This window comes from Acomys russatus, chromosome 17 (assembly GCF_903995435.1).
Source record: "Acomys russatus chromosome 17, mAcoRus1.1, whole genome shotgun sequence".
In the NCBI taxonomy this organism is placed as follows: domain Eukaryota; kingdom Metazoa; phylum Chordata; class Mammalia; order Rodentia; family Muridae; genus Acomys; species Acomys russatus.
In genome coordinates this window covers 56,095,387-56,167,475 of record NC_067153.1, presented here as the reverse complement: position 1 = coordinate 56,167,475, position 72,089 = coordinate 56,095,387, and the positions used below count along the sequence as shown (strand labels likewise).

General features: G+C 41.2%; 1 protein-coding gene across 1 annotated transcript; it reads left to right on the top strand.

Annotated features, from left to right (window-relative positions):
• The first annotated feature begins 22,727 nt into the window (after window positions 1-22,727).
• LOC127201581 (acidic leucine-rich nuclear phosphoprotein 32 family member B-like) lies at window positions 22,728-23,801 on the top strand. The gene has a single exon (XM_051160249.1). It carries the CDS (start codon window positions 22,789-22,791, stop codon window positions 23,539-23,541), a length of 753 nt encoding a protein of 250 aa, XP_051016206.1. The 5' UTR covers window positions 22,728-22,788; the 3' UTR covers window positions 23,542-23,801.
• Window positions 23,802-72,089: the final 48,288 nt, after the last annotated feature.

Sequence of the window (72,089 nt, the reverse complement as noted above, 5' to 3'; positions counted from 1 at the left end):
ATGACCAGTCAATAGGCACAGATAAATGGCCTTGGTTAGGTGACCAACGTACAGATGGCTTCTGGTTTCTCTGTGGATTTACATTCTTCATAGGTTTTTGAGGGTTATTTATTATAATTAGTCTGGGGAGTGATTCTGAAATATAAAGTATCACAAACAAAAGAAAATGGAATTTTAGGAGGAGAGCTGGGAGATTAAAAACATCTTACTTAATTTGAAAAGCAAAGCTTTATGACTTGTGTCTAGGATGCATGTTGCAATATTCACTTAATGTCCAAAAACATTCATAGTTTGGGATAGCATAGACACATCTTGACAATCATTTGCTGTGCAGACATTTATAAAACAAGTTGGGTGGACATTCCAAGCTAATCAGTCTGGGAACCCCCAAATGCTATAAGAACCTGAATCCATGACACCTGCCAGAACAATCCATCCCTGGTGTTCGGTTTACCAGCACAAAGTAGGAGAAATATCTCCTCAAATGGCTAAAATATGAATGGTTATTCTGAAAGGAGAAAGTGGACTCAAGAGCACTTCAAAGCTACCTATGCAAAATGTGGGTGGCTGGCCAGTAGCACACCCTGAAAGAAATCTTCAACCATATGTAAAATCTACCCAAAACAAGTACTTTTATCTTATGGAAATACTGAGATCTCAATAGGTTCAATGAGGCATTAATGGACATTCAGTCATGACTTGTTTTGGGGGGATTGGTTTGGTTTGCAGGGTTGAGGAGTCCAACCCAGGGCCTCATGAATGTTAGGCAAATGCTGTACCATGAGCTGCAGTTGTGGGCACATCAAGATGTTGTGATGGATGAGGTCTAACATCGCACCCAGCTGGATATGCTACGGAAAATAGAAAGGCAGCCCCTTGGGGCGGGCCACTTGAAGAATTATCATAGTGCAATATAGTTGGTGGAATGCTGGCCTAGCATGCAAGAGACCAGGGTTGGATCCCTAGCGCTACATTAAAGCTGGCATGCATGGTGGCTCCTCTTCTAATCTCACCAAGGGAGGTGGAGGCAGAAGGATCAAGGTCATCCTTATCTACATGGGACCCTGTTTAAAATACAAAATAGATAAATGCCATTGGAAGAGGACTCCGGGAAAAAGAGAAACTGGCTTTGGGATCACCTAGCTACTGGATAAAATGATATAATTTTGAGTCAAAAGTAGAATCTGAACCGGATTCTGACTTGTTAATGAGATTCACAGGTTACTTATAGTCATATTAAGGTATGAAATGATTGACCTATAAAACTGATGCTGCAGATGGAAGTTAGTAAGAGCCGCAATTGGGCAGTGACAGAGGGAGACTAATACTTAAAGAAGAGATACCAACAAGAGATGGGAGATGAGTAGAGATTCTGGCTGAGAACGGTCACCCTCCCATAGCTCCATTTCACCCAGCTCTCCTCACTAACACTGGTGGCTTTCTGTGACACCTGTGGGACTCATTTCACCCCCCTCCTGGGGTAGAATTCAGTCTGTTGTTCAACAGGAATGAATGTTCATCTTGCATGTCATCCCTACTGTCCCTGCACCGAGCCAATAAGAAGGTCTTTTCTTTGAATCTGGGGGGAGGAGGAGAATCAAAGCAACTGTAAGATAGACCCAAGAACATTCCAGTAGCCTGCTGGCTGCAGTTCCCACACTGCTGTGGTATAGACATGGAGATGAAGCTGAAGGGGTGACCACCAAATTCAAACCGAGAAAGCAAGTACGGAGGCTTGAGGGTTAATGTAAATTTGGAAAAAAAAAATGGCATGAGTCTCTTGACTCTTCTTTAGCTGCCTTCTGGACACAATGCTTCCAGGGTGTGACAAAGGTAGGCATCCTTCCTTTGATGATAAAAGACACGACTGCCCACGGAGTTGAGCCAAGAAGTTAGAAACTGCACAGCTGCCTCTTTAATTATGCTCCCAAGGTGATGGAAGGCAAGAGCACTGGAATGTTTGTGCAGCTTCAATTATTGTAGAGCTTCAGGTGTGCCCCTGTTAACCCAGAGTGGGGCTGGATAAGACACTGAGTAACCATCCAGCTAGAAGGTTTTCTGTTAGCTGAAAGGCAGAGGTTGCAATTTTGAAGCTGGAAGCTCTTGGTTTTCTCTCAGTGGCAACGTCCAAACATAATTAATCAGTTGCCTCTCACAGTAAGCCGCACTAATTAGCTGCACAATAATTGCCACGTGTGGAGTAACGTTACTCCATTCTAAGGACTCCGTGGTGTTGTGAAGTCTTTAAGACGGCATCACAGATCTCCATGTAATTAAAACCCTTTTCAGGGGACCAAAAGGAAAATATTGAAGGCTATTTCATCAGGAATCAATAAGTAATTTACATTTGCTGGTATCAAGTACACCATCTTTTATGTGACTAGAAGTATGTGTCCCAAGTGCCAGTACTATTACCTGAAATATGCCCTTTGCTGTAGCTATGAGGACATAGCTTTTCTCTCCCAAAGGAAATTAATTCCAATTTGTCCTAAGTTTCACCAATTTCCAGGAATCAGATAAGTAGAATCAACTTGATCTGATAAATGGATGGGAAGGAAGTGTTAATTTCTAAAAAGGACATGGTTTTTAAAATATAAACTTTTATCTACTTATTTTACTTTTGCTGTAGTTCTTTATGTTTCTGTATTTGAATATGAGCATCTTTCTACAATTTTATTCCAATCGTTAGTGATCTTCAAAAATATTTTTAAAGTTTATTTTTTTAATCTTATGCGTGTGAGTGTTTTGTCTGCATCGTACGTCCGTGTCACATGTGTGCGAGAGTTCAGAAGAGGGTGTCAGATCCCCTGCAACTGGAGTGACAGATGGTTGTTGGTCACCGTACCCATGGTGGGAACTGAACCCAGGTCCTTGGCAGGAGCAACAAGTGTTCTTAACCACTGAGCCATCCCTTCAACTCCTTGAAAACTATTCTTTTTGAAAGGGTTTTAGAGCACAGCTGGAGAGAGGGAAACAGTCTCTGATTCTCCTTCAGCTGAGAACTCACAAGGCAAAGAGCATGAAAAGATGTAAGAACAGTGGAGAGCCAGCTGCCCCTACAGCGGCACATGGAAGGGAAGGACAGGAATGGTGGTGGGATTTAGAGTTGTGGGGTCAGCATAAACCACGCTTTCTTCTCTAGCCGCCTTCCTCATACAGATTTTAACCTTTCTGATTTTCCCTTTCTTTTGACCCACTGCTTTCCTCATTGCACAGTGTGACTTGGCACATTCCTTTGTTTCCTCAGAGATGTCCTATGAGTTTCTGTATTTCTCACTGTACTTGCTGTTTTTGATTCTGATGTGTCACAGAGTTTTCTTTAAGAAAACTGTCTCTTCCTGGATTTTCTAGGTCATGTTATAGGGTATGAGAACTTTTCTTCAATTCTGAGGTCTGTACCTTGAAAAAATATTTCCTTGCCAAAAAAACCAAAAAACAACCCCCAAGCAAAACAAAACAAAAAACCAAACACCACACACAGACACACACACACACACACACACACACATTAGAATATGATGCATTATTGAGGACTAGAAATATGCAAGCATATTTCCTTATAAGGATTTCCTAAGATTTTTAAGTTTGTTTGTTGGCCATACTGACTTTACTGCTTCCATCAGAACTGTGAATCACAGAGAAAGAAAAAAAGATATTTTCTTAAATATTTTTTAGAAAAAGAAAAGTATTGAAAACCTTCTGGGGAGGGGGAGCAGGACATTGAGTTGTTCATATTGTAATTACAGAGGCATAGTTGGTGCACAAAGCCTGCTGTCTTTACATTTGTCCTGCATTTACTAGGTAATTCTACTGACTGAACAGAGAAGAAAATAATAGCAATGGTTGCTTCAAAGCCTTGTGTGTGGTGGCTCATGCCTATAACCTCAGCACGTGGGAGCCTGAAGCAGGGGAATTGCCACAGTTCTAGGCCAGCCTAGTCTACACAGTGCTCTCCAGGAAAGCTTGGGCTACAAAGCAAGACCCTGTCTCAAAGACCCCTTAACCAAGCAAGCAAAATCAACCTGAGATATAAACAATACTTTCTTTGTGGGCCAATGGTAAGGAGGTTTGATAATAACTACAGAACTCTGACTCTGAGTACATGTTAAAGAGAAGAGTTTTATGGCATTATTTGATGTCTCTGGGTTTGAAACGTGTTATTGTAGCCAGGGTTATTAATTGATGTGATAAAGCCCCGTGGCCGAAAGCAACTTGGGGAGGAAAGGGTCTATTTCATGCACAGCACTATATAACATTTCATCATCAGAAGCAGTGAGGGCAGAAACTCACTCAAGCAGGGCAGGAACCTGGAGGAGGATATAGAGGTCATGGAGGGAGCTTCTTACTGACTTGCTCCCCATGGCTTGCTCAACCTGATTTCTTATAGAACCCAGCACCACCAGCCCAGGTGTGGCATTTGAAGCCATCTCCATAAGAAGGTTCTTTGATGCTCATCATTTTCTTTGAGGTAGGTTGGGTGGTGCCAGGAGCTAACCTGTCTTGCTGTCAAAGAATCTTTAAAATAATAATAATAAAAAATCTTTAAAAGCCATATTCTGTAGATCTCTGAGGCTTTTGAAGACCTTATCTAACTATTTTACCATATATATCTATAGACTCATATCTATGTGTTAAACCTAGGATGTATATTCTTGTGATAAAAATAAACTAGTAATTGACCTGATCAAGATTTGATCAACTAACAATTAGCTTGTATTATTTAATTATCCTAAAGATCCTGCAATACCGCTTTCAAGGTATTGGAAATAAACCTTGTATTATAATTGAGTTGTATGGGTGCAATACTTCATATTAGAGTAGAAATATATAATGTCTATGAAGAAAAATCTTAAGTTTGAATTCTATACCAATGTATCAAAATTAAACTTATTTTGAATCTATATCCAAGATTCTATACCAATGAATTAAAAATAACCTTATTTGGAAGTAACAATTAAGGCCTTAAGTTGAGGAACAGGTTCAATAATCTGCTTTTTGTTCTATCATACCTTTATATTTCTAAATCTCCTCTTCTTTATTTTAACCCCTATCTACATACCTATGAAGGAAAGATAAAGGAAAAGAGGGACATTGCTGAGTCCAACCTCATTTTCTCTCTGAATAAGACCAAAAAAAAAAAAAAAACTTATGACCAACTCCCAATGAAAATTAGCATCTGTAGCCCAAGAGAGACATTTTCTTAATTGAGGTTCTCTCCTCTCAGATGACTTTAGCCTATGTCAGGTTGGCATAAAACTATCCAGCACATATGTGTATTAGCTATTTTTTAAAAAAGTAAACAATGAATTGATAGACACTAGAAAACATAGCACAGAGGAGAAAGCCTGATCAGGAAAGAGGATTGCAGCTTGGTCATACAAAATGAGACTCAACAGATCTTTGGATGAGTTCAAGTATTTATGGAGGAGTTTGCCTGTCTGCTTGTCACTGTTGCACTCTGCAACATAGCTCCTGTTCAAGTTTCATCTCTGTTACTGTGATGAAACACATAAAAGCAAGCAAGGGCAGTAAGGAGCTTTATATGACCTTCACTTCCAAGTCTCAGTCTGTCAGTGATAGAAGCCAGATATGATGGAGGACACTGATTTCTAGCTTGCTCACAGCCTTCGGTTTAGCTAGCTTTCTTATATAGCCCAGGATGCTCTGCCCAGGGAATGGCACTTCCCATAGTGTGCTAGGCCCTCCTATGTCAATTATCAATCAAGAGAACCCAATAAATATGCCCACAGGCCCCTCAATGGATGCTCCCTTCAAAGATGTCTCTAGGCTGTGTCAAGCTCACAATTAAAATTAACCAGGATGGTTCCCAAGTTGATAGAGGAGGTGACGGACCTCAGAATGCATCACCGGGCTGGTTAGGCACAGAAGCAAGTGTCACGGGGCTGGGAGGGCAAGGAGGAGAGATTAAGACTCTGTCCTTCAAGAAACAGTAGGAAGAAAGCCCTGTGATGTCCTTGTTTTGCTAGAGGAAGATCTGTCAGACCTCCGAGCATTTCTAAACAGCTTGCTGTGGGGTAGGGCCAGACGAAACTTGCTCACTAGATATGATGGAGATCCTGTTTGTTTGACATCCCATGTGAAAGGCCATGATGAACTCGTTACCAGGTACCAACATGACTCGCCATGGTGTGAGGCAGAGAGTAAACTGGCCTGATTTTGATAGGACCATGAATCAGAAAAAGCCTAAGGTGATTCCAAAGGTGTTCAGTGAGACTTTGAACTTCTTTTTTTAGAAAAATATCTCGAATAAAGTTTCCTTTTCACTGTCTTTCCCTTTGAGGAGACAAAGTGTGGGTGAGGGTGGGGGATAGGGCACTTTTCTTCGTTTCCTTTCTATGAAATGTGCATCCAAACCTGGTTGTCTACTTTCCACTGAAAGCCTTACCTTAGTAATTTTTTTCTTAAATCTAGATTTGGACAGTTTTGTTTTGTTTTGTTTTTTATTGTGGATATATGCTTACGCACCAAGTTGTACAGCCTCATTTTCCCAGAAGGACAGCAGTCTAATCATCACCGAGCTCAAAACGAGGAGGCGCAGTAGCATATACGCCCTCTCATATCTTCAGTGTGTGTTACTGGCTCTTGATAAAAGGCAAACAGTGATGATAAGCCTTGAAATACGCTAGTGAGACACAGCAGAGGTCAAATCCTGGGGCCATTTTGGAAACAGATCCAAAAGATAAAGTCTTGACCTTTCATTTCCTGTCTGTGGGTTTCTTTGAAGTGGGAGTTAACCCGGTCTTGAAACAGCTCCAGTCACAGAGCCAGCCTCAGTTGTTTTTGGACTGATGGTCTGACCCCCACAGTGATGGCTCCCACACAGGGCTGGGCGTCTTTGATGACTCTCTTCTTCCCTCACAGAGACGGGCCTCCTGACAGTTATGCGTTTCCTGCCCGGCCTTGCAAACTTCTAGAACATGAGCTGGATTTCACACATAAAATCAAACGAATCGTCCACTCCTTCTGGAGAGCCTTTGAAAACAGAACCTTTCCTCCCTTCTGTTCTTTTCTTTCTTTTTTTTTCCCCCCCTTCTTGCCACTGAGCTGTGCTAATTAACAGCCTGCCATTACAGGAAAAAAAGGAACATCTCCTGGGTGGCTGGAGACAGAGGAGCTGGCTAAGAACACCCCAGGAAAAGCAACAAAGCTGGTTTCCATTTTTACTGAGGGCAAGAGAAAAAAAAAAAAAAGTACTGTTTGTAAAAACCCGTGGAATTTGGTAAAACAGCTTTAACATGAGGATGAAAACCTATTTCTGTACCTCTCTGCTGAGGACTGAGGTCAGGGTGGGATGAAGTGCTGATTTGAAAGGGATCCCAAAGCTGTCCCCACCCTCTCACCCCCACCTCTCTTGCCACAAACACTAGTCTCTAAAACTTCTAATTACCTCCTGCTTAGAAGAGACTAATGCTCCAAACGTAAACATGATCCTTACAGAGAACTCATGCTCTTTATATTATTGTAAATCAAGGCCAAAGTGATGACCTCCCAGAGAACTAAATTACTCCCTTTTGAAATCAATTTTTATTGTTCCTCTGCTGTTATTAAAGAGTGAATTTTTAATACAAAAAAAGGAAGAAATAAACAAGAAGCTCAGATATTGAAGTTATATTTCGAGTGTGCACACCAGGGGATCCGTCTTCTTTTATCAGTCTGGAGTGTGTAATCAAGATGCATTTTTAAAATATGCTTATATTTTCTTTTTCTTTCTTTATGGTCATGCTTACACTCTAGAGCTTGTCTTTTTTATGTGCATTTTTATTCTGCTTAATATCAGGCATGAAAAAAAAATATTTTTATGAATGAGGACATTGCCAGGATACAGGTCCGGTGTGTTCAGATAAAGTCAGTGTTTGCTCCTCCAGGAGCTATGCAAATACTATGCTTCCTTCCCTTTGGCTGTTGAGACTAAATATTTAAAAGGCTCTTCTCTCTAATGGAGTATTAGTTTGAAGGTGGCCAGTGGTTACACAATTATTAACAAATGAGTATATATGTACTTATATGTAGGCTTTGGGTGCACACTGACTTTCTAATCAAATGAGCTATTGATACTTATTTACCTATTGAGCTATGGTCCTGAGGTCAAAGGTCATGTCTTGCGTATTCTTTTCTTACAAAGGTCAATATAATGCCAAATAGCAAAATGTGCACAAGTAAAGAATAAAAGGAACCATACTCAACCTGTGATTCCACCTCTTACTCCCGTTTAGTTTATATAAGGAATCTAAATTAAGACGTCTATTGCATGGCTTGACCAGACAACACACATGAAGGGCTTCAGGAACTTACAGTTGTATGAATGTGTTCCTTTACCCCTGAGATGGTGAGGGCCAATGCCCTGGGTGAGGATTTGGAGACAAGAGGCCCGTGGACGGCAGGTAAAGGAAAGTTGCTCTCTCCGGCGTTTGTGTTTCCGGGTCAAGCTTCTCAGATCTTGGTTGCTGATGCCCATGCTGCTCTTCCTACTGAAGCTGCTGTTTCTGTCTGTATTGTCGTCAGTAGAAGAAGCAGTTTTCACAAACATGATGTGGTCAGGCTCTCTCCGCTGCTCTAGCACGCAACTCCAGCAGTCTGTGGAGTCCCCACGAGCACGTGTCTGGGGAGTGGGAAGGGCTTATTTCTTTCACCTGTTCTGAAATCAGAATGGAAACATACTGGCTTCAGAAGCAAGACATAGGATGGTTCGGAAGCTGCTAGAAAAATATGTAAAGATGCTGATTGTTAGAGAAGAGGAGAAAATAGATAGGGATATGCTTTTTGGCTCTGTTTACCTCTGTACTGAATTAATAATCATTTATTAAGTAACCAGCATGTACTTGACCAATGGTTCTCAACCTGTGGGGTCATGGCCCCTTTGGGTCAGTTGATCCTTTCACAGGGGTCACCTAAGACCATCAGAGAACACAGATATTTGCATTATGATTCATTCATAGCAGCAGCAAAATTACAGTTATGAGGTAGCAACAAAAATAATTTTATGCTTGGGGTGACCACAAGAGGAATTGTATTAAAGGGTTGCAGCATTAGGAAGAGTGAGAACCACAGGACTAGACTGAGGTTTGAATGGTAACGTACTGTGAGTCCCCTCCCTTAAGGTTATTCCCTTTATTGGGACTATGTTCGGCATACTCTGGTTTTCATTTTAATTGAGCCAATAAACTCAGATAAGATACAACTTGAAGAAGCAGTTTATGGTTGAGGGAAGACCTAGCATCCCTCAGAACCCATTGTGGTCTGGTTCTAATCAGATGCTGAATGCTGAAGGCATTAGCTGCTTCAGACCTTTGGCTTCCTGGCTTCAACACGGAAGGATTCTTTCTAGCACAGTATCAGGGCCTAGACAGCACCATTGTCAAAGCAAGAGGCAAACACGGCATAGCAATTGTACAGCACAGATGCAGGGACAACGGAAAGCTGGGGAGCGACATAGGCGCAGAACCCTTCTGGTATTAATTCATACAAGTTAACCTATGTTTATCAACCTTTATATCTCATATCCTATAAGCCCCAATATCAACATATACATTTTATGTTATAGTACACAAATGTTGCCATTTATCTACCTGGAAAATGCAGCGTGGCTTTCAGTTTGGCAGGGCAGACAATTTAATTGTTAGCCCCCATGAAATAGCAACTAAATAGGAATGAAACTGCAACCCCAAGGTGGGGGGTGGGGGAGGTCCCAAGGTGGGGGGTCGGGGAGGTCCCAAGGTGGGGGTGGGGGAGGTCCCAAGGTTGGGGGTGGGGGAGGTCCAAAGGTGGGGGGTGGGGGAGGCCCCAGGGTGGGGGATGGGGGAGGTCCCAAGGTGGGGGTGGGGGAGGTCCCAAGGTGGGGGTGGGGGAGGTCAGGACAGGATGGTGCCTTTTCCTTTTTCAGCCTCAAGATCCAAGTGGTGTTTAAATTATGAACATGTGATTAAATTAAAAGCAAAGGAAAACCTCATAGAAGAATATGACCAGCTACACGTGAGTCTCTGTTCCTGCGTTTCTTCTATTCTTTCAGCTGACAATAAGATGTGGATTCCTTTCAGAAGCTCATAGGAAATGGTAGATTGGATGGAAAGACCAAAAGAAGGCTGTTTTCCTCACATTTTCATGAGTAAGATATAATTGCTAATATTTAATATCAATTGGATGTAGTAATTCATATTAGAATATAGTCATTAAAGACTAAATTATTAAAATTAATTGACTGATATCAGTACATAAGCACGTATGCATACGCGTGCAGTCATACATATTTAATGTGACTGCGTTGTACTGTGACATGTGTGTAGGTGCTATATTCTAATATTTGGCATAGCCCTTGAATTGTTTCTCTGCATGGTCTCTGTTGTTTGACAGAAGGAGCATCACTCAGAAACTGTGCCCTAGAGGTGAAACCGTTTCAGAAATATCAGGAAAGCGAGGTTTAATTATTCATCCACTCATTTATTATTTAAGGATGTTATACATAATATCCACAGCGCACAACCTTAAACTTACAGCTTGGTCGGTTTTAGTAGTTATGCAGTCCCACAAAAACTACCATTAAATAAAAACACACCCTGTTTCCCAGCACCCGAAAAGCTTCCGTTGGCGTTCCTTTCCTGTCTGTTTAGCCTGTCATTATTGCCATGCTAGCTAGACAGCGCCATTGTCAAAGCAAGAGGCAAACACGGCATAGCAACTGTACAGCACAGATGCAGGGACAACGGAAAGCTGGGGAGCGACATAAGCGCAGAACCATTCTGGTATTAATTCGTTGCTATGAATTAATTCTGATTTTCATCCCCATAGGTTAATTTGGCTTGCTCTCGGGTGTAGTGTAATTGGAACAATCATTTGTATTTTTTTTTTTTTTCCTATCTGGATTTTGAATATCTTTGCAATCCATCCCTGTGTGTCGAATAGTCTCGGCTGTCTTAATTCTCCTTTTAGTCACTGAACCACACACACCCCATGGTTTGCTTATCCTGTTCCCTGGTGCTTCCGGCGGCTTCTAGCTAGTCGGAATGTAGATACTGTCTGTGCGCTCTTGATTGACCTGGGTAGATTTCTCAGCGTGGAATATTGAGCCAGGATAAGTAAATGTTTAACTCTAGGGGAAAATGTTAAACAGATTATCCAGACCTCCGGAAGGAAGAGCCAACACCACTCTTTACCGTCAGTGGGGCCCATTCAGCTTGTTCTGCGCAGCTGCTCAAAAAGGCAACAGCCCAGTGACTTGAATGCAGATACTTAACTTTGCACACTTCTGGACTCCACAAATGCAAGATCAGGTTCCCCCTACTGTGCAGTACTTGGTGGGCAGGGCTCTCTTCCTAGCGTGCCCATGGCTGTCCTCTTATGTCGCCCAGAGGGAGCAAGCTCTAGTCTCTTCCTTTCAAAGGGCACTAATCCCACCACTGGAAACTCACCCTCACGACCCAGTCCAAGTCTAATTACATCTCTGTAAGGACAGACATCCAAATGCTGTCACATGAGATCTTAGCGCCTCCTATAGGGATACCCAGGGAGCCACTCAGCAGCCGTTAGTGCAGATTTCAGGAGCTCTTTGGTGGGATGTGACATTAAGGGAGAGCTTTTAATTTGGGTTTTCCTAGTGACCATGATATTAGTTGCCTCTTTTCTATTTTGAAGTTTTGCACCTAAAATTATTATTTTGGGAGGGTTAAATTTATTTATTTATTTATTTATTTTTTACTTAATCATTTTACACCTCTCCCTTCTCTCTTCCCTGTCCCACTCTTCCTCCCACTTCCTCCAGTCCCCTTTCCCTTACCCCTCAAAAAAGGGCATGCTCCCCCTACCAGGCCACTCCAGCACACCAAGTTGTATCAGGACTCAGTGCATACTCTTCCCCTGTGGCCTAGTGAGGCATGAACACCACAGGGAAGTGATTAAAAAGCATACAACAGAGTCAGTCCATGTCAGAGACACCTTCTGCTGCCCTTACTAGAGGACCCACATGAAGACTGAGCTGCCCATCAGCTACATCTGTGTAGGGAGCCTAGGTCCAACCTATGCACTGTTCTTGATTGGTGCTTCAGTCTCTACAAGTACACCTGGGCCCAGGTTGTTGGCTCTGTTGGTCTTCTTGTGGAGCTCCTGCCCCCTCTGGGTCCTCTACTCTTTATCTAACTCTTCCTCAAGGCTCCCTGTGCTCCAGCAAATATTTGGCTGTGAGTCTCAGCATCTGTTTTGTTTGTTTTGTTTTGTTTTCTGCTGCTGGATGGAGCCTCTCAGAGGACAGCTATGCTAAGCTCCCATTTGTAACTACAGCAAGAGTATCATTAATAGTGACGGGTTGACTCTTTCCAATGGAATGAGTCTCAGCCAGGCATTGGTTGGACATTCCCTCAATCTCTGCTCTATCTTTATCCCTGCACACCTTGTAGGCAGGGTAAATTTTGGGTCAAAATTTAATGCAAATGGATCCAAATTTATCACCCTGCACTACAGATTGGGAAAAGATCTTCACCAATCCTACATCTGACAAAGGGCTAATATCCAAAATATATAAAGAACCCAAGAAATTAAATACCAACAATTCAAATAATCTATTTTTTTTTTTTTTTAAGACAAGATTTCTGTGTGTAGACTTGGCTGTCCTCGACTCACTTTGTAGACCAGGCTGGATAATCCAATTTTTAAAAATGAGATATAAATTCCTCTTAATACATTTAATAGCCTTTAACTTATTTTCTTTTTAAGGATTTTTTTTAAACATTTATTTATTATTATGTATACAGTGCTTTGCCTATGTGTACACCTACATGCCAGAAGAGGGCATCAGATCACAGTACAGATGGTTGTGAGCCACCATGTGGTTGCTGGGAACTGAACTCAGGACCTTTGGAAGAGAAGTCAGTGCTCTTAACCTCTGAGCCATCTCTCGGCCCCCTTAAGGATTTTTTATCACTTAAAAAAGTTTAAATATCTATCATCACTATCATCATCATCTATCTATCATCTCTCATCTCTCTCTCTCTCTCTCTCTGTGTGTGTGTGTGTGTGTGTGTGTGTGAGATACTGTAGAGCCAGGTGGAGGATAAAAGACAACTTGTAGAAGTTGGAGTCTCTCCTTCTACCATATGGGTTCTGGGGGATTGAACTAAGATCATCAGGCTTGGCAGCAAGTGCCTTTGCCTGCTGAGCCATCTTGCCAGCTCCTCATCTCTTCTTAAAAGACATATTAATTTGTATGCGAATAAGTGCATGTTTGCATGTATACAGACATACCACATTTGCGCAGAGCCCATAGAGGCCAGAAGAAGACATAGCATCTCCTGGAATTACAGTTACAGCCAGTTGTGAAATGCTGGGGTCCTCTGCTAGAACAGCAAGTACTCTTGGCCTCCAAGACATCTCTCCAGCCCCTCTGTGGTGGTTTGAATAAAAATGGCCCCTACAGGCCCATAGAAAGTAGCACTGTTAGGTGGTGTGGCCGTGTGGGAATAGGTGTGGCCCTTTGGAGCAGGTGTGTCACTGAAGGTGGACTTTGAGGTTTCTGAAGCTTAAGGCAGGTCTAGTGGTTCACTGTCTCTTCCTGCTGCTCTTAATATTAAGAGATAGAACGAGGGGGCTGGAGAGATGGCTCAGTAGTTCTTTCGAAGGGTCCTGAGTTCAATTCCTAGCAACCACATGGTGGCTCACAACCATCTATAATAAGATCTGGTGCCCTCTTCTGGAGCGCAGGTGTACCTGCAGGCAGAGCACTGTACACATAATAAATAAACAAATCTTAAAAAAAAAAAAAAAAAAAAAAAGTGGTTGCTCTTTCTTCCTGCGCCCCCAAAGACAGCAAACTTACACCATTTACAGGAGATTAAAAAAAAAAAAAAAAAAAAAAAAAAAAGAATTAGCTCTCTACTGAAGTACTGTGGTGTTGTGTGGCTCTATTCCTAGGTGGCTTATGTACTCTACAGATATTTTTCTGTCCTTATGATGAACTATACTGCCTTGGTGAGATGGCTGTTCTTCTCTCAACATGACAACAGCTGGAATTAACTAAAATGCAAGCAGCTGGGTACACTTCGGAGGGTTTTTTGTTTTTTTGTTTTTTTTTTCTGAATAGGACCATTCATTTGAGGTGAGAAGACCTACCCTAAATCCCTAACTCAGGACCTTTTGAGATGGGAGGACACTCCTTAAATCTGGGCCCCACCTTCTGGTGTCAGCCTACATAAAAAACAGGAAAGAAAGAAGCTGTGCTCTCTTTGCCTGCTTGCCCTCACTCTCACTGGCAAGTTCCTTCCTTCACTGGCATTTGAGCCCACTTCTTCAGGGTTCTGGCATACACCGAAGGGTAGCTGATACATCCAGCTTTGTGGACTGACAACTACTGGACTCTTGGACTTTCCATCAGGAGACAGTCATTGTTGGAGTGGCTGGACCTAACCTCTAAGCCACTTTAAGAAATCTCATTTATAATATATCATGTACACACACACATATATGTTTTATATAAATGCTTATATATGTTTTACATATCATGAGGTTTAATTGTACATGTTTTATATACAATATATCTTTTTTCATTTTTAATATATTTTATTAATTTATTCATATTACATCTCAATTGTTATCCCATCCCTTGTATCCTTCCATTCCTCCCTCCCTCTCATTTTCCCCTTAGTCCCCTCCACTATGACTGTGAATGAGGGGGACCCCCCTCCCCCTGTATATGCTCATAGGGTATCAAGTCAATATATCTTAAATAAAAGTATATATGCATATGTACACACATATATGTTTTAATATGATCTAGCAGTCCTGTTTATGGGGCCAGCACTACTGTACTTGCTTATCCTGATGTGGGCTTGTGGATTTTCCTTGATCAGACTTTACATGAGTTTTAGATTTAACTTTGTACTTGTTCCGTTTCTCTAGAGAACTCTGACTAAGACACCTGGTCAAAGTGGCTTCCGGTAAATGCTCTGTACACGCCTCTCAATACAGTCCTTCTGAAGATGACCTCGGCTTACTTTGATCTTTTACTTCCATATCAATTTTAGAATAGGATTTCCGAGTTTTACAGAGAATCTGCGGACTTGTTGCGATTCCACTAAGTCTATAGATGAGTATTTGACACAGTGTCATCTGGGTCACCTCTAAGTCTCACATTAGCTGTCCATTTTTTTTTTTTTTTAAATAGCTACTCCTAGCAGTACAGGGACATTTTGTATTCTTAGTTTGAGCTATGCATGTGTGTTAAATTTTAATGCTTTTTTCTTGTGATATCTACTGTAATGAGCACATCTTATTCCTTTACTCTGTTAATGTACTGCATCATACAGATTTATTTCCCAACATTTAACCAGTGGACATTCTCCAGAACCTCTGTCAGATCACTATTTGGTTTTCTAAAGTGTCGAGGTTTTGACATTTTTTTCTCCTTTTGCTTCTGTGTTTTTGAGGCACGTTTAAAAGCAATTTTCATCTCCTATAGTATCCTTATCTGTCTTTTGTAAGTATCCTAGCCTCATAAAGTGAATTCCAAGTGTTTTTCCTCCCCTACTTGCTGAAAGTAAGTGTGTGACACTGATACTATGTCTGTTTAAGCTACAATAGAGTTCATCAGTGAACCTTTTGAAGCTACAAGTTTCTTGTAGAAAACTTTTATAGTGAAGTCAGACTTTTAAAAATAGGTCAATTTGGATTTTAAATTAATTTTTGTATCTGTTTTTGCTAAATTATAACTTTCAGCAATCTTTTTGGCCTGGGTGGTTGAGTTCATTGCTGTGCTGGTTTTAATATGGCCTGGCAGTCCTGTTTGTGCTGCTGTCCTGATGTGGCCTCGTGGGTTTTCCTTGATCAGATTTTACATGGCTTTTAGGTTTTATTAACATTTCTACAAAAGCAAAGTTGAGCTTTGTTGGTTTTGTCTGTTTTCCATTTCATGGTTGCCATTATTTTGTTTCCTTTCTTGTCTGTACTTGGAGTTAATTTACTCTTCTCTTTTAGTTTTTGTTGTCTTTTTTTTTTAAAGCATAAGCATTGTTCACAAACTTCCTTAAAATGGAAACTTAGAGGGAAATTTTCCTCCATGCACTGATGAGATCATTTTGCAAAATCTAAAAAACTCTTACATATCCTTCATCTGAAAATATGTCCTGATCACCTCCCAATATTTTTGTGGCCCTAGATTCTTGAATGGAGCATTGCTGAATACTTTTTTTTTTTTTTTTTTAGATATTTTATTGCTTTAGCTTCTTATTAAATTCTACTGAAAATTCGCCCCATATGATTCCACTTTTTTGCAATGTATTATGACTTGCTTAATGGCCGGGCATATGCACTTCTTGGAAAATATGGTCCCCGTGTACTTGGAGTAAGTCTACCTTGTGGTTATTGGATGTAGCAATCTGTGTCAAGCAGGTCACTTTGGTGTTGTGAAAATACATCAGTTCCTTACTTCTTGTCGGTTTGGTCTATCAATCACTGAGACAAGTGCTAGAATCTAAGATTTACCCATGTCTCCCTTAACTTTAGTTATTTTTTATCCAATATTTGACCCGTTCTTTAGGTGCACATGTGTTTACAATTCTTAGGGAACAGGCAAAATAAGAGTCCTGAATATCAACTTCCCGTAATCATGAGGCATCTCTGTGGAAGCATTGCTCTCTGATAACACTTGAGTTTTATCTCACTGGAAAAAGCAAAGCCATCTTTCCCGTGCTTATTGCTTGCTTTGCATGTCTTTCCTCGCCATTTTAACTTCATTCCACCATGTAGGTCTAAGTAGTTAAGATGTGTTTCTTCCAATTGGATCAGATTTTCTTTTTTCTGTAGCTTAACATTCTCATCTTTAAAAAGGTAGTTGAGGCTGTATTTGAGTCCATACATTTGTTATTTATGTGCGTTTGTTGCATTGGTTACTTCTGTTTCTCTCTTTTTTTCTGATCAATTAAATAGTTTTTTCTATCATAATTTATTCCTCTATTCACTTTTTATTTTTAATTTTTTTATTTTATTAATTTATTCATATTACATATCAATTGTTATCCCATCCCTAGTATCCTCTCATTCCTCCCTCCCTCCCGCTTTCCCCCTACTCCCCTCCCCTATGACTGTGACTGAGGGGGACCTCCTCCCCCTGTATATGCTCATAGGGTATCAAGTCTCTTCTTGGTAGCCTGCTGTCCTTCCTCTGAGTGCCACCAGGCCTCCCCATCCAGGGGACATGGTCAAATATGGGGCACCAGAGTTCGTTTGAAAGTCAGTCCCCACTCTCCACTCAACTGTGGAGAATGTCCTGTCCATCGGCTCGATCTGGGTAAGGGTTTGAAGTTTACTGCACGTATTGTCCCCTTTAGACATATTTATTTATACGTTGGTAGTGTTCTAGCGAGCACAGGCCCTGTAGGGATGAACTTATGATCGTAAATCCCTGGCACGCACATATAATGCAGAGAAGAGTTGTACTTGCCTATCACCTCAGCCGGGCGGGGGCAGAGACATAGTATCATAGTATCATAGTACATTTTCTGATAGCCCCTCACTTTTGAACAATGAAGGAAACTCATAGTGGTATTAACCCAGACATCTCCTGTTCTGACCTTTTGTTCCTTTTGTTACGTATCTCATACCTGCAGATATTATAAATATCACAACATATTTTTTTCTTTAAAATTTTAATAAAAACGTTTTATTTTTATTTAATAAGATTTTTATTAATGTTTAACTGTTAGTTATATTGTATGTATGTATGTGCATGCGTGTGTGCATGGCATGTGTGTGTTCACACAGAGGCTAGAGGGGGTCATTGGATGTCCGGCTCTCTACTCTATTCCTTTGAGACAAGGTCTCTCGTGGGATCTAGAGCTAGACTGACAGCCAGCAGCCTCCAGTGACCCTCAGCTCTCTGTCCCCTCAGATTGCTGGGGTTTCGGGCCGGCACAGCTGTGCCTGGCTTTTTGCATGCGTGCTGGGGATTCAAACTCAGGCCCTCATGTTTGCATAGTCTGTGTTTTTCACCTGAGCCTGAGCCATCTCCCAGTCCAAAATGTTCAGTGATGTTTAAAGCAATGGAGTATGTGTGCATATATGTAATAAAGATGTCGCAAACACTCTCCCAGGTAGCTCACACTCACAATTCCCAGTGCTCTCCCCGAGGCTCTCTCTTCTGCCTGAGGCTCTCTCTTCTGCCCGCTCTCATTTGTCTTCTGCTAAAAGTCCCTCCAATATGAACTGCTAAAGGAACACTCAGCATTCGAGTGATGAAATGTCTTTTGTGCTGAAGGAATTTTCACATGCTATAGAATTCTATGGGAACAGTTTCATTCATCGCTTTAAGGGTTTTGTTTTATTCTTCCCTGAAATCACAACTTACTAAAATAGTGACCATAAAAAAAATCATTATTCTTTTAAGGTAAGGCACCTTTATGCTGTTGTCTTTATCAGCAGTTCAGAGACAGGCTAGGAGATTTTTTTTTCTCTGTATTTGGACTGCTCAGGATTCAAGGAAGACGGATGGCTCACGAGGTTAATGTGTTTTTTCCAGTTTGGAAAACCCAAAGCTTTTGCTTTTCAAATATTTTTATTTTCATTCTGGTTTCCAGTTATACATTGTTAAGACTGGCTGGCAGCACCCCAGAGGACTAGAAGATATATTCCATCCCATCCTCCTCTTTCTTTTTTAATCTTTTAATTTCAAATAAGATTCTTCACATTAGCAGCAGCAGCTGCTATTGCTGGCGTCGCCTCCTCCACTTTCTCCTCCTTTGTCTTCTGGTTTTTCAAGACAGGGTCTCTCTGTGTAGCTTGGCTGTCCTTGACTCACTTTGTAGACCAGGCTGGCCTCGAACTCATAGAGATCTGCCTGCCTCTGCCTCCAGAGTGCTGGGATTACAGGCGTGAGCCACTACACCCAGCTACACCAGCTTCTTAAATGTGTCCCATGGAGTCTTCAGGCAGGTGCTGCATGCATGTCTAGTGTGGCTTGAGTTAAATGGCACCTGTAGAGCCATATATTTAAATGCAGAGTTACCAAAGAGTGTGAGTATTTGGAAAGATTAGAAGGATGAGGAGCTGTGGCTTTGTTGAAGAAGTATGTCACTAGGTGTGGGGAGAGGGGCTTGAAGGCTTCAAAAGTCCATGCCAGGCCCAATCTCTCTCCTTTCTTTCTGCCTGCTACCTGAGGACCACAATGTAGCACTCAGCCCCTTCGCCAGCACCCTGCCTGCCTGTCTGCTGCCATGCTCCCCAGCATCTCGATAAGAGACTCATCTCTGAAACTGTAATCAAGCCCTAATTAAATGCTTTCTTTTTATAAAACTTGCCTTATTCGTGGTGTCTATTTGCAGCAATAGGACAGTGGCTAAGACACCGTGCCTTTGATTTTCAGAGATCCCCATTATCTGATGAAACCCCCAGTCTTTTCCGCTTGTGTTCATGTTTTCCAAAATCTCTTTCCATATGTTCTATTCAGTCATACTAAATATGCCACTGTTGATTCTGACATCTGGGCCACCAGTGGGCCAACATCTAGATCATCCCTGGCTTGTTTCTCTTTGATATTTTTTTCCCACTGAATCACAGTTTCTGGCCTCATGTCTCACAAATTTTCTTTGTTTCCAAGTTTTTCATGCTACAAACTACTGGAGCCTGAGTTACATCATATTTACCTCTGTGAGATGCTATTCTGTTCTCTGCCAGGTGATTATAGAGTAGGGAGAAGACAACTGAAGACATCCAGTCATTAGTTCCACACCACTGTTTTTAACAGGACTTAGTTATATGTGGTTTATTTGTGAATTTCTGATTCTGAAGATGATGTCTGTGAGTCATAAGACCTGCGCTCTAGTGGAACTCTGGAGCCTGTCCAGGCCTTTATGGACAAGCTGTGACCATTTTGAACCACAGGACAACACGTTCTGCTTTACAGTCCAGCAGACCCAACCTTGGTAACTCTGAGGAACTCTCTTTCTAGCTTGTTTTAGTCAAGGTTTTATTGCTGTGAAGAGACACCATGGCTGTGACAACTCTTATACAGGAAAACATTTAATTAGGGCTGGCTTACACTTCATGTTGGGAATCATGGAATACAGGCAGACATGGTGCTAGAGAGGCAGCTGAGAGTTATACACCTAGTTTGGCAGGGAGCAGGAAGAGAGAGGGACACTAGGCCTGGCTTGAGCATTTGAAGCCTCAAAGTCCACCGCCAGTGACACACCTACTCCCACAAGGCCACACCTCTTATTAGTGCCATTATGCCTATGGAGGTCATTTTATGCAAATCACCACCCAGCTACACTCTTCTTTCTACCACTTAAGTTTTGTACCTTGAGAGCAGTTCAGCTTGCCAGTTCTCACTTGAACACCTCATCTGCCTCAGTGGTGGGAGGTGTTTTGTATGACTTCCTAGGGAGATGTGAATGAAGTGATTCAGATGGGGCACTGACCGCAGGTGAGTTTGTTGGTATTATTGACAGGTGATAGGTAAGACATTGTCTATAGAAGCATGAATAGGTCAGAAAGCAGACCCATTTCCAAAAGCCCACCCAAACATGGGGGACAACTCATGAAGGATGCATCTCTGGAACACACTGCACGAAATGTAGGGAGCTAGACAGATTGAGGGAGTTTCCTCTTCCCAGCAGTCCTAACTGCTTTCATAACCTCGGGCAGGGCTTTGTGAATACTTTTGGTTTCAGGATTTTTCTAAGACTTGGCAGTTGGTTACTTCCTGAGTCTTAGTGAGTTCCCTTCCATGGAAGAATGCTTATATCAGGAAACAAAACCAAAAAACTTTTATGCAAAAGGTGCCATCTGTTATGGCTATGCTCTCTCCTATCTCTGGTGGCTCCTGCCATGTCCTCAAAGGTCTTATGAACCTTTGAAGGTATGTGTCTTAGATTTCCTGCCAAGCAAGCAATAAAAGCTTTGTGAATTTAGGGGCATTTCTCTGTGTTCTGCTTCCCTAAATTGAGGAGAGAAATGGGAGGTTGAACATATCAGAATTTATTGTATGAAGTTCTCAAAGACTTAATAAGAGTATTTTCTAAAATTAGCTACAAAGTGGAAACATGATCAGAATTCAAGCACTAGGCGTGACAAGACGTTGCATAGAGACCTGTTGCTGTTTACAGCTTGCTTTAATCACTGACTAAATATATAAGACAGACGAACATATGTCACGCTGTAAGCTGGAGACAGTCACATAGTGTTAAATCAAACACAGCCACACTCTCAAGAACCTTAACTCTCTAATAGGAGGCACAGACTACTCACCTGGCTTTAGTAAGCTGGTTACACTGAGAGGGATAGGTATGGTTATGATTTGAGGTTTGTTTGTTTTTTTTTTTTTAATAGAATTTGGTGTATGATTGATTTACACAGAGGGAAGGCTTGCACGTGGTTGCTGTATAAGCCTGGCCACGGCATAGGCACCTGTCCATGAGACACAGTGTAGTGTATCAACTTCTAAAAAACTGCAGGAGCATTAAGTTTCACTTGGTTCTCCTCCCAACTCTAATAAACACTGGTGAGAGGTAGTTTGGGGTTTTGAATCCATCTCTCCGCCCCCTCCCCACCCTCCACCCACCCCACCCGTACGTACCCCCACCCCCGTGCCTTTTTTTCCTTTGGTTTCTCTGGGGCATTTTAATCAGCACTGACAAGCTCAGACAAAGAAAGGCAGCATCAGGAAGAGGGGTCTGAACGCTGTATTGGTGCAATTAGCCACAATTGTTTAGTGCCGTATAGAGCACAGGCCGCCTTATGCATGGTTCTTGTCCACTCTCAGTATTGTTTATTTTTGTTAGAGATCTCAGACCCTCTTTGATCCCATTTTGCACTTGTTACAGGCTCCAAGCTTTTATTACTCTTTCCAAATAACCAATTGTGTGGTTGTTGCTCTGCATAGTGTTTTGTTTCTGTTTGACTAATTCTTCAGTCTCCCACTAATGCTTCCTTTGGTTTTACTCCATTTTTTCGTTTCTTTTCTTTCTTTTTTTTTTTAAAACTTTTAAATGCTAAATAGTTAAGTCTTTTCTGAAAGATCAAACATATTACTTGTCATTAAAAGTAGAAATGACCAAATGGGGCCCATATTACACATCAGACCAAAGCCTTGCCTGTCAGAGAAGATGGCCAAGGGAAGGACAAGGCACACATAGAACAAAGAAGAAGGTTTAAGAAGTTTATATCTGGCAAGGAGTTAATATCATAAATATGTAAGGAACTCTTAGAACTCAATGGCAGAATAATTAAATAGCTTACTCCTAAAATGAATAAAAGACTTGGGTAGACGTTTGCCCTCCAAATGATGTATAAATTGCCAACAAGCATAGACATCCAATATCACCAAATAAACATAAATCCAAAACCCAATGACACATCACCTCATACTCACTGAGAGAGCTGCTGTCAGGAGAAGTGCTGGCAAAGACACAGGAAAACTCAAGTCCTTGTACACATCTCATAGATTTGTAAAATGGTGCATCGTCAACATTCCAGCATGGATGCCTCAAAAATTTAAAAACACAATTATCAAATGATCTGACAGATCATATCCTTGTATACAGAAGTAGGCTATCACTGAGATACCCGTATATCTATGTTAAAAGAAGCCAAGAATTTCAACTCAATGAAAATATACATCACTCTTTTCCCTCCATGGTTTCTCTCCGCTCCCGCGAGTAACTTGGCTCCGGGGCTCTCACGCCGCCTCCTCCAGCCGCCTCCTTCCGACGGCCCTCGCCGCGCAGGCCAGGTCGCCTCTCCCCCCTCCGCCCCCGCCGTGGAAAGTTAAGTTTGAAGAGGGGGGATGAGGGGAACATGGACATGAAGAAGAGGATCCACCTGGAGCTGAGGAACCTGACCCCGGCAGCAGTTCGAGAACTTGTCTTGGACAATTGCAAAGCAAATAATGGAAAAATTGAGGGGTTAACAGATGAATTTGTGAACTTAGAGTTCCTCAGTTTAATAAATGTAGGCTTGTTTTCAGTTTCAGATCTCTCCAAGCTACCTAAATTGAAAAAGCTTGAGCTCAGCGATAATAGAATCTTCGGAGGTCTGGACAGATTAGCAGAAGAACTTCCAAGCCTCACACACCTGAACCTGAGTGGGAATAAGCTGAAGGACATCAGCACCTTGGAGCCTCTGAAAAAGTTGGATTGTCTGAAAAGCCTGGATCTGTTTGGCTGTGAGGTCACTACCCTGAATGATTACCGAGAGAGCGTCTTCAAGCTCCTGCCCCAGCTGTCCTATCTGGATGGCTATGACCGAGAGGACCAGGAAGCCTCGGACTCGGGTGTGGAGGTGGATGGTGTAGAGGAAGCCCCCGACTCAGACGCAGAGGTGGACGGTGTGGACAAAGAAGAAGAGGATGAAGAAGGAGAAGAGGAAGAGGAAGATGAGGATGGTGAAGAAGAAGAGGATGAAGATGAAGTCAGTGGAGAGGAAGAAGAATTTGGATATGATGGAGAAGTTGATGAAGATGAAGAAGATGAGGATGAAGATGAAGAGGAGGAAAGTGGGAAAGGTGAAAAGAGAAAGAGAGAAACAGATGATGAAGGAGAAGATGATTAAGACCCGAAACAATCTGCAGGAAACAGAACTGTTGAGTATTGGTTGGACTGCTCATGGATTTGGTAGCTGTTTTAAAAAGGTAGCTGTGATACAAGCCCCAGGACACCCCCACCCAAAGAGCCAAAGAATAGTTCCCGCGACATTCCGCCTTCCTTCGTTTAGCCCCTTGGTAATCCACCACCAAGCCTGGGGACTTCACCCCAACAAAATTGTAAACATTGTTAGGTTTTCGTGTAAGACTCTCTTGCTGTATTGTGACAGCTGTGATTGGTGAGTTGACCGTCCTGGCTGCCAGTTACACTGCGATTGTAACAACATTTTTACTTTCTGTACAACAAGGAAAAGCTTTGTAAATAAAATCTTAACATTTTGAAAAAAAGAAAAAAGAAAATATACATCACTGGATAATAGGTCTACAAATGGTGGCATGGACATATCCAGTTTTGGGAAAAATAGACACCTCTCATCCCATGCTACAGCTCAGATGAACTCTGGGATAAGCCAGTGACCGAATTATTAGTGCTGCATGACTCCACTTGTATGAGTCATTTTAAAATAGACACAGAAAACAGAACAGTGGCTGCAAAGGTGATAAGAGTAAGGAAAGGAGGAATTGTGCATGGGATGTAGATTTTAAGCTTTGCAATAAGGCAAATTTTTGGGTGTCCATTTCACAATAGAATCAGCATATTCAACACCACTAAGCTGTAAACCTAGAAAAGTTCAGATAATAAATTTGTATGTCATTTTTATGCCTCCCAGACTGTGAACTTAATGACATGAAGTTCCTTATAAGTACTTTAGTTGGATTTTAAAAAAAAAAGATATTTTATTACTATTCATATTCCCAACTCTGAAATATAAAGGAAGAATAATGCTTTCTATTAAACACATAAATCACAAGGCATGAGTTGGGCAGTACAGATGCAGGATCCATAATGTGACAATCTAAAATCCCAAATGTTCAGCTTCCCAATTTTTAAATAGCATCATGGTGCCTCAAGTGAGCCATTTCACACCTGCCCATATGAAACATTCTTTCATAAACAACAAAACTGCTTGAAATATTATGTAAAATTGTGGTCAGGCCATGTGTATGAAACATAAATAAGTTTGTATTTAGAGATGAGTCCAGTCCCTAAAGTATCTCATTATGTATATGCAAATGTTGCACATCTTAAGTCTGCAATGCTTCCAGCCCTAAGCACTTCAATAAGAAGAGCTCTACCTGTGGTCATTAACTTATGAGGATGTCACTTAAGTGCGACTTTGTTCGCTCCTTTCCTTCCCTTTCTTCCTTTTCTGTGGCTTTCAATCCTCTGTGTCCTCCCTCTCTCTTCCCTCACCCCCAATCAGCTGCCACTCATTGAAAGAATTCCTGCCTCCCTTTTCTCTTCCTTTAACTTTCACTATGGAAACACAGACATGCAACCTTGAAAATGACTAACTTCATTGTATTTACCCTCAATCTAAATGTCAGGCCTTTAAATACTTGAGTGAGCAAACCTATCCTGCATTGTAAATAAATATTGTCCTATACTTTTGCTCAATTTTAATACCATGATTAAATGGTTTTGTTTTTTTCTATTTGATTGTTGCTATTGACTAGATTTTTTTTCTCCCATGCTTGGCATTTTCTTTATGTATGAGACTTTTTCTGATACAAAACAAATTGTTTCTATGTACAATTGTTTCACAGGAATCTCATTTTCCATATATTTAAAATGTCATGTTTGAATCATCATTGGCCTATGGCATTGCCTGAATCTGACCTCTGAGTTTTTATTCGAGTCTATTGTGCTGCCTTTTTCTTACTTCTTCACTCAAGAATTCAGCAACTAATCTAACAGATGATTATTTTTAGGAAACATTTTTCTGTCTTCTTCTGAATTACATCATTTGGTTTTAATAAGCCACAGTTGTACTATGGCGTTTGAACACATGAGCATTTATGTTTGCATCCCGATTGGGATTCTTAGTGCCTCTCAAATCTAGGGATCTAAGATTTTCATCATTTCTGAATGTTTTCCTTCAAATATTTTTTCTATATCTATTTCTTTTTTTTTAATATCCCTCTCTTTGCCATTTTGATAATCCTGCCTTTACTACTTCCCTTCTCTGAATAATCCTTTGTTCAGTTATTGTTAAGCCTTTAGTGATGTTTTTATTTAATTAGATTTTTATTCATAAAATATTAAGTTCCTTCTTGATTTTTCTGCTTATTTTTATAGTATCTCCTTGACTATATATGGGTATATGTTACATATAATATACAGTACATATATTTTCCATTTTGTATTCCATGTAATGCATTAAGCACAGTTAATTTATGAGTTATAACTGATCATTGAATGATCTTTAATATTGGAAGAATATCTGTTTCTGAAATTGCTTCTTTGTAGGAATTTCCTGAGGTATGACTTGGAAGCACTCCTTCTTGGAATGGGATGCATTTGTCTTTACTCTGTACTGAAGAAGGGTGCCATAAAACTGGCTGAGCTTTAAGTGATGCTCTTTAGACCTTAATGCCAAGCATGCTGGTGACAGTCCAATGTCAGTCATCAATCACTGTCCTGGCTAGTTTTGTATTAACTTGATACAAGATAGAGTCATATGAAAGGAGGGGACTTCAATTGAGTAAATGTCTCCATTAATAGGGCATTTTCTTAATTGGTGATTGAGGGAGGAAAGCCCAACCCAATGTGGGTGGTATAATCCCTGGGAATGAGTTTCTTGGTTCTATTAAAAAAAAAACCAAGATGAGTGAGCCATGATGAGTAATCCAGTAAGCAACAGTGCTGCCTGGCCTCTGCATCCACTCCTGCCTTTAGGTTTTTACCCTGCTCGAGTTCCTGTCCATACTGCTTTTAATGATGAACTGTCATATGGAACTGTGAGTGAAATAAGCCCTTTGCTCTTTCGGTTGCTTTTGGTCGTGGTGTTTCATCACTGAAACAAACTGGTACCAGGAGTGAGGTATTGCTGTGGCAGACCTAACCATGTTGCTTTTGGGAAGACTTTGGAAGGACTTTGGAACTTTTGGACTAGAAAAGCCAGTGATGATTCAAAGCTTGGGGAGCTTTTCTGTAGGAGCTTGGAATGTTGACGGCAATGTAGACAATGGAGCCTGGCTTGTGAGTGACTCTATTAAAGGCATTTTGCTATTTGAACTAAAAATTGGTTGTTCTTGTTAGCTGGAACTGAAGAATCAGCTGTGGTTAAGAAGACACCAGCATCACTGAGGTTAAGTCTCATATGAAGTGTTTCCTCCAGATCAGAGCATAAAAATCTGTGTCCTAAGGGTGTCTAAAGGTATGCCTTGTACTTGAAGACAAACTTAGTGGTGTTTAAGTCACATTGGTGGTGCTGGTTTTGAAAGCATGAAGGGGTCATGGAGAACAGCCGAGGTTTGACGCTATGTGGCAGGGTTAGAGCACCCAGGAGAGGCTATTGGCAACATTGCAGTCCAGCTGCAGCAAGGGAACTCAGCATTTTAAAGACGACAGTACCATGGGATGAATAGCAGTATGGAGTGGAGCCAGTTCAAGCTGTGTGTGCTACGGAGGGTAGAGCCAGAGAAGTGACCCTTTGGAGAAGCCCAGAATATTGTGAGTGGATCCCAGACATTGGACATTGACTTATTTACTTTTGGATTTGGGTTTGCTTTGTTCAGATCCCAGCTCTTCCCTCGTGAAATAAGAACATATTTTTAATTTACCTTTAATTTTATAGGAGCTCACAGTTGAGAGACAATGAACTTTTAAAGATATTTTGGAATGTTACAGAGACTGTGCATTTTAAGAGATACTAAAAACGTGTTTGGATTTTTAAAAACTGTGGGATCTTTTTAAAAACCGGGATGTTTGTATTGTAATGTTGTTTCTTCCTGTCCTTTAGCTCCAAGAATAATGACTCATGAGCCTCAGTTATCATTTTACAAATACCTAGGCCATATATTTAGGCTTTGGTCAGACTCATAACTTAATCTATTTGACCTAATCTACATTCTGCCATGTGCCCATCCTCTTCACATCTTGGTGGCTGAATCTCTCATGTCTGTATCTCTCCTAGAACCCTTCTGCCTACCAGATGTTCCACCTCCTATTTCCTGCCTAAGATATAGGCCATAGATTTTTTTAATAGACGGTTATTGCAGCCATACAATACACAAACAATTACTTCTACATAATGTTGATATTTGTATATGATCTTGGGGATAAACAAGAAAGGGAAAGTTGTGATATAACCATGTTGTTTGTATGTGAAGATGACAAGGAGTCAACTGTCCTGATTAGTTTTATATCAACTTGGCATGAGCTAGAGTTATCTGAAAGGAAGGAAACTCAGTTGAGAAAATGCCTCCACAAGATTCTTCACCGTCCCAGAGAGTCATCTTTTGTAACAATCATACTCAGCACATTTTTAATCCAGCTGCTGGTATTACCTATGCAAGCTTAGAGAGCAGACCAAGTCCTCAGTGAGTGTGTATTGCTGGCGCAAGTGCAGCCCCATAAAGGGCCCCGTTGCCTCAGACCCAAGAGAGTGGCAAGACTTTCCTCCGGTCAGAGTTTAGATGCTGACGGTGTGTGCGGAAAGTATTCAGCGCAGCTTCCTCTAAGATAAATGTAGCCTGAGACTATTCCCCTATGGTGACCCTCCACTGATACTAGCTAGTACGCCCTCTCCTTCAGCTGTGTATGATAAGCCCACTTCCTTGCTCACCTGTATAAAAATAATGTGCTGAGTTTCCCAGCTGCTGGTGCATCTCCGGCAGGCTGCACGGCCCACCCCATCCCAGTTTTTCTCTTCAGTGCTTAGTTTCTTCATTCTCCCATTGCCCTAGAGAGAAAAATTCCAAAGCTTTGCAGGTGACTTTGCTGCAGGAGAAAGTGTATGTGAAGAGCTGTGTTGTCTCTCTCATCGGTTACTGTTTAGGTCCTGGCACTACGATACTGTTTTCTACACCATCCACTCACAATTGTCACTTGAAAGAACACATTTTATCAAACTCTCTCGTATGTTTACTACAAGAAGCACCCATAGGTCTCTAGCTTGCAATGTTTCCAGTAACTGAGGTTTATATTTGAACAGTAATTCCCAAGTTCTAGAAAAACGACGTATTGACTAGCTCTGACTATTTAGCTTAATGTCCGTGTGTTCTGTTTTGGTGTGTTTATAGAAGTTTTAGCATGGGACATTTTCACTGTAGTAGCAAAACTCATCCATTTTAAGAATAACTTATGATTCACTGTATTGTTTTGAAAAGCAATCTCCTATTAAAATTTGGGAAGATACTTTTCTGTGACAGTATTTAAGTTTTTCTTTCTTCATTAAGGCCTTTGTTCCAGCTGACAGGAGTGAGTGAAATGAGGTGATGATGCTATTTTCCATAAGGACAATTAGTGGTGAAGCTCTTCTTATCCGGCAACCCATTGCCTCCTTGTTATTTTATACTCCTAGAATCTCTATAGATCTGTTTTATGACTAAATGTATTTAATGACAATATTTCCAAGCTTGTGTTTCCTTTTGTATTAACATTATATCTTACAATTTTATTGAAAAACCTGTGTCTTCGAAGTTGAATGAGCACAGCTTTTATGAAATTTTACAATGATTTAAAGCTTCTTTGTGGAGTTACTAGAGTTTACAATATTTCTAAACATTGATGTTTCTGTCCTGTTTCTCTTATTATGCTTAGTCCAACGCTGTTATGAGCAGAGCAAAGCAAGAGACTTTGAGCTTAATATTGATGGGATGGCTAGAGCCTTCTAAATTCTTGAGAAATCATTTGCTTCTTCAGCTGTGCAAGAGAAATGACTCCAACATGTTTCACTCGGCATTCATGCAATTATTCATGAAGGTACATATTATCTTTCATGTCCCTTTTAGTGATTTGTAATTACTTTTTATGAATTGTTTATTCAAGTTCTTTCTTCTCTCCCTTGTATTTCTATATGCAAATTGTCTCTGTATTACTTACATAAACTATTTCTGTGTTAAATATGTTAACAGTCAATTATATCTGAGGTGATAATTTTCTCTAGATATTTGCTTTGTGGTGTCGGAGCCGCACCGTCCAGCGGAAATAAGACACCGACAACCAGACTTCTTCTCAAGATCTTTACTTAGGATTATGCTCAGCGGGGATGGCTCCGAAGAAGGGAAGGGCCAGGCTTAAGTATCAGACAAGGACCAATCAGCTTATGCCAAGTATCAATTCCTCAATGGTCAACATCAGAGCAGGGCTGCTCGTCATCAAATCACCAGATACTCTTGCACAGCCTCTTGCCATATAAGGTCTTGTTTATCTCAGAGAGCACTCGCCGTCGGGATGGCGGAAGGTGGAAACCAGCGCCATGTTAGGGCGCGGCACTGCGCAGCTCTCCACATTGTGGTATGTTGACATTTGTACTTTATATTTTAAATTTGTATTAATTCTTTCCTTACATCACATTCTCCATCTCCAGGCTTGTATAATTTTTACATTTAAATATGTTGCATAGATACAAAGGTGTATAATGTATGTGCTATTGCCTGTGCATGCATGTATGCATATGTTATGTGTGTGTACATGGCCATGCATGTTTCCTCATGTTTGCATGTGTGTTTGTTGTAGCCTGAATAGTAAATGTCTCCAACAGGCTCAGGTCTGTAACTGGTCATGGAAACTTTAGGAATTGGGGCCTAGTTAGAGAAAGTAGGTCACTGGAGGTGGAGCTTACAATGTTCTTCCTGGTTCCAGATCTGTGGAACTCTCACTGCTTCCTGTCCATCATGAGTCTGTATATCTCTGCTCTCATGATGATCTGCCTCTGTGTGAGTCCAGAATCAACAGGGCCCAGACCCATGAACAGGAATGCCTGACGGCAGGAACCAAAGTAAAGCTCAAGTTATTCATGTCAGGTCTTATTAACTAGAATGTTAATAAAGTTAATGAGAGTATCCCATAAATAACAGGCTCTTGTAAAGGATTTTAGTTAACATTGTGAGGATCCCCCTGTCTCACTCTCCCAGCCCCGGCTATCACACACACACACACACACACACACACACACACACACACACAAGAGCTGGGATTACAGGTGTGCATCTCTACGCTCAGCTAGTGATGCTGATTTATAATTTCTCAGAGAAGGCAGATCTTAAAAAAAAAAAAAAGAACAGAAGCGTCAACAAGGAATGTAAACAGGAAGGTTGCAGAGATAGCTCAGTGGTTAAGAACACTTAGTACTCTCACAGAAGACTCTGTTCAATTCCTAGCTTCACATGGCGGCTCACAACTGTCTGTAACTCTAGTTCCAGGGAATTCAATGCCCTATTCTGCCCTCCAGAGGCTCTTGCATGCATGTGGTACACACAGATACACTAAGGCACACATTGCGAGAGTGTGTGTGTGCGCGCGCACACACACACACACACACACTAAATAAATAAATATTTTTTAAAAGAATTCGTGAAAAGGTGGCTTAAGATGGAATTCAATGCTAAAGAACTTCTCTAGCATTTGCCAGCCCAGCTGTCTCCAGCACTGAAAAAAAAAAAAGTTTATGTAAAGACATATATTCTATGACATATAATTAATATCAATTCAATATGCCAATTTATTTTGCCTGAATTGCTACAGTAATAATTGAGAGTATTTTAACATATAAATGAAAGTTCATGAACAAAGGTACCCACTTCCTTATTATTTTCCTTTGAAAAGAAATTACAAGTGTAAGATAAACTGACTTTAATTGCAAAGAAAAATGTCAGGAGTGACATTTCAACACTTCAGCATACTAATGAGATCAGCTAAAAGAAATGTAAAATCAACCAGGAGACTGTCATCCGTTTCCTCAGGACCTCGCTGTCGATGGAATAAACAATTACCATGTTAAAATGATTCGCTGCTAACATATCATTATGAGCCATAAATATCAGCCTGACCATGCTGATTGGACCCTGACAGGGATGGGCACAAATGCCAATTAGTTATGGGTATGACAAGCTAATGAAAACATTCCAGAATGTTCTGAGAGTGGAAGTGGAGGTGAGAAGAGAGCACAGTTGGCAGTTGAGAGTTGAATCAGCACATCAGCCATTTGGCCTTCAGACCAGTCCCCATGTTTCTGACATGTCTCACCAAAACCCTCAGCTTGGCAAGCATCCGCTAAGGATGGCTGTCTCAGAGAATGTTGCTTAGGCTACATGAGATTTGGTACCTCAGAGAATTACAGGAGGATGCCCTTCTCACCTGTGGTAGTTAATGGAACCACAGCAGCACTTGATCTTGCCCTGTCTGTGCATGTTACCATCTACAATCAATCACACCAATAGAGTTAATTCTACACTTTCTAAACTGTGCTAGTGAAGTAAAACTCAGATTTTTTCATATGAAAAATATAAGAAAAAATATACGAATGTTTTTTAAGCTGTTATTAACTGCCACATCACACTCTCAGTATTAGGTTAGAAATTTTTATGCAAGTTAAAACAGTTGTTAGCAATTGAGAGAGACAGAAGTGTATATGCTTCTAGAAGGCTACTTGACACAGACAGGGGTAAGTCTAAGTCTCAAGTCCAACCTTTGCCTTTATTAAACAACAATGACAAAACCTTACTAACTCCTTGTCTTCATTGAAAGTTGTCCTCAGCATCATAGACTTTAAATAACTCATCCATTCCCTTATTTCAGCACATGCTGGGAGCTTTGTGCCTCTCGGAATGCTGAAGATAGTCTGGAATGGAAGGCATTGCCCATTGCCACTCTCATGAAACTTATGGGCAATTTACAAATCAAATAATAGAAATCAGGAGTATGCGATTACAATGCAGACGAATGCCTTGAAGCAAAGACCAAGTTCCTAAGAACACAGCACATAAACCAGGGAGGCTGTGGCTGGGGACCCAGGGAGAGTTTCCCGGTGAAATAACCCGTGAGCTGAAGCTAAGTCACAGATGGGTGAGGGACGAATATTCCAGTGGGGCAGACAGTGAGTCAAAAGCCCTTTGACCAGAGGGAGGCTGATGACATTAGACCCCACTCCCATTCACAAGATTTATGGCTTTTCCCAGGGACAGAGTCTGACTAGAGTGCTGTTGTTGCTGCTGCTGCTGCTGCTCCAGGGTTTAAGGCTGAGACCAGGGCAAAGGGAAATGTCTGGCTGGAGTGAGATAACAAGCAGAGTATCCTGTGTCTAGATAAAGCATTCCCAGAAACCCTGCTTTTAAAGGGACCAGAGATATGTGCTTGGGCCTTGTCTAATAAGAACAGTTCTTATTAAAGCAACAGTAAATGACTTAGCAACCTGCGACCCTGAAGAGGCCCGTAAGGCACGAGGCAAACTTACCAGTAAGGCCTAACAACTACCACAGGAAGCTTGCATTGTCAGTGTGTCTTGATAATTTTTCCAGATGTTTCAGGCGTTAGCAAGCTCACACTTTCCTCTCTACTCTTTATAACACCCCTAATATGCCTGTTTTAAGAGAACAGCATCAAAGGGTGAAATTTGCAACAATTAAGATTCACTATGGCCTTATTTTCATGGCTACAGGTGACTACATTTCATAAACTACACTGAGAAAAAGCAAAGACAAACCCTTAGAATCAGGAGCTGGAGAGACAGCTCTGGCAGTTATGAGCACGGGCTGCTCTCACAGAAGACCCTGTTCAGTTCTCAGCACCCAGTGGTAGCTTACAACCATTGGAAGTTCCAGGAGATCCAGTGTCTTCTTCTGGTCTCAGTGGGAACTAGGCGGAACCATGCTGCAACATGTAAATATGAAAGTAAGACACTCATGTACATAAATAAACCTTTAAAAAGTAACCCACAGAATACTATTGGTCCTTTTTATAGTGAATTCCTCGGTAAGGTGGGAAGAGGATAACAGAAGACACATGACAATCCTTACTTGGCAATATTGAGTCATGGATGGTTACCTAAATGTGCAAGGTTGAAGAAGAGGGAAGTGGCCAGTTTTGGAAGTCTAAGGACTGGATCTCCAATCGGAACTTTAGCACCAGTCACACTTGATTTTTATGGGGATCCATTGAAGACTGGAGCAAGATATTAATATAAAGCAAAGCAATGGCTTTCTATAATTTTTGTCCAAGAATTGAGGCTTAATCTCATTGTGCCCTTCATCTTATTTATGTTGGCATTATACTGGCCTAGAACTTCCTAGCTTAGTCTTTTTTCCCTTGCCTTATATCCCCTCTTATACACCTCTTTATCTTTTTTATCTTTATCTTTACTTAGTTCCTTTTTGAGAGAGAGAGAGAGAGAGAGAGAGAGAGAGAGAGAGAGAGAGAGAGAGAGAGAGAGTGTCGGGGAGGCAAAGGACGACTTTGGGTATCATCTTCAGGAATAGCAACTACCTCCCTTAAGAGAGAGTCACTCATTGGCTTGGAGTTCACTACTTAACCTATCTGATTGGCCAGAGAACCCTGGAGAATGCTAGGATACGAGCCCATGCCTTGCCTTGGGGTTTCAGATTTTCATGCTTGCAAGACAAGCACTTCACTAAGTGAGCTAGTTCCCAAGCTTCCCTTTTCTAAGTTCAAACGTGTTTTCATGGCCTCCATATGTCATTGATAGGTCACAAGCACATCCCTCACACCCTTGGCCTTTAGCATCCTTTCACCTCTGAGCTTTCAACTAAACCCCAGTACGGCCCCCTAGGATATTGCATCTCACAGTCTCCTAAGGTGACACCAATTTTCTCTCATGCTTCTCTGACTCTGGAGCCTGGGTTTTGTCGTTGTCTGTCAGGCATTGTTGTCTGCCCAGCATTTCACTTCACCTCAGTTCAGCCCTGTCCTTGTCACCAAACTTCTCTAGCTTTGCCTTTTAGCTCTACCTTTCAATTTTTCTTGCATGGGTCAGTTGCCCATACGGTCCTGCCTTAAAGACCCAGGTCCTTGTTATCTCCAACACTCCTGACCTTAATAAGTCTAGATGACTCCAGTGTCTTGTGGAGAGTGTTCGTGACATCTGGCGTGATGTTCACGACAAATGCATCTACTCTGTAACCTTGATCATAAACACACCATCTGCAGGCTTTGCTCCTTCCAGCTCAGGCTGATCCCAAATGTGACACCTCTCCCACTTACAACAAGTGTGAAAAACTGAATAGAAAGAATACAAAACCATATGATATATAGAACTATTTAACCTGAATTCAAGAAAGACAATACAACAATAATTATAAAACATGTAAAGTAAAATGGCAATGTATTGCATTTAAATGAAAGTTCCATCTATATTAAAAATCCATTTAAATACATGTATTTGTAAATAAAATTTTAAAAAGGAATGAGTGAACATCATTAACACAGAAGCTGAAAGGTGTCACTCAGTAGGAATTTCAAGGAACAAAGAAGGAAAAGAAAATATGAACAAAAAGAGATAAATGAAGAAAGCAAAATAAATAGAATGAAAAGTAAACTAAAAAGATGAGATTGATAAAACAAAATGCTGATTCAATGAAAAGTTTAATGAGCTAGAGTTCTGACAAAACTAATAAGAAGGTATGATAAACGGTGCAAAATACTCAGTGGTACTCTTTACTTCAGTAATGAATATAAAATATAATGACATTTCACCTATATGAAAAATAACCCCTCAAGAACAGTCATAGGGGAGGGGAATAATGGGAAAATGGGGGCGGGGGGGGGAGGAATGGGAGGATACAAGGGCTGGGATAAACATTGAGATGTAACAAGAATAAATTAATTAAAAAAAAAAAAGAAAGAAAAATAACTCATGGTGAAGTTAGTATTCTTAAAGGAAGAAGCACAAAATGACATTCTCTCTCTCTCTCTCTCTCTCTCTCTCTCTCTCTCTCTCTTTCTCTCTTGTTCCCCCTCTCTCTTTCTGTCTCTATCTCTCACCTCCCTCTCTCTCTGTCTTTGTCTCTCCCCTCTTCCTTCATCCCACCCCACCCCTGGGCCTCCTTCCCACTCAAGGAAGATAAGGAGAAGGGCTCTCACCAGACCCTAGCTGGCTACACTAGCATCCTAATCTCAGTCCCTCCCATCTCCATCTCTGGGATTTTGAAAAGTTAACATGTTGCTTAAATCACCAAAGCATGCCATTTTGGGGCAGCAAACAAAGAAAACAAAGGTTGGAACTACCAGTGTTAGACCTTTCAAAGGCAGGAATTGGAAGCATCGTACAACACACATACAGGAAATATCAGCCAGAGTCAGAAACCAAGTGTTCTGATGTCTGATATGAAGTAAGACTTGTCCCCACTTTGCCATGCGGTGGAAACAGGAGCTAGTAGAGTTTTGTGAGGATTACAGCGTGCAGGTGTCATGATGGGCACTGTGCCAGACATAGAAAGCACTTAATAAATGCCGGTTGTAATCTTATTATTAAATGACAGTTGAAATCTTATTAATAACAGTGCAGCATAATTTTCTCCTTGTTAGGAATGTGGCAGCTTGAGTCAGAGAGATTTAGTAGTTGGTGAGTTGGTGCTGATGCCTCAAGGATGAAGAGGATTCGTGGGTTGAGAAATAAAAAGCAGAATTGTATCAACTCCCAAAATGTATGTTTTTCTATATTATTAAAAATGTGTCAGCCGGGTGTGGTGACACATGCCTTTAATCCCAACACTCAGAGAGGCAGAGGCAGGTGAATAGCTATGAATTTGAGGGCAGCCTGGTCTACATAGTGAGTCTAGGACAGCCAAGGTTACACAGAGAAACCTTGTCTCAGAGAAAAAACATGTGTCTATAAGAATGTTTAAAAATGTTAAAAACCACATAGCTACATTCTGAAATGGGTGTCTACTATCTAAACTAAGCAAAGAGGGGGTGTGGCTATATCCATCTCCCTGGAGACAGCGGGTCACTGGAGACAGTGACTGCCTTTATAAGATTGTGTCCCAAACTTCCTTTTAGTGACTTGGAAGTTTTTACTTGCAGCCAGTTTCTCAATCCAATCAACTTCCAAGCTGCCTAAATTCTGGTTCTCCCAAAAGCCAGATGCCTCCCTAACCAGAGCTGCCTCTGAGCACCAGGCCTTTCCTCATCAATCAAGGAAATGGCGGCTGATATCTTAATTGCTTCTGTCTGGCAGGAGAGGCACACACCTGTTGACAGATGGGCTTAATGCAATTTTAAAAAGAAATACCAAAGATAAAGCACTACTCTTCTTAATGGTGTACTTTTTGAGAGAAGCAACTGAAAGAAAGGCATAGACCCCAATTTTATATGGTTTGCTTTGTTTTATCGATGGGTATGGGGCTTGAGCTCAAGGCATCATGGGTGATAAGCAAGTGTTCCATGGCTGACTTATAACCCCAGACCTGACAGGACACTTTTTGAGTGAATACAGGTACACATTGTCATTCTTCCTGACTGGCATGTGGTCATTACCAACTCACAGGGTTGTGGAGCAGCAAATCCCACAGGGATGTGTCAGAAGCCATCAGGATGACAATTCCAGCTTTTGAGTAATACCCAGATTGTGTGTATTTAAGTATGACCGTGCTGGATTTCGTCAATCTTGGCAAACAAGACATGTTTATAAATCCATTCTTAAGTGGACACACATTGTAAACAGGCAGGTCAGCTTAACAGGGATATCCTGTAAAATATCCCAATACACAATTTGAGCATAGAGGTTGATGGCTGCTTTAGGTGAGGTTGAGTTCTGACTGCCTTCACACTTGGCATGTAGGGAGCAAAGACTTAGAGGGCTCTCTGACCTCGGCCCAAGCATTTGGCTATTTCTGGTCCTATTTGGTTTTTCCCATGATCCGACTTGGCCAGCCCTGCCTACGTGTGATCTACAGTGATTTATCTCAGGTGTGTCTTCTGTGTGTCTCAATTTGGCAGATGTTCTCACCACTACCACATGTCAACAGGTTCCTTTGAATTCCACTGCTTTTTACTAGCCCCATGATAGCCAGATTTCCATACTGGGAAAAGTGACCTCAGAATGAGAGCTAGTCAATACCAGCTATGCTCTTCCCTTGTAGACTCCTGACTCTTGCATAAAGGGCCTCTGTGAAACCCCTCTCCTCCCAGAGAAGCCATTGCCTTTTGCTTCTCAACAAATTTGTTCTTTCTTCTCTTGTTAAAACCCACCACTCTTCTGAAGAGTGAATATGCCACACACTTCCGAAACACCATTATCCCAAAACGGTCGCACAGATCACTCCAGAACCTTCATCGACAGAAGATAGAGATGGGCACCTGGAAGCCGCCTTCGTGCATTTAGGGTACCAGAGCTGGTCTCACTAGTTCATCCTCCTGATTTAAGCAGCACTGTCCTACACTGCTTGAGAAAATGAAGGAGTGTTTTAAAATGTCTTTTCCTTATAGCATTGATATACTTTTGTGTTTTTTTCCCTAAAGACACAATATGTACCTGTGAATATGTAGTTTTTACTAAAGTTCCATTCAAAATGAATGAGTGGTCTTCAAAAGGGTAAACACCAGTCAAAGCTGTGAGGCAAGACTCTAGTCATGGCTCAGCCTGTCTCTGCTTAATGCCAATACCCAGGGCCCTGTTAACACATGATAAGAGCAGCTGTTTGGAAATTGAGAAACATAAATATTGTGATACTTTAGTGACACTGACTGGTCACATTCCAGATAGATGTGTCTCATTTTTAATTAGCCCTTTTTTTAACTCCTTTGACATTCTTATAGGTAGGTTAATGCCACACTCCTTCTCATGAAGCACTTTGGTTCCTCAAACATGCCAGCCAACAAGTGTCTTATAATGTTACTTGCATGTGACAAAGGCAACCAAGGGCCATAGACATGGATGAGCTTTTTCCTCATGTCCAAGACCAAAGACTAGCTCATCTCTAGTCAGGTTTGTAGCTTTCATCCTAACTGTGGGGTAGTTAAATGATATGAGTGTCCAATGTAGTTGCCGTTGACCTTTCAAGAACAGAGGTCTTCAAACTGGCTCTCACCTCTCTGTGACAAGGGAATGTTTGCCACTGTTTTATTTCAGCCTCAGCTGGAGAACAGTGGGAAGATACTGCATGTGGTCCTCCTCCCTCTGTGTTACATTCTTAGTGAAGTGTCTTTGCTTTTGAATGCAAGCATGTTAAGCAGGACTGTGGGAAATTCAATCTCGCCCTCACAGGCTTGCTAAATGCGCTCCTTCCTACTGGGCAGCTCTCAGGTCAGGTGCTCTTGAAGAATGCATTGGGGGATTTTCACTTTTCAACTTTGTTAAAATCACATACCAAGTCAAATGTAATTAGTTACATCCATGCAGCAGACGGAATAGCATTCGATAATAAAGTATACATTCCTTTCCTTAATTGAGTAATGCATTTCACATGACCTTTTTTTTTTTTTTTTTTTTTTTGCAAATTTCAAAACTGATTTTCCTCAAACAGCACTGTTCCTTATCTGAATGCAGGCCCAAACAGGTTCAAATTGATTTAATACTTTCCTCTCAAAGAACATTTATGTAAATGAAAGCAAGTCAGCACTGAACGGTTTACGTTGGTGCCTGCTTCTACGCAAATTAGATCTGCATCTGGGACAATGAGATGGCAATGAACTGTTTGAACAGCGTCTGAGCCTCCAAATGCAACTTGTTACGGTCATATTTAAATAAAGTATTTCATACTGGGCGAACTTAATAGCCGTTATTTGTTTGTTGAAAGCAAGGCTTGATAACCTTAACTAGATTCCTTGTAGACACATCCACGTCTTTTGGGAGAACCTGCTAGCCTGAATATTAGGTGAGGAAGAGTGGATACGTTCAGACTGGGTAAGAGTCTCTGCAGCACCAAAGCATAACTTCTGAAAGACAAAAGATGAAATGGACTGTCATGCCTGCACTAGGCATATTAAGTTGTTGTCACAAAATATCTGAGGTGACTATTTGGAAAGCAAAAAGGCTTAATTTTGGCTCATCACTTGAGAGCTTTCAATCTTTGGGTAACTGGCTCTATTATTTTGGCCTAAGATGACACAGACCATGCTGATGGTTGGGGCATGTGGAAAAAGGAGAGTGGTTGCCAGTTACCTTATGTTAGACAGGAAGCACAGGGAAGAAAAGAAATATCCTTTAAATTTCATCCCCAGTGACGTACTTCCTCCAAACAGGCACATCCCCTGATAGCCCATTTGGCAATGAGCTTCTTATAGGATTAACCCATGATGTGGTTAGTGTCCCTTTGTTCCAATCTCTCCTCAACAGCACCACCTATCTGGGACCAAACTTTCAACCTGTGAACCAAACCGTGATGGTATCCTTGGTTGACCTTGAGTTACTACTGCTTTTCCTAACCACAGCTCAAGAGGGATGTTGTTTCTGCTTCTGGCATTTTACCCACTTTTCCATCTGGTGGAATTTAGAATACGCTGAGTTTCCCCAACCTGTATCAGTAATGCCATTACAGGCTCCAAAGGACACACTAAGTGCCAGAAGTGGAAGAAATTCCATCCATCTGTGGGTAGTGCCTATAATGCGCAAGTGTTGGAACTGCCGCGCCCCAGTGTTGTATACAGACTAGCAGTTGGTCCTGGTTTGTATGGCTTCTCAACAGCGTCTAGTCACAGAGTGAGACCATTTGTAAGTTTTCTTTAGCATTGTTCTTTTATTATGCTAATGGGAAAGTAGAGTCCCTAAGGTTTCCTGAAGATCATTTAACTTCCAGAGGCAGTAAAGGACCATAGAAAGACCCATGCTATACCAGCCAGTCAGATGTTTTCTTCGCCGCTCATGTCACCAATTGTGTGAAAAAAAAGTCTAGGATATACAATGGGCTGCAGAGAAAAAAAATGCCCCCTACCCTTTTAAATTTGGTGACTGGAGGCTGTGAATTAAGCAGGCAAGATATCAACATGGTAAAGGGCATAATTTCTACAGACAATGGCATTTTTATGTTCACCAAAGAAGTAAATTCAAAAGAGCAGTTAGATTAGTGGTTCTCAACCTGTGGGTCACCACTCTTTCTGAGGTCAAGTGGCTCTATCACAGTGGTCACCTGGGACAATCAGAAAACAGTTCACAGAAGTGGCAAAGTTACAGTTATGAAGAGGCAACAAAAGTCATTTTATGGTTGGGGTTCACCACCATATGAGGGACTGTGTTAAAGGGTTGCAGCATTGGGAAGATGATTGAGAAAAAATGAGTTAGATTCTGGGCCATACAGACTGTTTGTTTATTTTTGGGGGGTTTTTCTGTGTAGCCTTGGCTGTCTTGGACTTGCTTCATAGACCGGGCTAGCCTCGACCTCACAGAGATCTGCCTGCCTCAGCCTCTGTGAGTGCTGGGATTACAGGTGTGTGACAACATGCTGGGCTTAGACACAAACCATTTTTTTTAATGAGGGCAGTAAACTGTGAAGGGACTGGTCCAATGAAAGGCTTTTGGCTTCTAGGTATGGTGAATTTGCAGAAAGTGACCAGGAAGTGCACAGAGGGACTCATGGGAGATATGGCTCTTGAAAGGCTTGTGTAGATTCTTGTTGTTACTTCCATTCTGGTTCTATATGTTTTTCCTTCTTGCTGCTGTGAAGGGTCCCTTTGTTCATGGGACACATGTTCTGTTTTTAGGGACATACAAGAATAGCAAAGGAATCTGTTGTTTCTCAATTGACTTTGACTCAAAAAATAATTTTATGTTAAAGCAGTGTATTTGAGGTGGCGAATATGAGTTGTCTTCAATCTCCTGGAGAAGGTGTGTTCAACTGTGGTTTTACATTGGTAACACAATAAACAGAGGCATCACCTCCAGACATGCTCAGCAGCCTCCACACCCACCTTAATCTCCCAGGATTCTTTCTGCAATACAGTCTTTAAAGTCATAGTCTTTAAATGATCTAATAGTCACTGTCTGTTTAGTTTCTAGACAGCAGCCACCCTGTTTGTCAAAGCCTGGGGTACATCCCTTGCCGACCTGTGGGATCAACTTCCACTTTCAGATGGATGCCTCATTTCTATATGGCTGCATTAGTGCATACCAACTATATAAGATTCTACAAATCTCACTGAAGTAGAGAAACTATACTCTGAGGGGGATGGGCATTTTGAATCTTGTCCTTGCTCTGCAAGACACTGGAAGCAAGACTGTCAACAGCACCATTATGGACACAAAGTTTCAGTCTACATAATCTCCAGGACAAAGTCAGCATGGATAATGACAGCTTAGTGGTGGCAATGACCGTGGTGGTGATTGTCAGTGAAGTACTCCATGGTTTTATATAGTCTTTTCTGGAAGGATCTTACTATTTTCTATAGATTGGTTCCATTCTCCAGCTTCTTTCCACTTTTCCATTTAGATTGAGGACAGTCATTGATGAGAAGAAGTATTAATTTATCTGGAAAAGAAAGTTGAAGATCAATGGTTCTCAACCTTCCAAATGCTTCAACCCTTTAACACAATTCCTCATGTTGTGTTGACTCCCCAATCATAAAATTATTTTCATTGATACTTCTTAACTGTGATTTTGCTACTGTTATAAAATGTCATGTACACATTTGTGTTTTCTGGGGATCTTAGGTGACTCCTGTGACAGGGACGTTCAACCCCCAAAGAGGCAGGTTGAGGACCATTGCCTTAGCTTGACTTCCCGGACATCATTATGTGCCAATAGCTAGCATCTTTAAGTTTCATTCAGTATTCCCACCTGGATACCTAATCCCTTGGGCATCAGACTGTAGCAGGGTAGCCTGCTGGCACCGCATTGAAATGCTCTACTGATCTTCAGTATAGTGGATAAGGTTCCTTATTTACTCATATGATAAATCTCTTTGGCTGAACAACTATCAGGTATAGCATATGCTTGGCTCATGATGAACAGATAATTTGGAGTGGGTGAATTAATCCATGTTGTCTAAAGTGTATTTTAGGTAAAACTAAGGTGTTACTTCTCCAATAATTACAATATAGAGTCATCAACTCCTTGGAACTGACATGGACAAAGGAATGGAAGTTAACTAATTTGGAATTGATGACAATCCTTTCTCCTTTGAAATATAAATAGCCAATATAATATCCTCCCACTGGATGCATTTAGACAAAAAGATTAATTTTTTTAAAATGAAAAGTCAATGTGCTAGATGATTGATATTTCTAGGAAAGTACTCCTGTGGGGGACTTTCAACCCTGAAAAAAAGAACTCTTCTTCAAAAGTATGTTTTTAATAATAAAGGAAATGGGTAGACTTATGATGTCTATGGTGAGTGATCTCTAGGGATTTGTTTTTCTTTTATGACATCTATGTACCTACTATGGGCAAACACATACCACAGGGAAAGCCCATCTCTACTTTTCCGGTACCTAGGATTCATAAACTTCATTGTAATCAGGGTAGATGGCATCATTCTACTATTGAGGTTCCAGGTAGGGTGACTGTAAACTTCCCTGCCTTGGGAAGGAAGTGGCAATGCAAGCACACCATCACACTGTCATTTTGTTGGCAGCCGTTATTCTACCTATTGCAATGTGGAAGGCCATGTTCTGGGAAGGAACTATTTATTATTATTATTATTTTTTTAGGAAGAGAGATTAAGGAGAGTAAAAAAGAATGTAATCTATTAGCAGAAGAGATTGATTTCTAGCATGCACACACACGTGTGTATGCATGTACATACATATATATACATTTGTGTGTACCTATGTATAATGCAAATAAGCATATATATGACTATATATGGTCACTGGTCAAATCATTACAAAGCAGATGGGCAATCAAATACAAAAATACAAATGGCTTGATGAACAGAGATTTGTGACACAACATAATGTGAATTCCTTAAAAGGATTCAGTTGTTTCTAAGTAAATAACTAGGTTCCCCCCCCCCAAATTCCAATAATGATTATGAAAGCACTAAAGTACCCAGGGTATGTCAGAAAAATTCACAGAGCCACGCTATTCAAAATTATTTAGTTTGCAGATACAAAAAGATATAATAAATAATAATGAGAATTTCAAATCAATAGAGACAAGTCCAATAATTATCTAGATGGCAATAACAACAATATTAAAACATCTGTTATAACTGTATACTACATGTTTAAAGTTGGACAAAAACATGAGCACAGTCAAGGCCTTAATGTCAGACCTGAAACCTAGAAACTTCTAGTGTGAAATATAGATAAGATTTAGGTAAGAGCTTTCTGAAGAAAGAAACCAATAGACAGAAAATAATTCCAAGAATTGACAATGTGCTTGCATTCAATTAAAAAGCATGTGTGCAGTGGAGGAAACTACCTCAGAGAAGAGACAGCACACAGAATGGAAAAAAAAATGTCAATTAAACATGAGACAAGGAATTAATAGATAAAATATATACATGACTTCAAAAAGGAAACACCAAAAAAAACCATTTAACTGATAGATGGAGTAGTGAACCAAATAGATATGTTGTATGATTTCAATTTTTAAATAGTTGAGTAATATTCCATTGTGTAAATGTATCATATTTTCTTTATCCATTCATCTGTTGGTAAATGTCTAGGATGTTTTCAATTTCTTGTTGTTATGAGTGGAGTAGCATTTAAAACCAAACATCTCAGTGATAGGATGAAGCATCCTTGGGGTATAAGCCTAAGAGTGATATAGTTGGACCTTGAGGTACAATCAGTTCCCAGCTTGCTGGGGAACCACAGTTCCACGATGGCTATACGAGAGGGAAGAACTAGGGCATAGCCACATCAAATCAAAGCAAAACCAAACTCTAACAATGTATTACTCTGTGTCCAAAATCTGGAACTCACTCATGGTCTTCTGGGATCGTCCAACAGGCTTTGGTCACTTCCGGGGCTCTGTCCTCTACGACACACATGCCTTGTATTCTAGGCTCAGGCTGGCTCCACTTCATGGCTGCTGATCTCAACACAAGGCCACATACTCTGAATATGTTAGGAAAGAAAGTGGGAAATAGTCTTGAGCTCATTGGCACAGGAAAAGACTTTCTGAACAGAGCACCAGCAGCTCAGCCACTAAGAACAACAATTAATAAATGTGGCCTCATGAAACGGAGAAGCTTCTGCATGGCAAAGGACACCAGGATTCTGACAAAGTGGCAGACTACAGAATTGGAAAAGCTTTTTACCAACTGTACATACATCCAATAAAGAAAGGGCTAATATATAAACTAAATAAAAAACCTCAAAACACTAGACTTCCAGGAAACACACAACCCAATTTTTAAAATGGGGCACAGATCTAAATAGAGAATTCTCAAAGGAGGAAAACACTAATGGCTGAGAAGCACTTCTTTGTCAGTTACCATTAAAACCTAAACACTCTGTGAGATAAAGCCTTGAGCATAAGTCCCTGATAGTAACCACCCCTTGTGTTTAGATGCCACACACATCAGTTTAGCTTGGAATGCTGCCCCTGTGTCAGCTCCATGTCTAGCAGGTATAGATACCCAAGCAAGCATAAATACCTGGGTTTCACACAGTGTCCAGTAAACCACAAACTGCTCTCTCCGTGCCATGTGTTTTCTGCCTCATAAACATCCTTTTCCTTTGATCGGCACACTGGAAATGTCACCAAGTTCTCTGAAATTAAATCATGTCTTCACATTTGAACCAGACAAATCGGTGTCTGCCTGAGTCACAGTGGAAATTCTACACTTCTGAAATGCCCTTCAAGTAAATATTAAATTTCTAGAAACAGAAGACAAAATTGAAACCTTGGCTTTGGTGGAAGCAGCTTTCTTGTAGTAAGAAATGCTTCCTGGAAGGCTCCTTTGAGGCAGGGAGCCTCCCCGCTACAGACGTGGAGCTGTTACACTTTGGCCCGACCAAGACTTTGTTGGAGTCAGACAGTGTTTCAAGGAATGGAGGCCTCTTGAGGCAGGGTGGTAAAAAGACACAGGAAGAAAGAAACATCAGTACCCATGGGCCATTTTCTGTGAGGACTCTGAGAAAGAAAGCTGGAAACACAAACAACAGCTGTCTCTCTATTGCACACACAGGGCTCAACGACAGCAAAACTAAAGGATGTGCACTCTTTTACAATTCTTGGATACTTTGTTTCTGAGCTGTTATACGAAGTTCGCTGATGACTTATTTTCAATTTGAAGAACCTAATTATCATCATGATTATTTATTACGTTCTAAAGGAAGACAGTTGTCCTCACTCCTCCCCTCTTCTTAATTCCAGTTTTAACACCTTTACTAGAGCTAGGATGACTGTCACTTTATTTTATTATTATTTTCCACATGTCCTTTTTAAAATGTTTTATTAATTTATTCATATTACATCTCAGTGGTTATCCCATCCCTTGTATCCTCCCATTCCTCCCTTCCTCCTATTTTTCCCTTACTCCCCTCCCCTATGACTGTGACTAAGGGGGACTTCCTCCCCCTGTATATGCTCATAGGGTATCAAGTCTCTTCTTGGTAACCTGCTGTCCTTCCTCTGAGTGCCACCAGGTCTTCCCATCCAGGGGACGTGGTCAAATATGGGGCACCAGAGTTCGTGTGAAAGTCAGTCCCCACTCTCCACTCATCTGTGGAGAGTGTCCTGTCTATTGATCTGGGTAGGGGTTTAAAGTTTACTGCCTGTATTGTCCTTGGCTGGTGCCATAGTTTGAGCGGGACCCCTGGGCCCAAATCTGCCTATCATAATGTTCTTCTTATAGGTTTCTAGGACCCTCTGGATCCTTCTCCTTTGCCATTCTCCTATGCTTCTCTCATCTAGAGTCCCAATAGGATGTCCTCCCCTCTGTCCCAGTTTCCTGGTAGATGAAGACTTTCATGGGACATGCCCCTTGGGCTAGTGTCCAGATATAAGTGAGTATATACCATTTGACTCTTTCTGTTTCTGGGTTAACTCACTCATTATGATCATTTCTAGCTCAATCCATTTGTCCACAAATTTCGGGAATTCCTTGTGTTTACTAGCTGAGTAGTATTCCATAGTGTATATGTACCACAGTTTCTTTATTCATTCTTCTACTGAGGGACAATTAGGCTGTTTCCATGATCTGGCTATTATGAATAAGGCTGCTATGAACATGGTTGAGCAATTCTTGTTGTGTGGTAGAGCATCTTCTGGGTATATTCCAAGGAGTGGGATAGCTGGGTCTTGAGGAAGCCCTATTTCCAGTTTTCTGAGATAGCACCAGATAGATTTCCAAAGTGGCTGTACTAGTTTGCATTCCCACCAGCAATGAAGGAGTGTTCCTCTCTCCCCACATCCTCGCCAGCATGTGGTGTCACTTGAATTTTTGATCTTAGCCATTCTGATGGGTGTAAGATGGAATCTCAGAGTTGTTTTGATTTGCATTTCCCTGATGACTAAGGAGGTTGAACATTTCTTTAAGTGTTTCTCAGCCATTTGAAATTCCTCTGTTGAGAATTCTCTGTTTAGTATGACTGCCACTTTAAATGTGCATTCTAGGTTGCTGTTTGTCCCATTTGCTAGTCTGAGTGTATAAAACACACGCTGCTATGAGAATTAATTTTCCTGCCATTAGGATTTTTCAAGCATTTCTTTTCCTATCATCATTGTACGTGTATGATGCCTGGGTGAGTGTAAGCACATGTGTGGTCAGTGCGTGTGTGGATATCAGAAGACAACCGTGGGAGTTCCACTGGGCATCCTGAAGATGGAACTCGGGTCGTAAGGCTTGCACAAGCACGCAACATTTCCTGCTGAGTCATTATTAAAATTTATACCCTTGTTCTGTTTGCACCTGACCTTCGTAAATCCAGTCACCATTTATTGCCACTGACCATAAACTGTCTTAGACAAATGATAGGTGTCTTCTTCCTGGTGCAGAAGAATGTAGACACATGCACGTGGGCACATGGACACACACACATACACACACACACACACACACACACACACACACACACACACACATCATAGAAAAGTTAATCATAATTGTGTGAAATAACTTTTCAGAATAAATTTCAGTTCTATGAAATTTTGAATTACCTATTCAACACTTTTCCTTTGCAAGATAGCAATTAGAGGGAAAAATGTATATACAATGTGTCATACTTTCTATTTTTAATAGTCATTAAAAAACATAGCTAAACTCATTACTTTAGATGGAAGGAAAATGTCTATGCCATTGCTTATTTCAAGAGAACTCAAAACCTCCATTTGAACTGAAGACATTAATGACATAAATGTAGTTTCATCTATTGCATTCATACTTATTATAATTTTCTTGTCTTTTTACCTGTGGGGTTTTTTCTGTGTTCTGACTTGTTGCCATTTTTTTCATGGAATTTTATCCTCTGCCTCTGTCTGTAAGTTCTTGTGGTCTGCAGACAGTTGATATACAAGTGTTTTTGGAGCCTTATGCTGTAATGTTAAGGGCATGCATTTTAGAGTCAAATGTTGCGTTTCAATCTTGCCTGAATATGTAATTAGACAATTCATTTAAACCCTTGGCCTTTTGTTGCCTTGTGGATTAAATGGATAAAATACGAACACCTGGGACTGGGTAGATTAAGGAAACTAAGTGACTTCAAGTAAACTGTATAGAAAGAGCTTAAATTCTAAATTCTAAATAATTCTAAATAATTGTTAGCTATATTTTGTTGCCTATGTATTACTCATGTTCTCATGATACAAGATATCCATATATAAACATATTGACAATTTTTAGAAAATTAGCTGTGTTTAAGAAAATATCTGAACCGCAGACACAATGTGGGAAATGCAGTGTGGGCTAATAGACAGCAAAAAAAATCAGAAATAGCTAAACAACATCCGATGAAGCATGGCATGAAAACAGTAGAGCGGTGGAGAAAGAACAGGCAGGAGGGGAGAGCTGTGGACTGAAGGTGGAAGCAAGCAAGTGGTGCCTTCGAGATGGCAGAAACAGCAGAGGCAGGCAGGCAAGCCGTTAACTTGTTGCTACAAAGTCAGGCTAGGGTACGCAGGCACAGAGGGTCACCAGGCACAGAAACACCAGGGCTGTTGACTTGGCTGGTTCCTAAACGGAATCTGCCTGGAAGCCACAATCAAGCCTCCTTCCCTGTCTCCCCGAGTTTCTCCTTGGTTTTCAGTTGTGCTTGTCCCTTGATTCTCTGGCCAGGTTACAAGTCCCCGAAAGGAGAATGTTTTCCCTGAAGGCTGGTGTAGTTATGAATAAAAGTGATCCTAAAATTGGAAACATAGTCTCTAATTCTGTTGGAAGATACTTTTTAAATACTTATTCCTGTATCTGCTTGTGTATGCGTCAGGTTCATGTGTGGAGGTAAAAGGACAACTTGCAGTGAGGAGCTCACACTTTCTTCCAGAAGCTTTCTTTCAGAGGCTTGAACCTGGGACCACTTGACCCTTCAACTATGTGCTGTGGGGGAGCGGTGGAACATAATTGGAGGAAGGAGTGGTGGAACAGTCCAGTTCTTTTCCTGGCACCAAAGATGATGGAAATAAAGAGGAAAGCAAAAAATCCTATTGTCATCTTTAAGAGCAAGCTCCTAATGACTTAACTCCCTGCACGTCCTATGTCCCAAGGTCCTTACCTCTCAAAGACCACACACATACTGGCAACCATGTTAACATACATAGGTCATTGAGGTGCTGGCCAAACAGCAGCACGATCCGTCATGTGATCTAACCCAGAAGCACACTGGGAGGCATCAACAGGAAGGGGTAGTGACCACTCTAGGGTTAGCAGACAGCAGGTCACCCTCGCCTAACAAACAGCTGTGAACAAAGTGCCAGATGGGTAGCTGTGGGTCTTCAGCTACAGACAGAGGCCATGCTGTCTTTAAGGATGGCAGGGACATCACGCCATCTTACCATTCACACCTCTTTACACTCATTCTTTCTTCCCACTCACACCTTCGTACACTCATTCCTTCTTTCCACCATACATTCTCGTATAATTCTACAGATGGTTTTGCCTACATGGCACACTTGATCAAACAAAGAGTTCAGAGCTCTCCAGCTAACACATTTATGGCCTTCTGCCCATTTTTATAAAGCAAGGACAGCATCATTTAAGGTGACTCTAGCACCCAAATCTTATATAAACATCTCTCTGGCATTTCTCAAAAATGTGCTTTCTCTAGGCTAGCATTCTTGGCAGTTTCCATGGTTTCCTCAAGCTTATGCACATTTTGAGGGATAAACAACTAATGTACTATGGCATGATGTGATTCAGTTTCTGATTTAATTAATATTTGAGGCAACAGTTTGAGTTTTTTAGCACTGAGTTTGCTGTTCATTCATTTACACACCTTTGAGACCTTTGCTAGAAAATAATTGTAGAAAAAGATAAAGACTGTATTCTTACAAGGAAGAAGCAGGGAGTGGGTGACAAAAAGAGACAGAGGCAAAGGGGGTGGGGGAGAAGAAGAAAGATGAGAAAGAAGAGAAAGAGGAGGAGGAAGACAGGGGGAGGAAGAAAAAGAGGAGGAGAAGGGAGACAAGGAGGAGACAAGGAGGAGGAGGGAGACAAGGAGGAGGAGGAGGGGAGACAAGGAGGGGGAGGAGGGAGACAAGGAGGGGGAGGAGGGAGACAAGGAGGAGGAGGGAGACAGGGAGGAGGAGGAGGAAGACAAGGAGGAGGAGGGAGACAGGGAGGAGGAGGGAAGCAAGAAGGAGGGAAGAGGAACAAATATTTAAAGAGGCTGCTGGAGTGTCAAATCTCAACAAGTTGAGCTGTTTCTGGATTTCTCCTGGGTTCTGGATTCAAAACCAGGGCTCTCTGTTGCATAACATCCATTCAGAGACCAGATCAACGTAGGTCTTTAGCACAGATCAAAGTGGGCAAGGGCTTTGGAGTTGAAGCCTAAAGCAGCTGGTATCTTCATTTGAATGCCTATTTCTGTGAGGGCCTTTATTTCCTCTTTGTATAAGAACGTTGTTTTTGTTTGTTTATTTATTTATTTATATTTTACTTTTCTATCATGCACTACTTCCTGCATGCAGGGAGTCTGCCCACCCTCCACTCCTCCAAATCCAATTTTGCCTCTCCCCCATATCCACTCCTCCTCTCTTTTTCCTTAAAATAAAAAACAAAAGAGCAAGCCTCCCAGGGATATCCAGCAAACATGAACTAACAAGTTAGAATAAGACTAGGCACAAACCCTCATATCAAGACCAGAAGAGACAACCTAGCAGGAGGAAAAGGGTCCCACAAGCAGGCAAAAGACACACACACACACACACACACACACACACACACACACACACGTTAGGATTCCCACAATAACAGCAAACTACACATCCATAATGTACATGCAGAGGACCTAGCTCAGGCCTTTACAGGGTCCCTTGATTGTCACTTCCATTTCTGTGAGCCCCCATGAGCCCTGCTTAGTTGAGTCTGTGGGTCGCGTTCTTTTGGGGTCCTTGACCGCTCTAGCTCCCACAATCTTCCCTTCCCCTCTTCTGCAGGATTCCCCAAACTCTGCCCAGCATTAGCTGGGTGGTCTCTGCATTGGCTTTTCTCTGATGACAACTGGGTCAGGCACCGGTCACTTGAATGCTGCCCACCTGCCCATGGCACAGCAGCTCTCAGACTGTTAGGAGTGGGAAAGCTCTGACTGGCTCCTGGCATTCTTATTCTATGTGTGAAGAGAGGAATCACCTGTGTTCTTGCAACTAATAAACTCTACTATTTAAACTGGAACGGGATCAAATATACCTGTGCCCTTCTTGGTGCCCTTCTGCTGGCTGGAATTTTGATGGTTCTTTTGAGCTAAACCATGTTTTCTCCTTTCTGTCCACTCACTTGTGTGCATGTGTGTGAACGTGTGTGCCTGCATGTGAAGAAGCAAGAATCTAATCAGTTTACTTTGCCACACTACTGAGCATCTTTTATTATCAGCATTTTGAGTTCTGGTCCCAGTGCTACATCTCTGCTTTAAAAATATTGCTCCTATTTTTGTGGCAATGCCAAAAATATCTAGTTTCCTAATGGCTAGATGCAAGTAGTTAGGATCTTTCTGGTATTAAGTAAATGAGTCCAACTGGTAAGAATTAAGACGATAATTGGACCCAATTGCTTTTAACAAATCACTCAATTGTATTACTCAGATTCTACAGAACAATAAGCCAGAGAACTTGTTATAGAATACCAATGAAGGAATAACATGTTCTTAAACTAATTGTCTTCTGGAACAAAAAAATAATAATAATTCGAAGACTAAACCCTGAAATTGAAGGATTAAAAAAAAATCTACCCAGAACAGACCACTTTGGAGAAGAATTTACTTTATAATAGGAAACATGAACTAGAAAATAAAAATATGTATATTTTAATGTTACTGAAATAACTTTTAGAGTATTGATAATCTGTTATAATAGCTGAAGAGTTTTATTCTGAATAATTCTTTTAAATCTTAAAAAAAATACTGAATTAGACTCCTAGAAAATAGAACAGTACCCTCCTGGCTTTCTTTCCTATATTTCTCTGGAGTGCTTCCATCTTGTTCTCTGGATGTACATGGATGCTAGTTCTTTGTAACTGGATCGTTGAAGCATTTATGAATGCACTCACTAACTGGCAACAGAGAACCAACCATGCCTGGATGGTAACACGTGTTAACTACCTGTGAGACAACGCTCCAATTTCATTAGTAGCAGAACTTAGTGAAATCTTTATGTCCTCTGCCCTACGCCAACATACAAATTATAACACCTTTTCTTTTTATAACAACTGGATTACAATGGCCTGGCTACACATGTAAGACACAGGTTTAGGAAGGTGGTTTTGTACACTGTCCGCAGATACCACTGAGTGGGCCAGGCTGTGGTTATGTTCCCAATGTGGATTGAGTGAGAGATGGAGTAAGGGCTTTCAAACCTGTGCTGATATCTCTGCTCCAGGTGAACTGTATGCTCTGACCAAATAAGTTCTAGCGTTTTCAAATACCTATGACAATTTACATCTAACGACTTGACCTGTCATAAAAAAATGCCATGTTTGTGACCTACCCATCATCTTGCGTGTATTACCTTTGTAGTGTGCACATTGCAGTCGTAGCAATGTTGCGACCTACCATGCTGTAGCATTCCTTAAGTCACCTTGTCACCACAGGGCACCATAGAACACTAACATTGTTCTTCCTGCTTATTGAAACTTTGTACCCTTGAGCAAACCCATACTTCTTCCCTGCTGCAGAGTAACCACCATTTGACCATCTCTAGCAATGGACTGTTCTAGGCCCCATGCATAAATGAGCTCATTGTTTATACTTTATAAATACTTCAAACATATCACTGCACCCCAACATATGCCCAGAGACAGTCCCAGTGCTGAGAGGGGGATATGGATCCCAGCTTCCATTCCTCAATGAAGAAGCAATCTGCAACTGACAATCACTTTCAAGGAAAAGTTAGCCTCTCCAAGGGAATCTTACTTGGTATAAAACCATAGTTAAGGGCAGGTGCCATGACAACACAAAATGAACTCAGTGGTATTTTTGGAGATTATTTTTGGCTCATAATGCTTTTTTGAACTTTTTTTTTTTTTTAAACCTTACTGGTCCTTTGCTTGTATATTATGTTTTCCAATTTAGTGTTTTTACGGTGTGTGTGTGTGTGTGTGTGTGTGTGTGTGTATGTGTGTATTTGTGTGTGTGTGTCTATCTGTGTGCGCGTGTATGTTTGTGTATCTGTCTGTCCGCATGTGTATGTGTTTCCTGTGCTTCCCTCCCCTCTTTTTAGCCTTTTTTGATGTCATTGTTTTGTTAACTGTTTGTTTTCTTTCTTTCTTTCTTTCTTTTTTTTTGTTTTGTTTTGTTTTGTTTTTCGAGACAGGGTTTCTCTGTGTAGCCTTGGCCATCCTGGACTCACTTTGTAGACCAGGCTGGCCTTGAACTCACAGCGATCCACCTGCCTCTGCCTCCCGAGTGCTGGGATTAAAGGCGTGCGCCACTACGCCCGGCTCTATCTGTTTGTTTTCTAAAGACAGAGAGAAGGAAGGAATAGAGTTGGAAGGGAGAGGAGGTGGGGAGGGCCTAGGAGGAGATGAGGGGGAGAAATGTGATCAAATTATGTTGTAGAAAAAGATTATTTTCAATAAAGAAATAAAAAGTGAAAATAAAAATAAACAAAATACTATTTTTAAATGATATAAGTTCATATATCAGTATCTATAACTCTAAAAAATATCAAATAATATCTAGGCTGGTTTAATGATATGAAAACAAACAGAGATTATATCACTATTTCATAACATTGTTCCCTGAATCATTTGCCATGCTTTATATCTCAGATCGTTGCATATTATATATACATGGCAACAGTAAGGGGATTTAGCATAGATATTGCTTTCCTCCACTATTGGAGCAATATTGTCCCGAGACGTGATGAAAATGTGGTTAAATCTCAACTGTATTGACTGTTTCATAGTTGTAGCCCTGAGCTTCTCGGAGTGGTTTTTCAGCCACGATGAATAGTAGAGTTATAAGGTGATGTATAAAAATAAAATCTATGCTCAGGTACCGTCAGAACAATGAATTCCAGATGAAAATGAGACTCAAATATCAGTGCCTTCCAAAATCCCCCAGATGTTTTCAATGTACAACCAGGGCTATCGGCTGCTTAAAGGAACAAAGCCATTTACAGAGCTGAAAACCTACTTGTTTCAGCTGGGAAGACCTACCACACTTTTCTCACCAAACATCTTACTCTGAAAAACTGTCTATTGAAGGATGAAAATCAGAATTTAAAAAAAAAAAGAAAAAAGTTGCGACTCTTTGAAGGAAGTTTGGAAAATGTGATGCCAACTCCATGCTGCCAACCTTGGCACATTCTTCCTGAAGAAATTGAAACTCCACTCCTCTTTTTCCCACTTGGAAAAGCAGCTTGGAAAGTACCCATGTACCATATAGTGTACCACAAAACCCTAGCAGGAATTCAACCAATCTATGCAAAGAAAAACTCTTAAGCTACACTCAATTTTCCACGGACATGTGGTATTTTTAGAGTACTCTTCTGGCAAACACAAATACGGCCACCCCTTACTTTCCAATCCGTGCAGATTCTCTTTGTCTTTTATGGCAATCCAAGGTGCAGTGGCGTGAAGGACCTGGCTGCCTAGACACTAGGAAGCTACTGCGCATGCCTGTGCCTGTTGGTCAAGCCCCCTTGGATTATCCCTACCCTTGAATTCCAGCTGTGACTGAATAACCAGCCATGTGCCATCCAAGCCCCAGATGACTGGAGACTCTTCAACCCTGTGCATTAAAAGGTGAGTGTATCTACCCCTGATGAAGAAAGGAAAGAACTGGAAACAAGTGTGTTTGAATTGTGTTTGCTAACAACTGTGTTTTGATAGATGAGGTGGGAAAATGGACATCGCCTCTCTATTAAACCTACTTTGGTAGGATGCTGTTGCTCACAGGGTCTTCGTCAATGGGAGGTGGTCCAGCAATTGTTTGCTACTAACCTGAGATAAGTTCAGAGATGGAAGTGAGCATTTAAAAAAACTTCAAGCAATCTGACGAAGTCATTTTGTAACTGTAAAATCTAATAAAAATGCTGAGTTGTGTTTTAGATTCCTTTTTCCACTTCATTTTTTCATGTAATTTTATTACATTTTAGTTTATATTTTAAGGGGGAAAAAACTCAGCCAGTGACATCGAATATAACAAATAAAATGGCTCCTTCACCACAAGCAGGCTCTGCTCTAACTTTATTCCAAATGCATATTTTTTTTTTTTTTTGGTAAAACTCAATGCTTCTAGTGTTAAAATGAGAGATTAAAAGATGTGGAATGAAAGAGATAAAAATTGTATAGCTATACTTCGATTGTGCTGCTCCCAAACTTTACAATAGAAAATAATTCATCTCCGTTATTTTCTTTATAGAAGTACAATGTTAATGTGGGCACCACAGCATGTACATAAAGCTGAGCCGATGTGTTGGAAATGTCATCCTTCCTGGGACAGGCATGTCCTTTCTGTCCATGGCTTTGACTGTTTTTACATCTTTCCTCTTAGACTCTTCCTCTTTGTGCACACCGACCAACCTCCCATCAACATCACCTGCAAGAGATTTTAGTTGTTCACATGTGAGGAGCCTTCCTTTTAAAAAAAAAATATGCCACAAGCGGGGCGTGGTGGCACATGCCTTTAATCCCAGCACTTGGGAAGCAGAGGCAGGCGGATCTCTGTGAGTTCGAGGCCAGCCTGGTCTACAAAGTGAGTCTAGGACAGCCAGGGCTAACACAGAGAGACCCTGTCTTGAAAAACCAAAAACAAACAAACAAGCAAACAAAAAGCTGCATAACAACATACATCAGTGTATCAGTTTTGGGAGAAATATCTGCGTAGTGGAGGTTTGGCCCAGCCCTGGTGCTCAAAGGAGGCAGAGGAACTATAGAGGTGGAACTTGGGAGGAATCCTTAAGTAATTGCCTTCAAGGGATCCCTCACGGCCTCAACCCTTCGCCTCTCTCTTCTCTCTCTAGGTTGAGCAACCCTTCTCGGCCATAACTCCTCACTACTCCCCACCGCCAGAGCCTTGAGAGTGATGGATCCAGCTGATGACTGTACCTTCAAAATCGTGGACCAAAGTAAATCTCTTCTATTTGTCAAGTTGATTTATCGTCTGTGTGTGTTTGTTTTAATAACAAAACCTGGCTAACACAAAAATGCCCATTGCTCTGATTCCAGTGAGCACAGAGCTGCCATCACAGTTGCTCAAAGCAGAAACAATCTCTTCCCACAATTGCACTCCGGAAGAAAAGGTCCCCTAGTACCTCCTACTGTGGACAAGTCACTGATCTTTAATGTGGCAAAAGCAGAGATTTAAATGAATGGCTACAGATTTCTGACACTCCTGTTTGGGGTGATAGGGTTTATGATTTCTCCATCAACCAATAAGATAAGGGGAAAGTGACAGTCTGTGGCTTTTGTGGCAGGTTCAGGAAAGGCTGTGTGGCTTCCATCCAGTTCTCCTGCACTTGGACATTCCTTCTGCGATGATCCAGCCAGGACGGCAACCACTGCGCTTGCAGAAGCCCAGGGAGACCACAGGTGTCTACTGAGCTGAGCTTTTCAACCTCCTTGGCCTACATGCAATCTGTGAAGGAGTAAGGGCGCCTCCAAAAGATTGCAGTGTTTGACTGTGTAAATCATTGTCATTCGTCAGTTCCCTCAAGCCCTGCCAACCTTACAGGAGAGTGCTCAGCTACCACAAAGTTGAGACAACACGTACCTACTGCTTTTTGTTCAAGTTCCTGATGCACATCATTGGTGGGCATGATACAGCAATGGTTGCTTATTCCATCAACTTTACAATCAATTGTTTCACAATAAGACAGCCCAACCTAGAAAAGGATTTCCAAGGCATCATGTCTTGACCTTTTCCAATGTTTCTGCAATACGAAACAAAGCATAAGTCCTGGTGTTAAAGCTGATAGGTGGAGAGGCTGCACTTCTGGAAAAGAAGGCAGTTGTTTTTCATTAACTCTGCTTTTGATACCAAAATTGAAAATTGTCCTTCAATATCCACAGGGAATTTTACACAGGTTTTTACAACACACACACACACACACACACACACACACACAGAGAGAGAGAGAGAGAGAGAGAGAGAGAGAGAGAGAGAGAGAGAGAGAGAGAGAGAGAGAGAGAGAGAGACAGAGAGAGAGAGAAAGAGGCTGATACTTAAACTCTCAAAACACATAAATTAAATAAATACAAGAGCTGATACTTTGACATTGTAGTTTTATGAAAAACATAATTTCCCCATCAGCTTTTAGTAATCAGTTCTTAGCTCTCAAATTTTGGGACAAATTTGAACCGAGGGTCACATTTGGGTAAACTAAAAGTTTTTTATTTGCCTAAGCATGGTCAATGACAAAAGGTGACAATTTTGGTTACTTTTTATTCTCCGTGCACAGAAATTTTACACCTATCCAAATGCTCTCCTGCTTGGCTGTTATGTGGACTTACACTGGCTTTCTGCTAGTCTTGAAAATTTTAAGTGCAGCCTGGGTGCAAATAAACCATCATTCTCCAGTGTTTAAAACATCAGTCAGCAAGCAAGCATTGATACAGAAAGCAGAATATACCTTACAAACAGCTGTCTTCTATATTCCTCCACCAACCAACACTTCCAGTCTTTCCACCTCCTATTGGTCAATGTCATTAACCTCCATTTCATACAAAAACCATTTTGTCTCTAATTTGCTGTTATTCATACACTATAATGAAAATCGAAAACTCCAATTAAAGCAATTTCTAACTATAAAATGTTTCTAAATATCTCCAGTTGGGATGAAATATATCACTTTTTGTGCCCATCAGAGGTGACAAAAACTGGACTAGGGATGTATTTCAGCCAGCAGGATGTTTACACGGCATTCATGTAGCCCTAGGCTCAATCCCCAAAACTACATCAGACTGAGAATGATAACACATACCTGGAATCCCAGCCCTCAGGAGGAGGAAGCAGGAGGACCAGAGAAGTTCAAAGTTGTCTTCTTGGGCTGTATAGAGAGTTCAAGGCTGGCTTTGACTCTCTGAGACCATCTCAAAACATGAATGAAGGGATGGAATGGTTTTTATATAACTGCTTGTTATTTAGGAACAAACTAAGGTTGTCAAACGAGGGCCACCTTCATTATGGAAGCAAGCTAACAAACTCTGAGACTGTGTAAAGAAAGGGGAAGGTAGTAGGTGGCTTATTCATGAGCCGCTGTGGGTTAGTTTTGAGGTGGCATATAACTAAAGAAGGGAAGCAGACTAGCTTTGTAAGGAAAACAGCTCAACTTAAAATTGAGTGGAAGCTCAAAACTCAAAATTGGGCAGTCTGATTGTTTTTGCCCCTGGTGGGGGTCACAATGGGAGGAGGTGTCACAAATGCAAGAGAAGAAAGAGTTGAATCTGAAAACAAGAAGCCAGAGCGGCTGAGGTCCCACAACTCCTCCCTGGTTAAGGCTAAGTCCTTCTCACAAGGCTCTGCCTCTTAAAGGGCCATTAACTCACAAGTGCCGTGATGATCAAGTTTTGAAAACGCATCCGGACCATTGCCAAGCTGATGCATCTCCAGTCTTCCAGAGAAGACAAGATGTCGGCTGGGATGAAAGTGGCAGCACTGAAAGAGGTATCCAGTGGTCAGATGCTATTTGACGCTAACAGCATCGAGATTCTGCAACTGTACTAAAAATGGAATGTGTGAGGACATAGGAACCAAAAATAACTTTGAAATTTGTCTCATGTCACATAAAAGGAAAGCTGGAAATAAAGCAGGGGCCAGGTGCTCTCTGACATCCATCCTGGGGCTCAGAGCAGATGCTTCAAAGGAGCCCAGCCCATGTTCGAGGTCTCAGGAGCCATAGTGTCACAGGAGAGCCGCAAGCTGCTCTGGTTACTGTGAGGAGAAGTTCTTTATCAGGCCCTTTTATTTGGAGAACTTAAAACATGTATCATGGACTCCCAGGCCCTGCAGCTGCTTTGAGGGTTAGCTCCCAAGCTCCCTAAAACCTCAACCTGTCATTACTGAGGTCGGAGGGAGAGAGAGAGAGAGCATCATTTTGATGTCCTTGCAGATTTTCTGGTTGACTCAAAATAACTCCCCATGGTATAATAGAAGGAATCCAACTGGGAAGCAAACCAGATTCCAATTCTTCATCTCCAAAGTAAAACCTGGATGAATAAAGTGTTTTTCAACTCAATGACACAAGTGATGTAGGCTTTCAAGGCCTTTCCTAGGATCTGTTCTCTCTGCCTTGGCTAAAGCTAAGTCTCCTCCGGAAACAGCCGAGAGAGCTCCTGCTACTTGCCAGAGCTGGCAGGCTCTTAGAAGCAGTGGTCTTGACACCTGTCTAATTCTGGTGTTATGAATAATTATTATTTTATCTGAAAATGGACTAAGGAGATGAGATTGAGCTACAATTTTATTAAAGGATTTAAAATAGAAATGGTGCTTATGAACTCACTTGGCCCAAAGCAGATACCTGAGTGGCTTTCAGGGTAAGAGGCCCCACTGGCTCTGGTGTTTGACCTCAGTGTCAGAAGGCCTGGGTTTCACACTCACCTCAGGTCATGAAAGGGGAGAGTTGGACTTTTAACCCAAGTCTTTCTGGCTACAAATGTTTTCCTATCACAGCAAGCCAACTATCCAAAAGGAAGAAGAAAAGGGTTTGTATGGATGTACTTAGATGCTGCAAAGCTCTCTCAGTCTGTGATGCGGCTAGACCTCAGTTCATGCTCACAAACAGGTGCCCTTGTGCACGGGGCTTGTGCCTCCTGCCTGTAACAGGCATGCTCACACCATGCTAAGACAAGTGAGCCACAATCCTCTCACAAAAAAACCCTGCTGTGTGACATTTGCCAGTACAGTTGACTTTCGACTATGTGCTTGTTAAGAAGAGGACCTGAAGAACTTTGCAGCAATCAAATAAAGCATTAACTTAAAACTTGCCAGTGAATCCAAGAATCCAAGAATCATTCACCAGATAAGACGCGAATGAGACAGAGCTAACCAGGAGCCTAATAAAACATACAAAAGACATAGCCAGAAAATTCAAGTTTTTTTTTTTTTTAAAACAACAGTTTTCTGAGAGGGAGGGGAAGACACTGAGAAATGAGCCAAAACAAGGTTTAAAAATTAAGCAAATGGGAGTTAAAGAGACACAAACTTTCAATGAAAATGAACCCAGAACTGTTTGTTTAGTCAAGCATATCTGGCTTATATCACAACACTGCTATGAGAAAGAATTTTCTCTTCTCTCAGGGATAAAGGCAAATATCAAAAGATATCGCTAATGGAGGGCATGGCGTGCTGCCTAGTGAGCTGTGCCTAACACTTGACTAACACTGAAGCCATGTTAATTTCATGTTATAATTTGCCGCATAATGGCAGTCAGGTTGGCCCCTCCGAGATGCAGTCTACAAAGCCTCCGAATACTATATTTGTAAGGAAGCATGCAGTGATTTGATCTTATTGAGAGGTAACTTCCTCATTACCCGAGCTCTCTTATAAATAGCAATTAGTTATTTTTGTATCACCCAGGGAAAGAGAAGAGAAACACTTTGAATGCTGACTGGCTCTGAGGTTACACAAGCACAGAAGGCCGACTGAGGTCAGGAAGCCCATTCACTCAGGCCAGCAAGGAACAAGTTCGAAGCCCACATGGGCAGGCTCTAGTCTTCTGTGAGGCACTCGGAGTAGCTTACTTGGCCCTGTGTTGTTTCCAGCTCTCCCCTTTTCTGGTGTTTTGCCTGCCCTGGATTTTTGGTGCAGACACTTCTAGTTCGTCTAGGGAGTTGGCTTCTTCCTTAAATCTCATGTTGGAATCTTGTGTTACAATGTGAGGGGGGGCGGGGGGCGGCAGATACAGGAAGGAAAGGAAGACATACGCTACATCCTGACACCAGGAAGAGTCTTTCCTAGTTGGAGAGATGGCTCAGCATTTGAAAGCACTGGCTGCTCTTCCAGAGGCCCAGATTCGATTCCCATCATCCATATGGTAGGTAGCTTACAACGGTCTGTAACTCCAGCCTCCGAGAACCCAACAAGGCCTTCTGGCCTTCTTGTGCACCAGGCAATTGCTTGGTGCACAGACATGCAAGCAGGCCACACACACACACACACACACACACACACACACACACACACACACACACGAAGTTTCTTCCCTGTTAAGTTCAAAATCTGGAAGAATAGTGCTTAGACACACTTCCCACAAAGTAGGAACTTCCAACTCATCAAGGCACAGTGAGCTCACCGAGGAAACATTACTCTTACTTAGAAAGAGAGAAAATTTAATGACACTACTAGGGGGCGTTAAGACCAAACAAAAGTAATAAATCAACTGTTGAAGGTTGTATTGGAACCATTTCAAAATTTACTTTAAAAGGATCCTAAGGGTCTTCATCCACTGTTAACGTTGAGAAATTTTCTATGGGCTTAAGTGAAACAAAACAAAACCAACAAAACAAAACATGAGCCTAAATAAATGGTTGTGGAAAGAGATGACAAACACGGAGCAGAATCCCGGTTTTCTATGGCCTGCAGAAACCATTTGAAATGGAATATATACTGGATCCCACCTCTTCAGCTTTGCAAGAGGATAGCAACAGTGTGGTCACCAAAATGAGGCCAACTAATTGGCTTTTAGTTAGTAGTTAGGCAAGATGAGTTAGACTTTTAACCATCTCCTTTATTACTTGGCAGCTTCAGGCCATGAATAATCCCTTTGAAACAAAATGTCTCCTCCAGTGGGATAATTAGACCATTACTAAGGACAAACTATCCAACATCAAAAGCGTAGACTCTGAGAAATCACGTGATGGGCAGTCTTCTCTCTAAATTAAAAGCATGCTCAGCACAAAGCGCTCACTGCAGTAAATAAGAGGATGCGAGATAATTGCACTTAAGTCACGGAACTACAGCACACGCTGTAACAAAACTGGCTGGCTCCTGAGCTGGAGAGCGTGCTTGCTATTTTCAGTGCTTGCTCCTGTGCTCGGAAGCCTCTCCTCCACTTCTGATTACGTCATTAGCCATCCACGTGAGCTCAGTCAGTCCGGTGATTCTTTAGTAACGGGGTCAGGAGCGTTGCTGTTAACAGTGTTGGAGATGAGGGCGGACGTCAATGGAAGGCCCTGGTGGTAATAATGACAGCTAGACTACTCCTAAAATTACAAGATTATCTCCTCCCAAGGTCAAGACACTATTGTCTTTATGCCTAATGTGCATAACCACGTGACGAATTACTACTGATCCAAGCACCAAGCCAGTCATTTTATTCACGGGCTAAATGATGACTATCAACTCATCCGCTCTATTCCCAGCCGTTGGCTTTACATTGCCTGGTAAGTCATCTCATTCCTGCAGAAACTCCAAGGCAACAACGAGAGTATGGTAACTTTCGATACACATTTCCTCTTTAAAAGTTTGAATGAGAACACCATAGGCTAAGCCATCTGAACTCTTGCTCCCCAGCGGGTGGCGCTGTTTAGGTACGTCTAGGAGGACCTACGTCAGAGGAGGCAGGCTTTGAGAGTTTAAACACTGGCGCCCTTTCCACTTAAGGCTCTCTCCGCTTTCTGCTCACTGCAGAGATGTGTGCTCCTAGTTGCTGCTCCAGGTGCTATGCTTGCTGCCTGTAGCCACACTGTCCCCAGCATCACCGACTCTTATCCCTTTGGAACCATAATTCCAAATAAGCTTTTTCTTCCATAAGAGGAAGAATGCACCTCAGTCATGGTGCTTTGTCACAGAACGAGAAAAGGAGGGAAAACAGACAGTACTAAGCAAATAAAGATTCTAGATTTTTGGCAACTGCAATGATACCACTTTTAAAAACCTGTTATTTCGAGACTCTGATGACGGTTACTCGCCGAAGTCCTTACTCTCATCCTTCTCCCTCCTGCAGGCATTAAATCACAGTGAATTCATCAAATAAGGACATTTGAAGAGATGAGACTACAAAAGAGCGGAAACTGCAAGGCTTCCCAGAAATTTATTCAGTGGAATGTTGCCCTCATAAAGTAGCTGTTACCCACACAGAGTTAGGAAATGCGAACCAATTTGAGCTGGCTATCTGCAGGATAGCTAAGTTCAAAAGTACTCCTCAGCAGCTTTTGTTTGCTCTATAAAACTCTGGCCTACTGAGGGAGGCTCAAAAGTCTTAAGATGAGGATTCGTGAGACTGGTCCAGCCAACTCTGTGGTCTGCCTTCTGGACTGCAGTCTACTTACCTAGAAAATACAAACCACAATCTCAGCATGAGGCACCATATGAGAACTTACTTTTTATCCACATGACAATATAATGTATGCCATCATCCACCTTATTATACCACTGCTAAATAACTCTTTAGATAAAAGTAAATTTATCAAAAACGTTTTACCAAATATTTTCCACCTTTGAATAACATAAAACATTGCCTAGCACTCTCTCAGAACCCATTGCTCATTAAGGGAGAAAAGTTTAGTTGTTTAGGGGTTAAGATGTTTTTAAGTCTAGATAGATGTTTTAAGTTGACAGTGAGGAGATATGATAGGTATTGATTTTCATTCAGAATTTTAGATGCACCAAGATAGGAAAGATGTTTTCTGCAAGGTTGCCAAATATAATTAGCCAAAACACCATGAATGCAACATTTATGTAATTCCTGATTGCTTCATGGTTCTTTTTGCTGTATGCAGTTTTTTAAAATTTATGTGTAATAATATAAATGTATATGACAATAAAATAAAATAAAATTTTTAGAAAAAGATCCTGACCTTTACTTTCTAATGTATTTCTAGGTGTAATTTTTTTGCAGTGTTAATTCCTCTACAAAGAAGTTTTGAAATGAGTGATTTTTGAATGTTTTTCAATTCTATTCTAACTCAGCCATATATTCATTTCATATCTTGAACAAAGATAATTCCAAAGAAGGAATTACATTTTAAGGTTGTTTAAAAAAAAAAAAACTTAAATGCTAAATATCAGCCAGAAAATTACTAGGGGAATAATTTAAAGTAGTGTTTGTATTAGTCAACTTTCAAGCTTATTTGTTGATTGATGTGTGTGTGTTTGTATACATTTGTGTAGGTGCTTATTTTACATAGCATACATATAGAAGTGTCTTAGTTAGGGTTTCTATTACTGTGAAGAGACACCACAACCACAACGACTCTTATAGAGGAAACCATATAATTGGGGCTGGCTTGTAGTTCAGAGGTCTAGTTCATTTATTGTGGCGGGAAGCATGGCGGCATGCAGGTAGACACGGTGCTGGAGAAGGAGCTGAGAGTTCTACATCTGGATCTACAGGCAAGAAGAGACAGATACACCAGGCATGCCTTGAGCATCTAAGACCTCAAACCCTGCTCCAGTGACACTCCAACAAGGCCGCACCTCCCAATACTATCCCTATGGGCCTAGGGAAAGTCTTTTTTTTTTTTTTTAATTCAAACCACCACAGAAAGCCAGAGGACAATTTGCAAAAGTCAGTTCTCCTTTTCTGGGATCAAACTCAGGTTATCGGGCTTAGCCGCAAGCGCCTTTACCCACCGAGCCATCTCTCCAGCATTTTTGTTACTCCAACAAAGTACTTAGGGTAAGCTAACTTTATGGTTGAAAAGAGGTTTCTTTAGCTCACAGTTCCAGACATCTGTGGACCTAATGGTGCCCTGGCTTAGCCCTAGTGCTGGCCTGGACCTTGCTACACTCTTGATGAATCTACTGCTTGCTATAGATGGCCTTGACCTTGAGAACAGGAGTGGAGATCCAGCGAATAAGACTCAGATGAATAGGTGGGTGCGAAGGGGGAAAACACTAGGGATGTGCTCCTTGTCTGCATTGAGGGAAGAGGAGAGCTGCTTCAGAGAGAGAGAAAGAGAGAGAGGGATGGAGGGAGGGAGGGAGGGAGAGAGAGAGAGAGAGAGAGAGAGAGAGAGAGAGAGAGAGAGAGAGAGAGAGAAGAGAAACTTCTATCATACAATTATGTGGGCAATGAATGACAGGAAGAAAGAGCAACATTCTATTCCCTTCCCAACCCCAAATGTTCTTGTTACTGCCCTGCTTGCAGGAGTGTCTGGTTGAATGGCCTGGGGCAACAGATTCCTGGCTGGCCCAGACTTTATAATACCACAGCCACAGCATTCTAACAGTTAAGATGCTTATGGTGAAAAAGTACCACCATATAATAGTTTCATGCACTCCCACATGGAGTGGTGTATGTGACACACAAAGTAAATAGAATTTTTTTGAGCTTAAATGAATAGCTAGTCATAAATTTCAAACATGATTTCTACAAAGAAATGTTGGCCAAGTAACCTTATCAGCAAACTTTGCAACAATATGATAGGCAGATTTGGGCCCAGGGGTCCCGCTCAAACTAAGGCACCAGCCAAGGACAATACAGGAGGTAAACTTTAAACCCCTACCCAGATCTAGCCAATGGTCAGAATATTCTCCACAGTTGAGTGGAGAGTGTGATACGACTTTCTCACGTACTCTGGTGCCTCACATTTGACCATGTCCCCTGGAGGGGGAGACCTGGTGGCACTCAGAGGAAGGACAGCAAGTAGCCAAGAAGAGACTTGATACCCTATGAGAATATACAGGGGGACATAATCCCCCTCAGGAACAGTCATAGGGGAGGGGAATAATGGGAAAATGGGGGTGGGGGGGGGGGAGAAATGGGAGGATACAAGGGATGGGATAAACATTGAGATGTAACAAGAATAAATTAATTTAAAAAAATGTATTTATGAACCCATTGCTTTCTTTGTCTAAATGTGTATGTGTATTAAATATGGTTTCTATAGGAAAGGACGGTACCAGAGGAGGCATGGCTAACACACAAAAAAATGATGTTTCTCTGGTCTGACTGCAAGAAAGAAATATCAGGAGAGCCAAAAAAAGCACCACCATTGTGGTAATAGTCAGAGCATTGAGGAAGGTGTTGGAGTTAAATCAGGTTGCCAGGGTGATACCCCTATGGCCTGTTTGTATTTGATTGATAACTCCTAAGAAGAGGAAAGAAGACCAGACATCAGGACATGTCCAAGTCATCTCTTTCCTTGAGATGCTCTGCATAGAATTCTCCTGGTGAAAACTATTTCAAATAGTGGACAAAGAGAAAGAAAACAGGAGGAAGAGAAGTCATAGGAGCAGGCGTCACCTCAGTGCAAATGACTCAGGGTCCTGAAGCTGCTCAGACTTCCTGGAGCACGGTTGCTCTGTACACATTTGCTTTCAACTCTCAGAAAGCAGGACTTGGTTTTTGCAGCTCAGGATGTCCACAAGCTAAGCGAGCTAATCACTCAGGGCAGCGGAACTCATGCTGTGCTGAAAGTAAAACAAACAAACAGCAACAAGGCCTCGTTTGGTATACATAGATCAAAGTTTGTGTCATGTGATCAGCTTTCTTATTTGGTTGCAAGAGCTTTGGAAGGGTGAGTCCTGTGGTGGGCAAATCTGTTAGGTCAGACTTCAGTATGATGCGCTCCAGGGCATGGAGTTCCAAGCTCCTGTGGCCTAACAGAAGGATATGCCATAAGTGAGCTCCTAGATGGAGTGGTGCCCCTTGAGGCTCCGCACAACCATCATTTCTCAGCTGAGCCTTCAAAGGTATTTGGTGGCAGAGCAATTACACCTCAGTACAAACAGAGTAACACAGCTGTCTTCTGTTGTCTGGGTCTGGGCTTCAGCAGCTGAGCTGAGAATAGCATTTACATTCTTCTCTGAAGAAAGAAAACAAGAACGGATGAGCCTTTGGCTTGGCGACCACCAGGGAGACACTTTAAGGCATTTTGAACCATTTTACCTCAGATGAGCAACCACCAAGAGCACATGTTCAAGTCTTTAACACATGGCTGTAGTACCTGCGTCCAGGAAATCCACTGTCTCTGCCATCACTTGAGTGAACACATAAAATATATTCAAAGAATTGAGGGCAGTTTTCAAGATACTTGCAATGGAAATGTACAATGGTGTAACTGACCTCAAAGATTGCTAAAATTCCTTTCCATATTTGTACTCAAAATTTGGTAAAAACTAAAGTAAAGTTGCCAGCCTCCATTGTTTGGGATATTTGGCTTGAAGAGAGGCCAACCTTAGTCACAAAACATGTAAACACTCCTAATGTAGTTTGGTTGTCTATGTACTGACACTCTTTCTGGAGAAGTGGATGATGTTTACAAGTATCTGTGGTAGATTAAAGATGGCTGAGAGATGCTTGCCCCCAGCCCATTGAGAAAAAGTCCTTGTCTCCACACCTGAGTCTCAATTCCCCTTGTAACTGGCTGGAGTAAGAGCACAGAAGTATAAGCCTTACGGGGCCTCCCTCCATGTCCATAGCACATGCTCTTAAGACCATAGGAGCTGCTCCATGAGACACAACCACCCCGAGGCCACCCTGAGGTGAGGACACCCAGGCTAGTCATGTGGGAAGCCTGTGTATTGAAAGACCAATACTGACCAGACCCCATCATATAAATGAAGCCACGCTAGCCCTTCCAAATCGGTTGAGATGATGCGATCCCAAAGAATCCCCCTGGTGAATACCATCTAGTGTCCTAGCCTACAGAATTCATTTGGTAGATTAAAATGACTCCTGCTGGAAGCCACTACATTTTGGCAGAAGGTAGCTTGGGTATCTGAGTTACCCAACTACACGGCAGAGAGCTATCTATAAATCAGATGCCATTTTCTGTCTACTCTTGCAGCAAACATGTGCACAGCACTGCTAATGTGCCAGGCACTTTGGCAATGACAAGGATTCAAAGTTCAGTATGACCTGATTCTTGTGCACTGGATACTTTTCTCTCAGGTGGGCAGGCAACCAAATGAATACTTTGGGTTTAGCTACACGCAAAGCAAGCATGCTGCGCAGCTCCAGGTGAACGGTCGCCCTGCAACACATGTGAACGATTCCCATTTGAGTTAACTGTGCACACAGCTATTGGAAAGGCCATAGCACGAGTGTCTTTCAGAGTTGAGTGGCATGGGGTCTTTATAGTGGGTGTTAGGCTAGAAGTAGTGGGAATGCTGTAGACGCACATAGGAGATACAGAAGATAAGGAGTTTTACCTGGAGCTTTTTATTTTCACCATAATACGTAGAGAATTAGTGAGCCCACTGACTTATTGTTATTATTATTGATAATGTAATTTAAGATTTGTGACATTGTTTGTAATTTGCATTATATAATTAACCTAAAATAATTCATTTAAATTCTTACTAAATACATTTTTCAAATGTGAAAAATTATATCAAGGAATAAAATAAAAGTCAGAAATCTGTTCCATGCAGTCTTGAAAAATAAAAGCATATATCTGTGGTGTTTATAATGAAATTTTATACAGTAGTTTGAGAAAAGTAAATGTATTAAGCATAAGTAAAATATTAGATCACACCAAATTACAAAGCAAACTACCAAGAATCAAAGAAAATGGATCAGCTTAAATTTCAGTAATTCAAATTTTGAACAGTTTAAATTCCACTGGGTTTGAATTGCAAAATAAGAAAATGATACAGCCTAACAGACTCAGAACAGACAGCCTACTGCTACACTGAGTAAGAAATCCAGAGATAAACTTACTTTCAGTTTGGGTAAATCAAGCAACCCTGACAGCCAAATGATTTCTAGCCCTTGGTTGTACACATACCAGCATCATCTTAGCGCATTGCTGCATACTCAGGTGTTGGCAATTCCAGACCTCGCACTCCACATCAGTATTTAGTCTTAGATAGACGGCATTTCTTCCTCACATCTTATTTTTTTTTCCAACATAATATTTGTATTAATTATTTGGAAATTTCATACAATGCACCCCGATCAAACTGATTTCTCACTCCCCGCAGGTCCGCCCTCAAGCTCTTGCCTCACCCCTAATACACCAAGTACAATGTGTGTTGCTCACATACTCACTGGAGCATGGTCAAACTCCCAGTGGCCAGCCCTGTAAAGATAACTGAGTCCTGTCCTATCTCCCCATCAGAAGTCATCTACTATGATTTCAGTATCTTTATAGCAATTTTTGTTTGTTTGTTTTTGTTGTTGTTTTTGTTTCTTTGTTTTTTGTTTGGTTTGGTTTGGTTTTTCAGAGACAAGGTTTCTCTGTGTAGTCTTGGCTGTCCTGGATTCGCTTTATAGACCAGGCTGGCCTCGAACTCAACAGTTATCTGCCTGCCTCTGCCTCCCAAGTGCTGGGATTAAAGGTGTGTGCCACCACGCCTGGCTTATCACAATTTTCAAGAACTCTTCTTCACACTGCTCCCAGAAGCTATCCATTTATGACTTCTCGGAGAAGACCACACCTGCTAAGGAGCAGCATGGCCAATGTCTACACATTTCCTGAAGAACCTATGGACCCACTAGCCAGGGAGGAAGCTGTACTAGAACCTACCTTGTGGGTGCCAGGTTACCTCAACTGGCTCATGTATTACTCTTCTGTTTACTTCTTTCAGTATCTACTAGTACGGAAGCCAAATTAAGAGGGAGGCCCCCTTCACTCTCATTCAGCACCCAAGGGCTTCATGATTTGAGGAGGCTCTAACTACATAGCCAGAGTCACCTTTCCGATTTTAGATGTTACTCCACCTAAAAAACAGGGTTAGCTTTTTAAGGGTCTTTTATTGGTTAATAAATGTAAAGCGGAAAAAAATTTATATCCAGATGTTTAGCTTTTCAGCAGAAACTAAAGCAAAGCTCCATGTCTGAGTCTAATCAGCTTGTTCAAACGTATTAACACACTTTAAAGGTAAACGTGTTTGGGAATTAGTGTTGGTCTTTGCAAGTGTCCTCATTTCAGTATTATTTTAATTATAAGTGGTTAAATAAAACATATTTGTAAATTTTAAAGACATTTCACAAATGCATCCCATAGGGAAGATAAAATGTCTACCATTTTTTATTATGAGTAAAATAACATTCTTTTCCTGGCTAAATTTCTTTTTGTCTGCTTAACATAATTATGCCAGAGTCATCTAGGAAAAGGGGACTTTAGTTAAGAAAATGTCTCCATCAGAAAGACATGTAGGAAAGTCTTCGGGGGGACATTTTCTTGATTGATGCCTGATGTGGGAGGGTCCAGTCCATTGTAGATGGTAGCACCCCTGGAAAGATGGCCTTAGGTTGTATAAGAAAGCAGGTTGGGTAAAACAGTGAACAACGTTGTCCCGTGGTCTCTGCTTCAATTCCCATTTCCATGTCTGCTTTGCTTCTGATTCTGCCTTAACTCCCCTCAACAAAGGACTGTGATGGGGGATATAAGCCAAGTAAACCCTTTCCTCCCCGCTATGTTGGTCACCATCTTTATCACAGCAATGAAAAGCAGACCAGAACATTTCCATTGAGCCTGTTATTAGTGTCTGGTCATGACGTATGGAAGAGCAAGTGTAATGTCCTACCATATTGCATAAAGGGTCAGTGACAGCTCAAGTTGAAATGTGCCCTGTGTATAATAGTAAGCAACACTCACAATATTTTACTTCAACTGCTTGTCCAGTCATTTCAAACACTAAGGACAGATTCCAGCTGAAAGAAATTAATCCAGGTGTCTACTTATAGTCACAGATCACACTGAAATCTGCATATGTAGTTTCATTCTTTTACACTTGCTACCTTTTCTGGTGTATATTTTGGATGGCTGTCCAAAAGCCACATGAATATAGCTATTCCAATGATCTATGTGCCATGTTTATTCCAGTACCATGATGTTTTTACTACTATGGCCACAATGTAACTTGGATTGAGTATGGTGATACCTCCAGCATTTCTCTTTTTACCCAGGTTGTTTTGATAATTTGGGGTCTTTTTTTTTTTTTTTTTTTTTTCTTCCATGTCAATTTTAGGATTCTCTTTGCTATTGCTGTGAAGAATGCCATTGAAGTTTGATTGTAATTGGGTTGAACATACAGATTGCTTTTCATGGCATAGTCATTTTGACAGTGAGAATTATGCTAATGCATGAGGTTATTGTACTCTCATCGCCTAGTGTTTTCAATAACTTCACGTTTTTATTATAGATATCTTTCTTGGTGAGATTGATTAGAATGTATATTTTGAAGCCACTGTAAAATTGGATTGTCTTTCTAATTTCCTTGTCAGCATTTTCATTATTAAAGTATAGAGGGGTTTTCTTTCTTTCCATATCCCACTTTTATTTCTCTTGTCTTATTGCTGTAGCTAATACTTTCAGTACTATACTGAATAAGAGTAGAAAAGTCGGACAATCTTATCTCATTCCTGATTTTTTTTGTCTTTTATTTTTATGATGCCCTGCAGAGAGTAGTAGTTATAGGGGACTGAAAATGGCAATTAGTAAGGTCTCAGTGATGATGTTTAAATAAAACAATTGGGTACGTAGCTATATATTGTTTCCTTGATACAATTATCAGAATGTCACAGAATGTTTGCCCAGGTATTAATAAATACTGTAGACTAAGTAACTTATAGACAATAGGAATTTGTCTTTCACATTTCTCTAGACTGAAGTCAATAACGGCCAGGTTCTAGTGAGGGCCCTTTCACTGTGTCCTCAGGTGGTGGAAGACAGTGAGAAGTCTCTGGGTTCCATTTGTCAAGACTTTTGTCCCATTTGTGAGGGACTGGTTTATATAAATCTTAATGCCTAGTATCACATTTGGAGATTAGGATTACAGCCTATGAATTTTGGGATAACAAGTCATCTATACCAATAAGAGATTTCACATTTGAAGCTAAAGGAGTGAAGTTTAACTCTTAGATACTGGTGTTTTGAATTTGGATGAATCCCAGGTACAAAACTATAATGAGTTAAATATGGTACAGACTATGAAAGCACTCAGAAATAAAGAATTTCCTGCCTAGGAAGGAAAGGGGCTGGGTAGCAAAGTAGGCAACAATTTTGTTGGGATTTAGATAAGTCACTTCATCTCACTAGACCCTCAACTTTTCATGTCTATTTCAGAAAATTCTCATCTAGAATACATCTCCAAGGCCCTCTGTTTAAGACATATTACATCGTGCCTGAGTCATCTACCAGAAAAGGAAGCTACCATATGTCACAGTTCATCATGGGAATTCTCATTAAGAAGCATAAAGGCACAAATCTGCTTTCTCTTCATTTTCACTCTTACATCATATTACTCATGAGATTAAGAAATTCTATTGGTGTATGTGAAATAAAGAAAAAGCTACGCAGCACTGAAAGTACAGCATATGCATCAACAGCCTAGGGATTTTATAT

What these genes read in the sequence shown, in the direction of transcription:
- LOC127201581 (XM_051160249.1), top strand. Translation starts at nt 22,789, where the DNA reads ATGGACATGAAGAAGAGGATCCACCTGGAGCTGAGGAACCTGACCCCG.